The sequence below is a fragment of the Musa acuminata genome, chromosome BXJ3-11 (genome assembly GCF_036884655.1).
Source record: "Musa acuminata AAA Group cultivar baxijiao chromosome BXJ3-11, Cavendish_Baxijiao_AAA, whole genome shotgun sequence".
NCBI lineage: Eukaryota > Viridiplantae > Streptophyta > Magnoliopsida > Zingiberales > Musaceae > Musa > Musa acuminata.
This window is the reverse complement of record NC_088359.1, coordinates 23,718,940-23,783,008: the sequence shown is the minus strand read 5'-3', so window position 1 is coordinate 23,783,008 and position 64,069 is coordinate 23,718,940. Positions and strand designations below refer to the sequence as shown.

Sequence of the window (64,069 nt, the reverse complement as noted above, 5' to 3'; positions counted from 1 at the left end):
GCACAGCGTTTGCAGCTGCAGCCCCAGAAAGAAGAGCCTCTTCCAGTTCACGAACAGTCTGCCCCAGCTTCTCAACCTCTGCAACCTTCTGACGGTGCATTCTATCCAATATCTTATACTCTTCCTGCCATGTCATGACTGTCAGGTTTTATAACGTGAAAGAATAAATTATAGATTTTCCCTCTTCATTTCCATAATTGAAAGAGAAGCGGGGCAGCAGAAAAAGAAGAAAGAAAGCATTCACCTGATTTATTTCATTCTGTTTCATGAGCTCCTGGTTCTTGTTCTGTAGGTCATCGACGAGAGCAGCCTTGATCTTGGCAATCTGAACCTCTCTTTCTGCATCTAACAGAGCTGCTTCCTTGGTTTTTGTAAGTCTCTCTAAGGCCCTACTATCATCCTGCAGCTTGGAGATCTAAAAATTTTCATAGTAAAAGTCACAAGCTAATTTGATACCGTAACAGAAAGGGGAGAACATTTTTCAAGATACAACTAATGCTCCATGCTGAAAAGCACACCTCTTGCCTCAGGAGCTTAATTTCAGCTTCGAGTGGGAAAAGTATATCCTCTAAAGTAGGTAGCTCTTCATCCTTCTGAGCAGCATGAACTCGTCGAAGAGTGGCTTCGGCAGCAAATTGTGCTGCTAATGCTTCTTTCTTCTCTTCTGTGATCCTTTTGATCTCTAAATTCTGGGGGTTGAAATTAGATAATTAGATGAAATCTACAACCTTTTTGGTCACATCATCTGGATTAGGATGAAAGCAAAAAAGGCAAGAAAATTGGGAGCTTATTAGTGAAATACTACATCGAGCAGACCTTGTTTTCAAGAGCAACTTCTGATGCCTGGAACTTCTCCACCATCTTCTGAAGCTCTTCAGAAACCTATTATTGATAGTAAGTAAAAAAATTTAATTCTGCAGTCATTAGCAACATATAACAGATACTGCAATTTGCAGTCTGTGATACTACCTCAGTGAGAGCCTTGTCCTTTGCACGTTCCATCAGTCTTAGGCCTTTGATCTCACTATAAGTTTCAAATAGCGCACGGTCCTTGTCTGTAATGGAAGAAGAAAAATATGTCTTCATTTTGAGCAGCACAAATAACTAAAATAAAATACAATCAAATGAACATAAAAGTTGAATCTTTTCTTGATCGTTATAGGACTGACATTTGTGCAGTGGTTTGTGAAAAGCCAGATCCTTCTCATCAGACATGAGAATACAATTCAAGGTGACCAACGCTATATTTTGGTGCACAAGACTTAAAACTGGTTCAGCGGATCATGAGAGCAGTTTTCTTTCTTCTCCAGCAGTACCAGTACAGGTGATCAAGGCTATAACTTTTGGTCTTCATCCTCAGAATTCTATTTGTCTCTTCACACCAGAAATGGCACTAGATTTAGGCATTGCTTAAATATCATCGTCCTTTATCCTTGAAGGAATCCTTCTAAAACCGTTGCTCATGACATTTGATAATTTACTAGTAGAGTTTTGCATTAGCTAATCAAGCAAAAAAAGAAAAAGAAAATCCAGTTTTATGAAGGCAATGATGGCATTATGAATTGGTCTCTATTTTGTCAGACCTAATGCATGCAGCCAATATTCATATATATGAATGTGCCTTTTGTTTTCTTTTCGTAAGGAAAGGTGGAAGATTCACCCTCTTTTCATCTGTGGCATGGAGTAGTGGGAAGAAAGAAAAGAAGAGCATGAGTTGCAGAGAAAGAGGATGATGTCCTAGAAACAACAATCACACCTTTGACCATGTTGTGAAGGCGATTGAGTTCGATCTTGACGGGATCGGAACCATGCAACAGACTGAGGAAATCGTCTTCGTCAAGGCTGGATTTTTTGGAGGGCTTCTTCTTGGCCGCCGACCTCATCATCTCGGCCGGCAGACCCAACGCCATATGCGAAGGGGAGGAGTCCACGGCGTCCTCCGACGATCCACACGCCAACCCTGCCGCCACACCACAATCCTCTTCGCCGCCGGTCTCCCCCATGATTCGGAATTGGCGTGGTGGGCGATCCGGCCGGAATTGGAACGGATGACAGAATCAGAATAAGATAGAGGAGGAAGGACTACCAATTAACCGGCGCCAGCGAATGGATACTTCGATGTATTCTATGTCTATGCCGTAACCGACACAAATGGGTTCGTCCCCCCTGAGACGAAGAAGAAGAAGAAGCGGAGCAGCGGAAGGGACTCGAATTGATTGAAGAGAGTGTAAGTTTTGAGTGTATCTTTTTTCTAATAATATAATTATATAATAATCCTAATAATATTTATTAATAAGAATAATAAAGGTTTTACATATCTATCCTTCAAATTTCAGAAATAATATATTTGTCCTTTAAATAGTATTATATAATATAGAATTAAATATCTAAAATACTCTATTAATTTCATTAATTAGTTGATCTTTTACATTTTCTATGTTTTGAAGGGAAATTAGTGTCAAATTTAGTTTGAACATATCAGATGTTGGAGGGATGCACATATAACATAATTCTGCTCGATAACATATCAATTCCATCCCCAAAATAAAAAGAAAAAGATCACCATCTCCCACCGACGCCGCGTGTCATGGTTGGCTGGTCCATGCCGGTAGTTATTATTAATTATGTCATAATTCATTAATTTATTTATTGCAGTAATCATTGCTACTCACTTTAAGTGAAGGTGGCCGAGGGACCCACCCATTGGGCCACGGAGTCAACGATGAGCTGTCTACGTACCGTCCGTATATCGACATCGCATCATCCGCCTCCGACGTGCGGCGGAGCGAACGGTGGTGATGTGGGAGGCACCAACAAAACTTTTCTTTTCCCTTTAATCTGAATTTATTATATAGTTAAGGTAAATAGATTTAAGAATTGATATATATTACGAGGAGAAGACGGGATCTGCAGCACGCATCACATCCTAATTAAATACACACAGAAGGGGGTGGAGATAATAATTGAGACAGGCAAGCAAGTGATGAATGCAAAGCGGCAGTACTTCTTCGCGCCAATGCATGCGTGGGCATCGTTGTCACTCCTCGCTGTCGATGCCTGCTTGCTTCAGCTCCGCTCAGCTGCAGATGGGTTGGTGGTGTGGATTCCGACCCTCTTCTTCCCCACCCATCTCTCACCTCTGGCTTTTGAGCTGTACCCAAGCTGTGCCATTCATTATATTATTACTGCAGGCCATGGGAGAGAGGAAAGGGAAGCCCATCCATGAAACAAGGAATAGGTCGAGCAGGTGCATGCAACACACGGGGTCCCTCGTCTTCGTCCCCACAGTTTTAAGGGCAGGAGGAGACAGCGGTCGGTGAGAGGTCTCCTTCACCTAAATGTTAAAGTTCGATCCATCTTTTCTCTTTTCTCTTTTCTAATATATGTGCCGCAAGTGCCTGATTATTGTTCATGTCGCAAACTCTTGGAAACGTAACTTTTCTATTTCACCTTTGTTTTTTTTTTTTTCTCTCTTCTTGAATAACTCTATCGCAAAAGTTCTTGGGAACATCGGGGATTTCATAATACCACGAGCTCTTGGGAACATCTCCCTTTTTCCTCTTCTTGAATATCTAAGTCGTAGTCTCTCAGCAACACCACTAGCAACACTAATATTATCTTTTTTTAATATAGATTTTATATATATAAAAAAAAATATATATATATATATATATATATATATATATATATATATATCCTCATGTTATACGATATCATGAATATGTACTTTATATTTTTATAATATTGATATAATGTTTATATTATATATGTGACCCACGAATATATACTTTTAATGCGAGAGCTGATCATAGCTTGTCAATACAAAAACTATTAACATAAAATTGTAAGTTATTATGCAGAATAAATTTAATATCATAATTTGAAATCAAATATTCATAAATCAAAGAATAGTTGTGCACACGTCACTAAAAATATCTTTATCTGATTTGTAGAACATATTTCCTAGTTTAACTCGTAAAACATAACAATATTAATCTATAAAGAAAACTAGACTAGTATTCTTCTCTTCTTATATTCTTTACAAGACCACTTAAGATGCAATAGGGACTAGAGGGAGATGTAAATAAATCTATAATCATATATCTTATTATGTTATCACATATATTATATATTATTGAGTCTATAAGTAAGAGTAAATGATCTAAGATAAGTAATTAGGAGAGTCTCTCTCGTTAAATAGACTTTTTTTTATTAATCGATAAATATAATCAATATCTTATCTAATTAAATAAGATCACATAATTTAACATTCTCGATTTATTAATTAATAATATATAAATAATATAAAAATAAAAAAATAAAATTTTATTAATTTTTTTTATCTAATTATATTTTAAAAAATTAAAAAAAATAATACATGACCATAATTTAAAATAAAGCTAATAAATCTAATAAGTATAATAATATTCTATTAAGTTCGATTATTAATCCGAGTTAGTGGTTGCACACCATCAATGTCATACTTCCTTCTTTGTATTACAACATTATTAGTCATTCATAATATATTTCATAATAATTTATATAATTTATATTATTAATAAAATTTTATTATCATATTCAACTATAATATGCATACACATAAATATAAATAAGATAATAAAAATAAATAATTTTAATTAAATAAAATAATAATAATATTTACTTAAAGATGCATCTAACATATATTTTAGAATACCACGAGCTCTTGAAAACATTCTTTTCCTCTTCACCTCTTTCCTCTTTTTAAATATTTGTGTCATAATCTCTCGAGAACACCCAAGAAACATTAACATTTTTTTATTTAATATATATTCATAAAATAAAAAGAATTTATCGTTTGTTATAAGATCATTTAGTGTTTACAAAAATTTATTTTTATATTTTATAGTATTGGTATAGTGTTTATATGTGTAACTCCTTAGTGTATACTTCAGCACGTGAGTGACAGTGATAGTTTGCCCATACAAAAAAAAAAAAAAACTTCTTCAACGCTAAAAGTCAAACAATGACCTTATTTCTCTTTTTTTAAATATTTGTGTCATAAATTTTCAAAAACAACAAAGGTTTTATAATAGCTTTAGAAATGATTGAAACACCAGAAGGAGCATGAATGTCATCTTTTATCAAATACAGATTTACAAAATATAGAGGATATTGGGATTTGTCGAAGAAAAAAAAGACTTTTATCTTTTTAATAAATTTAAATCATAATCAAGTATATTATTTAATAATTATTTTTTTTTTAGGATTGTCGGAGAATTTAATAAGGAAAACCACAAAGTATAGGTTTACCTTTGCCCGTTTTTTACTATTTAGACTTCAAAATTATGATCTTATCTTTGTTTTTTATTTTTTTAATTATAAATCTAGCCTTAGCCTTGTATTTATTGTTTTTGTGTGTTACTCTCTATGGTATGTTGGGCTGATAATCTAAGAGTTCAGCCCATAGTGGACTTTAACAGCCCATAACCCACCTCCCTTTTAATCTAACCTTAGATCTAATAAGGGGGTGTGGTGGCTACAAATAATTGAGAGAAATGCTATAGCAATAAGATAGAAAACTGTAGCAATAGAGATATAAAACTGTAGCAGAATTTAAAAAAGAGGAGAAAATAATAAAAAAATAAGAGAAGAAAAAGGAAGACAATAAGGACAACGCAAATAATTGGATGATTAGCTTGAATAGAAATAATTGGATGATATGAAAATCAAGAATGGAAGATCTGTTATATTATAAAGATTTGTATAAACCTTTATAGAGAAATAGTGCAAAGCTCATAACTATGACATATGATAAGTGGAAGATGTTGGACCGAAAAACAGTCAGGTTTATTCGACAATGGCTCGATGATAGTGTCTTTCACCATGTTTCTACTGAAAGTTCTGCATATTCTCTTTAGAAAAAGTTGAAAAGTCTTTATGAAAGAAAAATAACTGGCAACAAAATTTCTTGATCAAAATACTTGTAAACCTAAAATATAAAGAGGGTGCTTATATTGTTGAGTATTTGAATGAATTGCAGAGTATTACTAACCAGTTATACTTTATGAAAATATCTCTTGACGATGAGTTGTAGGTATTGTTACTTCTCAGTTCTTTGTCAGAAAGTTGGGAGACACTAGTGGTTTCCCTTAGTAATTCTGCGTCAGTGGTGTTGTCACCATGAGTCAAGTAACAAGCAATTTGTTGAATGAGGATTGAGAAAAAGAATTCAGCAACATCTCAGAATGATGCACAAGCACTTATCTCATAGAACAAAGGAATGTCAAAGTCCCAAGATAGAAATAGTTCACGCATATGTAGAAGTAAGTCAAGATCAAGAAAAAATATTGTTTGCTATAACTATGGTGAGAAAGGGCATTATAAGAACCAATGAAAGCACCCTAAGAAGAGTAAGAAAAAAAAAAAAGTAGAGTCTAAAGAGTCAAAAGAATACTACAACTACAATGCATGGTGGTGATTATTTGATTTTATCTCATTTTGATTATATATTTTTTATATTAGGATCTTGAGTGAGTGATTAACACAGGTGTTTCTTATCATGCTACATCACAGAGGGAGTTTTTTGCTACCTACAGGTTTGGAAATTTTAGGGTTGTAGGCAACTATGGCACGGTAGACACCATTGGCATGGGTGATATCCACATAAAGATCAACCTTGGCTGCAAGTTAGTTCTTAAAGATGTGAGGCATATGATTGACTTAAGGCTACATTTAATTTCAATTAGAAGACTAGACTATGATAGCAGATTTCACAAAGGGCAATGAAAGCTCAATAAGGGTTCTCTTGTTATAGCTAGTGGAAAGAAATGTCACACCTTATATAGGTTGCAGGCCAAAGCTTATATGAGCAAATGCTATAAAGAAAGACTTTATGATGGAGTTGTGATATAGGCGACTGGGATATATGAGCGAGAAGGGGCTGCAAGCTCTTTCCAAGGTATTATTAGACCTTAAAGGTATATATTTGAACCATTGTATTTATTGTTTGGCTGGTAAACAACATATAGTTTCATTTGCTAGTTTTGCTTTGTCTAGAAAAATGCATGTCTTAGACCATGTTTATACAGATGTATGTGGTCCTTTAAGGATAAAAACTCATGATGGATCTGTTAATGTTCCTAGTATCAGTGGTGCGCTTTATTTTGGTAATTTTATAAATGATTTTTTAGGAAAGTTTGGACCTATGCTATAAAGATCAAAGATCAGGTTATTACTATCTTCAAAGAGTTTCATGCCAGAGTTGAAAGGGAGATAAAAAGGTAATTGAAATGCATAAGATCAGATAATGATAATGAGTACATAGGATTGTTTAATAATTATTGCAAGTCACATGACAACCAACATGAGATGATAGTTTTTGGTACACCTCAGCAAAATGCTATTACAGATAGGATGAACTGCACCATTATAGAAAAGATTAGATATATGCTTTCACAGGCCAAGCTACCCAAAAAGTATTTGGATGAGACTTTAAGGACTATAGTTGATGTGATCAATTTGTCACCATGCACAACCTTACATGATGATGTTGTAGAGCATATATGGTTAGGGGAAAATATTTTCTATATGCATTTGAGAGTGTTTGATTGTGCATTTGCACATGTTCCTAACAATGAGAGGTCCAAGTTAGATGGTAAGATAAAAGAACGTTTTTTTCTTGGCTACTCACATGATCAATTTGGTTATAAGCTTTAGGATCCAGAAAAGCAAAAGGTGTTTAGAAGTAGAGATGTGGTCTACTTTGAGGATCAAACCTTTGACGATTTGAAGAACAAGACGTCAGCCAAGACTTATGTAGAAAGATTCAGGGTGATAAGGGAGATATGCAGGAAGATGGATATGCAGGAAGATGGCATAGAGCCTGATGTTGATCTATTTGTAAGACATGTTGAGCAAGAAGAAGTTGGGGAGCAACTTCAGAACCTCAATTGAGAAGATCTTTTAGACAATATCAATCTTTCAGAAGATATTCTATAGATGAGTATGTGATGCTTACTGATGCAGGTGAACTAGAGAGTTACTATGAAGTAGTTAAAAATGAGCAAAAAAAGAAGTTAATTGTTATGCAGGAAGATATAGACGCTCTACAGAAGAACCACACATATGATTTGGTGCAACTACCAAAGGAAATAAAAGCCTTGAAGAACAAGTGAGTTTTTAGATTGAAGACTCAAGAATATTGTTCTCAACCAAAGTATAAAGCTAGATTGATTGTGAAAGACATTGGTCAAAGAAATGTATTGACTTTGAAGAGATTTTTTCTCCTATTATTAAAATATCTTCTATTCATGTTGCTTTTGGTATTGCTGCTAGCCTGGACTTGGAGGAGGAAATTTATATGAAGCAACCAGAAGGCTTCAAAGTCAAAGGTAAAGAAAACTTTGTCTGCAAGTTGAAGAAGAGCTTGTATTGGCTAAAGTAAGCTCCAAGATAGTGGTATGGAAAGTTTAATTCATTTATAACTGAAAATGAATATAAAAGAACGACTTCGGATCATTATGGTGATGATTTTATTATTCTCTTACTTTATGTTGATGATATACTTATCTTTGGGAAAGATATGTTTACAATTGACAAGTTAAAGAAGAAACTGAGTAAAGGATATGGGCCAGCAAAGCAAATACTAGCATACAAATTTTTCATGATAGAAAAAGCAAGAAGATTTGGTTGTTATAGGAGAAATACATCGAGAATGTATTGAAAATGTTCAGTATGAGCAATGCAAAGCTAGTTGGTTCTCCTCTTGTAGGTCACTTCAAGTTGTGCTTAGAACAAAGTCTATCAAGTGACGAAGAGAATGAGAAAATACAAAATGTTCCTTATGCTTCAACAGTTGAAAGTTTAATATACGTGATAGTATATACGAGGCCGAACATCGCATATGCAGTAAGTGTTACTAGCATATTTCTTGCAAATCCAAGCAAAGTGCGAGCAGCAATGAAGTGGATCTTTCGATATCTTAAATGAGGCTCTAAGGTTTGTTTAAGCTTTGGAGGTAGATCACCTGTGTTGACAGGTTACACAGATGCAAATATGGTAAGAGATATAGATACAAGAAAATTCACATCAGGTTTTGTACTTACTTTTGCAGGGAGAGATGTGTCATGACAATCCATATTGCAAAGATGTTTTGCTCTCTACACCATAGAGGTAGAATATATTGTTGTTTTAGAGGTTTGCAAAGAAATATTATAGATGAAAAAATTCTTATAAGAATTGGTGCTGAAACAGGAAAACTATGTGGTGAATTATGACAGATAGAGTGTCATCTATTTGTGTAAAAACCTAACTTTTTATTCCAAGTCAGAGCATATAGATATCAGATACTACTGGATTCGAAATATACTTAAAGAGAAGCAGTTGTAACTTCAGAAAAATTTATACATATGATAATGGAGCTGACATATTAACAAAGACCTTACCAAAAGAAAGACAGGATATATACCGACAGTTGGTCAGCATGGTTTCACGTTGAGGAGTCATAAGATAACCTCTCTTATGGGCTGAAAGGAGAGGTTGTTGGGCTGACAACCCACGAGTTCAGCCCATAGCTCACCTTTTTTTTAATCTAACCCTAGATCTAATAAGGGGGGTGTGGTGACTATGAAAAATTAGAAGAAATACTACAGTAACAAAGAAGAAAACTACAACAGTAACTTGATTCAAAAAAGAGGAGAAAAGGATAGAAAAATAACAGAAGGAAAGGGAAGAAGACAAGGACAACGTAGAGAGACTATTCTCAATCATCTAGACAATGTTCTCATCTCAGGTTAGATCAGATCTATGATAGATTCTTGTTGTGATTACTTGGGGAGAATTTGGATATTGTGCACAGTGATGTAATCTTTATATCCCAGTAATTCTCTTGAGATTGTTGCTTGGGTTTTGGATAAAAGACTTTGAGATTTGTATATTCATTATTCTTATAGTGGATTATCTCTGGTTTACCCCGTAATTTTTACTTTTCACGTTGGAGGGGTTTTCTACGTAAATCTTGGTGTCCTATTTGATTATGATTTTTATTTAATTCCATTATGTGTTACGACATTTGTTCATGTACAAAAATTTATTTTTCTTTATATCTCATAAGTGTATCCGTAAGCGTTTCAACTCTTTTATTTTTTTATTATCATTAAACAACTTTTGATTAATCATAATACCTAATGAATACTTATTTTTTTCAAAACATTATAATACTGATCTATATTGCTTTCTAACCTTTCTTTTAAGCTACACCTCTCGATTGCTCACATTTTCCTTTTATTTGTTCTATTAGTTTTTGAGTATTTTTTTAATTACCCACTAACTCGAAGAATTTATATTTTAATTATATCTTGAATAATTTTCTCCACAAGCGCTAACACAATACACAATACGAAGAAAATACACTTAAGACAGTGATCATATTTTATTTTATAATACTTTACTTATCTCCATTCTAATTAGAGGTTAAAAATTATTATCCCTATTATAATAAAAATTGATTAGAAAGACATACCGAGCCATCGATCAACTAGCTTACAATTTTTTTTTTTTCTATCTAATGTACTTATTCTGTAATTATAGACTTATCAACATAAACATCATTGAAGATAATTTAAGTTTATCAAACACAACCTTTTTCTAAAACATTTAAATAGTCTCTTATGTTCTTGTAATAATCTATTGGAATATGCATCTAAGGTTTCTTCCTCGGCTACTTGGTTAGAGAGTAGAGACTAAGAAATGATTTACCGATACGTTGAATGCTAGAGAATGTGTTTTATGTAAATAAATTTTCTATTAACCAAATATTCTCCTAAGCTTACAAGGCTGTCGACGATGAACTATTAGATGATATGCCTTCAAATCATTCAGCTCCTATTTTATATCCAAGCTCAAAGAATGCTCTAAAAATTTTGTGAATAAATGGATTGATATATTTATTATTACTTAATTTCTATCACAATGAAGTATTCTATAATTTGTCCAAAAATAAGTGTCATGATCTACTTGCCATTTTTTTTTCTTATTACTTGAATGGAGATATTCTTTTGAAAAGTAAATAAATAATTGGTATCTAATGAGTGAAGAGAATTTGATTTTTTTTTTCTTTACCATTTAAATTTTATTGATAGTTAATTTTTTTAGGGTAGCCAATCATGAGCTTATGGGTTTATTGCTTAAATTTTTTTTTGTCTTTTATTTACTAATTGTTTTAATAAAAATTAATTTTTTATTACCCGAAAGAAAAAGAAAAGAAAATAATAGAAGTCACACAAAATATATAATTATTGTGAAGACCACAAAGACGACTTGTAGGCATAGGACAGCGTACAAAGTGCTTTTGGGTTTTTTTTTTTATTTTATTTTTTTAGTATTTTTTACTTATTAATTATTTGAGTCAAAATTAGATTTTTGTACTCCGACAAGGAGAAAACAAAAGAAAGATAATAGGAAGAAAATATATATATATATATATATATATATATAATTAATGTGACGAACATTTTTAAGCAATCGAGATTATACGGTCGATCAAAAAAATGACGATATAAGTTTCATCAATCAAATGCTACCGTGACGGATCAAATCAGATGTATCCATACATACCATCATCATATTAATGGTTGGGTAAATCAATTTCTTGGGTTGAAAGCACACGTCTATTTGGTAATTGCCCCCTCTCCGCTCTTTCTGGCTCGGTTCGGTTTAAAGTCAAACCTGACTCGATTGGATCGAGATGGACAACACGACGTATCTAAACCGGTCCGAGTCGAATTATTTTATTTACCTGTTAATTGTACATCACGGTGAAATCACTTATTCAATATAGAGTAATCATGCGGCCGTCACGTGGGCGAGCCCAGACGCTGGGTGGCCGAGGCGGTCGATTGGCCGAAATCGACTTTGATCGAGCTCGAGATGGATCGAATTAATTGATTGATCCGGTTCAACCCAGCCAGATGACTTGTTCCCCACTCCCCCTATATCTCTCTCTCCCCCCCCTCAACGCCGCCGAACCCTACTCCGAGCGGATCGATCGGCGATCCTCCTCCTGCGCGTGCAAAGACGGTCGGTGCTGCGCCTCCCGACGGTGCCTCTCTCTCTCTCTCTCTCTCTCTCTCTCTCTCTCTCTCTCTCTCTCTCTCTCTCTCTCTCTCTTAAAGCAGTGGATTCAAGGCTAGAGTAAGATGCAGCCAGCCCCCCTCCCCCGTATCCTTCTCCTCCTCCCCCATCTCCTTCCTCTCAGGCGCTGCTCTATGCTTCTTCCCAGCAGGGACGTCGTCCCCTGTCGCCGCCCTTTGCTTCTTCCGGCAGAGCCGCCGCCTCCCTTTGCTTCTTCCGGCAGAGCCGCCGCCTCCCGACAGCTACCCTCCCCCTCTCCCTCCACCCCGCCCCACCCCCCTCTCTCTCTCTGCTCTTCCTCCGACAGCCCTCCCTCCATCTGCCCCCGATGGCGTTCCTTTGTCTGCTTCTTTCAATCACCGACCGCCCCCTATCTCGCTTCCTTTAATAATAATATTAATTATTGTTAATAATAGTCAACTTTTGTTAATTATTCTTGGACAATCCTTATGTTGATATTCTTCGGCTTTGTTCTTTTTGTTGTTAGATTTGAACGATGCACTACTTTCATGCCTTATAAATGGTTGAATGAATGAAATTCGAAATTTTAGCGGTGATATATTGAATATAAAATGATATGAAGTTCATGTATTTTGTCTAATTTTTATCTTAATCTCTCTCTCTCTCTCTCTCTCTCTCTCTCTCTCTCTCTCTCTTTAATTATGTTTTTTTTAATAATTTGTATATTGACAAGGGTCTCATTGCACTTGGGCAAGTAAGCGCCTAGTGCCTCAGGCTTTTGGAACCTTGGCGCCTAGCACCACAATACTGTTGTTGAGTATGCTATATATAATATTATGTGGAGTTTTTGTGCGTTACCTAAGTCTTCATTCGTGATTGACTCTTAAAGAGTCCTTTTATTTCTTGCAGCAAATGCAAAGAAAGTTTAAAACACTGGTTAGGAAAAGCATCGTTCTTTACATCGGCCATTAGATGGTTATGCAATGGCCAAAAGTAGGGATAGAACAGAAGATTTCAAGGATGCTATCCGTACTACTGCTCCATCTCTTGGGTATAATGAGGTAGGTCAATAGTTCCAAAACATCTCGGGTTCATGCTTTCTGTTAATGCATTGGAGTTCACAGCTTTAGTTTATATATTAATGGAATATTTTCTCCTTATAACACGTTGGAAATGGTTGCTTCTTGGTAATTATGCACACATCATCTTAGACTCAAATACTGTTTCAGCAACACTGTTTTTTCAAGTGATTCTGTTTCAGAGTTTTATACTTCGTTGCATTTGGAATAATTTTAGATAAATCAATAGCTGTTATAATAATATTAGGTGCTTATATAATCACATGAGATTTAGGAAGCACCTCATTTTTGACAAATCTGCTTTTGATTGCTTATTGTATTTGGCAGTCTAAATTGGCTGCAGTCTTGGCATCTTTCATCTTGCATAAGCCCGTAGAGAAATCTCCTTTCACAAAAGCGGCACTCAAGACGGTATGTGAAACTGCTGAGTCTCTTTCCTTGTTTGCTTTCTGCTCTGAGATGTTTGTTAATCGTTACATATGAAACCTTTATGATCGATGGAAACTTTGACATTTTTCTTGTTTTTAGCTTGAAAGTATTTCAGAACTGGAATGCTTTATCATTAAGCATCGGAAAGATTATGTGGATATGCACCGAATCACTGAACAAGAGAGAGACAACATTGAACATGAAGTGAGTTATCGTGACTTCATTTTCTATCCATTTTTACCAGCTGTGACCATTTTAGCTTTCTTCATAATTAAAATGACATATTTTATCTATAAAAGAAGGGCATAAGGGAGAAATAAACTGAGAAGGATGCATCACAATTTGTTGTTAATGCTCATGAGTCTGGAAAATAATTCTTCTTCAATTGTGGACCGCTTTGCTGAATAGGTTTTTTTTCATCGGAACAGTCTTCTCAAGGCCACTGTTAAATTAGCTCATTTCTCTTTTATTATTTTCTATTCTCTGTGTATTTGTGGTGCATGCACTATGTTTTGTGCTTATTGTAATATTTTCTTTTTCTTGATAAGTTTTTCCTTTCCAGGTTGTTATTTTTGTAAAATCTTGCAGGGACCAGATAAATATCCTTCAGAATATGATATGCACCGAAGAGAAGAGTACAAACACAAAATCGTGGCTTCACCGAAGGGATGATAATATCAATGCAGATGTAGTGGCTCACAAGCATGGTGTGGTATGAACTATGAACTTACTGTTGTTTGGATAGAATACTTATGTAGTGGTGTGATATGAAAAGAGTGTCTAGGATTGTGGCTTATTGTCTCTATTCTTCTGTTCCTCTATTTTCTAATCTAGTACTCAATTTTACCTATTTGCATCCCTATTCTGTGCTATTTCTGTTATCCATGTGCTCACTTTTTATGGTTAAAATTATTGTTGTTGCCGACACTTATGTAACCTGATCTTGTATAATAATGCAGAAAAGCTCATCTTGGTTCCATAGGCTTTATCATCTAGGTCCACCATTTATTTTCATCCAACACTTTGATTTTCTGAACTTTCCCACATTAGTGTGGTCTCTCTCTTACATTATCTGAAATGATAGAACAATGAAGAAAATGAAGCTATAAAATTGTTCTTAAAAATATGTGACAGTATCTAATCTTTATTAATGTCTTATTGAGCTATTGTAGCTAAATATCTCTTGATTTGTTACTGACAACTGACTCAAAGGTTATTTTATTAAGGATCTTTAAGGTACTTATATTTTATTTTTATTTCTGAAAAACTTGAGCAACTCATAATGATATAGTATGACTTTACGATCCAAAGCTTTCATGTCAATTTATTTTGAGAAACTTTTTTGTACCAGATTCTGATTTCTTTTCTGTGAGGCAGGGCTATCTTAACATTCGTTATGTTCTTTTGTCATATTCTCTAAATCATGATAATCTTTCCCTAATCATCATCCTTGCTGCAGGTTTTAATTCTCAGTGAGCGGCTCCATTCTGTCAGTGTTCAGTTTGACCGGCTCAGATCTATACGTTCTCAGGAGGCTCTCAACAGAGCTATGCCAAGAAGGAAGATTAACAGAGTTATCCACTCAACTTCTTCAGAACAACTGTCTGAACCCTCTGCATCCTCTCTTCCTGAGCTTGGAGGACAGGAGCCAACCTCAAGGGCCTCGAGAGTGCAAGATCAACTTATGGATGACGAAACACGAGCTCTTCAAGTAACCAATCTATATGCAGAAGCAACACTAATTTTACTGTACCAGTAGCTCTGGGGGGTGCCCTGAAACATGTTTTGGTATATGTTAATTCTATTTTAATCTTCATTGATCAGGTGGAATTGAGCAGCCTCCTTGATGCTGTACAAGAAGCAGAGACTAAGACGGTAGAGATATCAGTATTGAGTCATCTCATGTCAACTCATGTTCTACAACAGGCAGAACAGATTGAACATTTGTATGAACAGGTCTGTATACATTTTATATATGGTTAGACTTTTCAATATGCTTTTGACTCTGACGGTTAGCTAGCAATTAGGATGACTGCCTATATACTTTTATCAGTTCTGGTACTTGTTTCAACTGGATGTGTGTTTTACATGTGTTGATCCTGGAAAGAAAAAAAAACTGCTTCCTGTGAGCTTCTTATTTTTAAATTTTATCATGGTTTCGCATGATAACTGCTGTGTATATTTCCTGATTTTGTTTGGTTGTCAAGACACATGTCATTTAGCATGTAGCATGACAAAATTTTGTTGAACGCCAGCCATAAGTTTGTTATTTCGAAAGCTGGAGTAAATATAAATGCACTACTGTCTGTCAGCCATATAAGCAATGTTAAATAGCATTGTTTGGGTAGCCATGCTGAAGGTAACCTTTGGGTAGCCATGCTGAATATTCACTTCAGCTGATCAACCTCATGCGGATGGTCAGATTACCTACTTCATGAGGAATTGTATAGCACTGAAGCTTTGTGGAGCTTCTTGGTGCAAGTTGTAGAAAACTGGAAGCAATTTCTCAGATTGGCCAACTAATTATGGGATTGGAGCCAATTGGATGAATTGGATAGTGGGTTCTTGGAGACTAAACTGATTCACATTAAATTATGTCTCGTGGTTGTTGATATCAAATGGTTGCTAGATGTTTAATGCCACCGGCATCATTCACCTAAGAATGACCATATGAGAGAGGATGAGCAGCTCATCCTTGGGAGAGATATCACTGGCTTGTTTTTTTAACCCATAAAACTGGCAAAATCTTGGACAAAATCTTAAAATTGCCAGTGCTTTTTAGCAACATGAGTACAATATGATGACATACATACATACAAGCAGAGTTTTTTCCCGATGATAGAGATACACACTGCAACCTTGTCATCATCACAGTCAATTGTTCTTGCATACTTGTATATCTTGTTTTTTGATTCTGTTGTTCCATCCATTCAAAGTCAACTCTGACCCTTTTTGTCTCTGGTTCTTAGGCAGTTGAAGCTACAAACAATGTGGAGCAAGGTAACAAGGAACTGTCTCAGGCCATCAAGCGCAACGGCAGCAGCAGAACTTTTCTTCTTCTTTTCTTATTTGTCCTCACGTTCTCCATTCTCTTTCTGGACTGGTACAGCTGAGACATACGAGTGTTCTATCTTTGTTCCATTTCTTATGGTGGTAAAGCGGCTTCTGAAATTGAAGAGATCTCTAATGTAATTAGACGAGATGAGACAAGTGACGTTGACAGTGTGAAAGGTAAAATGAAACTTAAAACTATCTTATTAAAAATTATAAATAAACAGTTAGTTGTATGTTTCTGGCTCGTTTAAAAACATTGTTTTGTACAAAACTCAATAGCGAATAAAAGAAGAAGAAGATGATATTTATGGCTCGTCATTGTTGTTGAAATTTATGCCCTTTTTTTTTTCAACCCTTTAGTTAACTGCCCTTCTCTCTCAAAGTTCTTCCAAAAAGGAAGACTCATGGTGTTAAATCGCCTCGCCATAGTCATAGGTCTTCATCCAATTTATTGAGACAAAGCTGCTGGAACTTCTGCTGCATTTACTACTTCTTCTTTGTGCTTTGGATGCATTAAGAAGGCTCTTATGCTTTAGGGTATAAGAACACCTGGAAACATGCCGCAGGTTCTATTAAACTGAAATGCATTGGATTTTTGATGGATGGAGAATTTTCCAAGAAAGTTAGCATATGAACATTTTTGGTTGCATTCATGTAGTCATCTCAGTTCCTAAATCCCCTGTTTTCTGTATCTTTTTCTTTTTCTCTTTCCTTTCATTTTACATTCTCAGAGAAAGCTCGGGTTTGTGGTTTTAGATACTACTTGCCCTACATGGAGAAGCATCTGGTAATAGCTCATCTAAACCTTGATATGTGAAAAGGCCCACGAAATTAGAGAACTAAATTAAACTTGTTTTGTCTCTCCCATTCGGTGATCAGAGAGATAATGCAATACATTAAACTTGGATTTGAAACTGTAGGTTCCATGCCAGGCTCCACCACTGCAATTCCTTACCATTTTGAGATTGGACATGTTCTCCAGCCTTACTTGGAAGTGAAATGCTATACAGAATCCAAACAAATCAACAAGTACTATTTTTTAGTCATAATGAACTACTCAGTTCCTATCCACAATGAACTTCCTAACTGATCTCTACTCGTCGATCAGACATATGCATACAGCAGCTACTGAAGGGCTGAAACTAGAAATCTACACGATGGTGTGACTGATACAGGTTACCGTAAGCAAAACCAGTAAGAAGGTCCAAGTAACAGTTAGACAGAGTGCATTGCTGACAGTGCCTGTTGGGTTGTTTGAACCAAATACAGAATTGGAGCCGGCGGGGTTGTTCGCATTCAGCACAGATGAACCTGAACCTGAACCTGGGGTTGAACCTGAGCTGCTGGATGCAGGATTGTAACTAGGAATAGAACTGCACATTAAATGAAGATGCATCGATCATGGTGAGCCAGGATACGTAACTCTAAAGACGAAGAACATAATCTAAAAGTTGAGGTTATACCTTGATGACGATGATGATGATGATGATGATGATGATGGATAAATGCAAGTTGCTGAGCCTGCCAAGATATTTATACGACTGCATTAGTGTGATATTCTAAGATTATTACTGATTAAAAATGGCTACCTATATTCCATCATTTGTTAGCCACTTCCATAAGAAATAAGGTTGGCTGATCTTTCTATCAATTTACACTACTTTAATTACCTTAAACCAGTAATTACTGTTCTGTCAAGTTAGCTGACCTTTTACATGTCATAGTTTTTCAACTACATCTCAATGATACTATAATGAAATCAAAAATAAATCTTACTTGGATTAACAGTGACCAGCATGGCTGCTCCTCCAAAATCACAGCTTGTTCCCACAGGATTCTTCTGATAGTAGCTGTTAAAGGCATATGAAGCATGAGCCTGAAGGCTATCTGGATTGAAGCAGCTTCCTGTTGACTGAATTGCTGTGCAGTCCGCACCTCCAATTCCACAAGCATAATCCAGTGCAAGCTGGAGTGCGGCATCCATGGTTCCGGTCTTGGCTACACACCATGTCTGCCCTGTAACTGCTGGTGTGATGGGGACTGTGCTTGGCACAGTGACTGGTGGTGTTATAGAAGGTGTAGTCACCGGTGGTGTAAATGGATAGGTACTTACAGGGTTGGTCATAGGAGGGTTCATAGGGTATGTTACTGGTGTTGTAGTAGGATTTGTCACAGGCACTACCGGTGTCGTTGCTGGAGTTAGGAAAGGATTTGTTGCAGGGACTGTGATTGGTGTGCTTACTGGATTCATAGGTGGAATGGTGACCGGTGACATGGTTGGATTTGTGGGGAAAACTGTGATCGGATTGGTGGAAGGTACAGTGACTACTGCAGGTGTTGGGTTTGTGGAAGGGATTGTAATCGGTGATGTGAAAGGATTTGTTATGGGATTTAAGGTATCATGGAGTGTCACTTTGGGTGCAGTGACAAGTTCTCGGCCATGGTTCAGGAGTTCTCTATGCAAGGGGGGGAACAGTTGCTCTTGCCAATCTAATGTCTTCTGTCCATGTTGCCTAAGATGCGATATGCCAATGAATAGTCCGACAATCCTTCTTCGCACAGAATCATTCTTGAAGATCTTCATCACTGTATCAAAAAATTTACCTATTTCAACTTCACTAGGGGTTACAGAGCTTCTCACAATTAGAATGATAGGGACATCAAGGTAAGCCAAATCGGTGCAAGCAGAGAAAGCCCTCTCGATAGTCGATTGAACAAAGTCCTCTCCTGAGCTCTGCTCTCCATCTACGAGAGCTTCTACTACTATAGGAGACTCCAAATTCTTCAAAATATGCATCAGCCTGTGAAGGGTCTTAGGATGTGTCCTGTGCAAGGTCTTGAGGTTTGAGAGGGAGAACATGACTGAGATCCTCATACTACTCTCAACACCAAAGGTCTTGCGAGAAGCATTGATTGAGGCCAAGGTGGAAAGGAGTGAATGGTGTCCACTGATGCTTACCATAATGCTATCGATGTTCAGCTTTGGGAGAGCCCCTAAGATATGAGTTTTAAGCCATGAGCTTGCTGTGACTTTCAATTTGAGTAGTTTCTTCGCTTCGAATTGGTTTACACAAAGATGCATGGAGATGTAGTCTCCCTTGTTTGCCACAAGTATCTTAAACAGTGCCCCTTTGGTCGACCAAGGGGCAGTGCTCTCTTCCCTTGCATCATAGGAGAACCCCACCAAGGTTCCTGAAGGACAAGAACAGGGACAACGTATGGTTCATCAGGATCAAACATTTCTTCACAAATCAAAAGGAAAAAGAAGAACCAATCACTGACAAGGACAATGGTCTAAATAATGGAAATAGATGTGCATGTAACCTTACAAATGATGCCTTTCTTCCCCTTTCTAACCAGTCCACACACATATATTCTTGGGCCCATAAAGAATAAGAATCTGTTCGATGACAGTTGTTTTTCAGTGTTCATCTACACATGAAATTCTCACACACAGTCAGCTATGGCTAATGAGCAGCTTATGCAATCAATCTTAAAAATGGTACCTTTCTTCTCCTTCCAAACTGTCCACATATATTCCTGGATCCAAAAGGGGAATAATCTATGCAACATTAGTTAATTTTCAGTGTTAATCTGCACTTTAAACTCTCAGAGACTCTCAACTATGGCTAATGATGAGCCGCTTATGCTAGCAATCTTACAAATGGTACCTTTCTTCTCCTTCCTTACTAGGGCACACACATTCTTGCAACCAAGAGGGAAAAATCTGTATACCAATTAATATTTTTCAGTCTCATCTACACTTGAAATTGTTAGAGACTGTCAGCTATGGCTAATGAGCAGCTCAACTGGCTGCATATGATGCCTTGTACTAAAGCACTGGAATTTGAAGATGATGGAAGAGAGGAGGGGCACTGACCTGAAGAGCAAACAGTGTGGAGTCCAAGAAGGATGGTGAAGAAGCAGCTCTTAGCTAAAACACCTCCAGCCATTAGGGGATTTGGAAGAGCAGAATGATTCTTTTCTCTTTTTCTAGCTGATCTCTACAAGAAATGGGGTTGAAGAGGGCATTATGGAAAGGGAGATGAGGGAGGGCCAAACTGAGGTGGGGAGAGTGTTTTGTAGAGGAGGAGAAGGCTGGAGATGGAGGAAAAGAAAAGAAAGGGTGTCATAAAGCTTAAAGCATACACAGACCAAACCAGAGCAAAGGTGAAACCACTGGGAAAACCATAGCATATAATAACTCAAAAACCAGGATGTGACAAGAGTGGGGCAGGAAAAGAATGGTGACACTGTTCTCCACCTCCCAAGGAATCTATCAGATCTCTTTTTATTTCTCTGTCATTTCTTCTGCCCACTGGTACTCTTCTCTTGCTTTTCTTTTCTTTTTTTTCCTTTTTATGTCTTCCATTAAAAGAAGCCATGCAATATGGCTAATCACAATATTCTTTCAAGTACTTCTCACCATACATCATCGCAATTTTCTTATTTATTTGTGGGAGGTAACAATAGTTTGTTTTGTAAGTTGACTTTTAAACAATAAAAGGTCAATGTTCATAATTTTTACTCATATAAATAGAATGATATAAATCACAAATGAAAATTTTCATCATTGTACTAAGGCTTCTTTTGCCTTGTTATATTATTGTCCAAAGGAAGCATCCAATTTGGTGCTTCTTTCTTTCTTTCTTTTACAAACACTTTCTATGATGCAGTCAACAAGAAGTCAAAATTTTGTTCATCCAAAAGATGCTTGGATTGACTATTTCTTGTGCTCATGTCCTTTTGCTCACAAGCCGCTATTTATCTCCATCCATATCCATTTCACTTTAGAATGAGCTCATCAGATCCGCATTAGACAAAAATCTAACGAGTGCGATTTGGTTATGCATTAGCAATTGCGAAGAAGTATGCATAAACTTCTGAAAGATTTGCAGATAACACGACAAGAGGAAAAGGGCTGCGTCAGTGATAAGAACGAGGCAGTAAAGGTAACCCCTTTCCGCTCAGGGTGACGATGGACTGAAGTCTTTACGGAAAAGATGAGATCTATAGGGGAACAAAGGCATGCCATTTCTCCAGATGACGATGGATTGAAGCCTTTACAGAAAAAGATGACGAAGAATGAGAGATTTGATTCATATCAAATTCTGCATATAAACAAATTTCAGTTCAATTTTAGCTAGTTAAGATCCGTTTGCATTCTGCATTCTAAGCAGACAATAATCATTCTCGGTATTCGATCTGTTCAATTAAAGCACGCACAAAGGTAGAATAATCGAAGTCATCCCATTCAACAATAGGTTGATAATCCTCATAAGAGAAATCTAAATCTCTGAGCCTCCCATCAAACAAATCCAAACCACAATCTAATCAAACACGCTCAAATGTTAGCTAAAGCTGGAGCTCAATCTCGACCGGGAAGGAGACAGCTGAGTCACCATCTCCTACCACGATGGCATGCTCGCCGGAGTGCAGAACAACATATGCCGTCTTCTCCACCAAGTTCAACGCCTTGCAGGCATTTAGGCTAAACTTCACACTGCTCGTCTTCCCGGACTCGACATACACTCTCTGGAACGCCACCAGTTGCTTCAGTGGCGCGTCTGCAACTCCTTTCGGGGGCTTCGAGTAGACCAGCACGACATCGTCTCCGTCGACCTTGCCGACGTTGGTCACGTCCACCTCGAAGCTTATCTCTTCCTTGCACCCCAACGCGTCGACGCTTATCGATGGACAATGAGAATCCACTGTGGCATTAGCCTTGTCGGAGGGCAGCTTGCACAGGTGATGGTTGTCCACCTTGATGGGGAGGAAGATACCGGAATCGTTCTTCCTGCTGTAGCTAAACTGGGTGTAGCTCATTCCATGGCCGAATGGGTAGAGGGAAGTGCCATTAAAGAACTTGTAGGTTCTACCAGGGTAGCCCAACTGATCATTTGGTCGCAGTTGCATGGATGTCATGGGCAGTGCATCTACGTACTCATTCTTGTACCATGTCAATGGCAGTCTTCCTCCTGTAAAACCAAATTGCATGAAGCTTAAAATTGGATGAAGCTTGTCATGACACACACAGAGACAGAGATACCGGGATTGTGACGCCCAAATATCACATCAGCAATGGCTTGACCTCCTTCTTGACCAGGGTATCCAGCCCAGAGAATGGCGCCAATCTTGGGATTGTTCTGGGCAAAGGATACATCGACGCAGCCGCCCGCCATGATCACCAAAACGACAGGACCTGCAGAGGCCTCCGCCACTCGGTTGATGAGCTCAGTCTGGAAACCAGGGAGGAGGAGATCATTCCGATCCAGTTCCTCCCTCTCCACCTCGAGGCCCAACCCTGCGACTATGATGGTCGCCTTGGCCTTCTTTGCAGCTTCCACGGCAGGGCGGACGGAGCGGCTGCTTCGGCAGTGGACGTCACAGCCCTCATGGTAGTCCACTCTGACATCCTTGGCAATGGCATCCAATGGCGAGATGTATCGACACGGTATACCTGCAACGGTGAACCAGATCAAACACCTGCGATCTCGTTGACCGTGGTGGATGGCTAAAGTGTTTGATGAATTTACCTTCGTAGTTGCCGATCATGGCTTTGGTGGCTTTGGCATGAGGGCCAACCAAAACGACATCTTTGTGCTTCTTGGGGTCCAGAGGTAGTGTTAGATTGTTCTTCAGGAGGACGATGGCTTGCCTTGCGGCATCTGCAGCCAAATGGATGTGTTCTTTTGTGCAAATATCATTCAGTCCAAGGTTCTCATAAGCCTCTATGTTATCGAAAAATCCAGCCCTCATCAGGACCATGTAGAGGTTCTTCAGAGCATTGTCGATGTCGCTCTCCCTCACTTTGCCTTGAGCAACTGCCGACAAGGTGTAGTTCTCGTAGTAGTTCAGATTCCCAAGCCCACAATCCAAATCCAGTCCTACAATACAATAGCTTTTGTTCAGAGAACATATATTCTGTATATACATAGAGAGAAAGAGAGAGGGAGGGGTTTGAACTTGCCGGCTTTCATGGCTTGACCGACAGCATCCTCTGCAGTATCACCGAGCCATTTGAGTCGCTCATGCATCACCTCAACTGAGTCACAGTCGGAGACAATGTAGCTGAAGAGTTTCAGGGATATATAGAGATACATTAGATTCACTCGAGAAGGCAACAAAAACAAGTATCTATCTTATTCGTTCTTACCCATGAAGTTGCCAATCATTTCTTAATGTCTGAGAAAGGAGCTTGGCATCTGCACATGCTGGAACGCCATTAACGCGATTGTAGGAACACATGATGCTGCTCGCATCACCTTCCTTGACGCACATCTCAAATGGCCGAACGAACGTCTCCACCATGTCTTGTTCAGTCACCTTAAACAGGTGAGATCATTAGAACCAGACATCACAGAGATCACTCAGAACGTTGCTAATCTAGTGCAAGATGATAGATACCCTACCCTGGCATCGAAGTGGAGGCGAGAGACACCAAACCAGTTGTCGAGATCATAGGCAGCGTAGTGCTTGCAGCATGTGGAAACCTTCAAAGGCCTCGAGTCCAAGTCCTGTACGTTCTCAGTCCCCTCGACATCCTGCATGCCCCTCACGAAATTTACAGCGTAGCGGCCGACGACAAAAGGATCCTCTCCGGGTGTCTCCAGAACTCTTCCCCACCGTGGATCTCTTACGACGTTTACGTTTGGGCTCCAAAAGTTCAGCCCGGTATGGCCTAAGTTGTACATGGCTCTTCCTTCTGTGGAAACAGCCTGCAACCAATGAAATCGATCTTAGCGGCGATGGTGCAGAAGTAGAGCATGCAAAAGGTGAGATGCACAGCTACCTGTCCGATCTTCTTCCACAGCGACTCGTTAAAGGATGCAGCGGCGAGGATGACGTTGGGAAAGCTGGTCGCTGCGGGAACCACATCGCCGAAGTAGGTAGCGTGGCCGGTGACGGCGATGCCATGAAGCGCTTCTGACCACCAGCCGTACTTGGGCAGCCCGATGCGGCCGACGCCCCGGGCCCGGTCTCCGAGCTGGAGTATCTTCTCGACCAGTGTCATCCTGCCAACGAGATCCTTTACCCTGGCATGGTAGGGAAGCGAGGAGTCGCAGTAGGCGAAGTCGTCCTTCCGCAGGCCTAGCGCCTCGAACCTCGCGGCGTCGCACACTTTGCTGTAGTTCTTGCCGCCGGTCTCGATCGCGCCGGGCTCGGAGGCATGCTGTGGTGTGGCGGCAGCCGCAGAAGCAAGGGTTGTGGAGAAATAAGGAGGGATGAGGACGAGGAAACCAGTTATCATGCACAGAAAGAAGGAAGAGAAGTGGTAGGAATCCATGTTGTGTCTTCTCGCGTGGTTAAAGAGGCTTATGAACGAGAAGATGGAGTATATGATGGCATCGGTTGGATGAGGGAGCGATAGCGCAGTTATGAAGACGACACGACACAGCTTGCTTGATGGAGATAAGATGCATGAGGTTAATTTGTTACCCAAGAAATTAGCCTATGGGGATTCTCATCTGTTATATCTTATACATTGGAAAGAGAAGATTAATTTCAATAATAATGATGATTAACGTATATCAATTGGTTATATATAGACAATAACTTTATTATATATCAATGCTCTACCGCCACTTATAAAGGGGATTAATGTAGATGTTAACTTAAACTCGTTCCAAACGAATGTCAAATATGGATTCTCATTTATCCTTCTTAACTAAGTATCCATGGAACATATTAATCATCTGCCTGTGTTGTTTGGCAGCGACTCCTCGAAGCGGTGGGTCATCATATTACGCGTAGCTATTGAACCCCGTTCGGACCGAACCAGAAACCGAACCGGACCATTTTATGCCGACACCGTGGCAAGATGCGGGAGCGTGATTAGGCGGACGAGTCTAAGCGGGAATCTTTCTGCGAAACAGGACACCGCTTCGACGCCTAGTCCCTATAAATATCGTCTCTCACGACGAAGCCGACCACGACCCTCGTCGCCGCCTCTCTCGAGACGGAACCCTAACCCTAGTTAGCAGCGGGGCCGCCGTGAGTATGCAGATCTTCGTGAAGACTTTGACGGGGAAGACGATCACCCTTGAGGTGGAGTCGTCGGACACGATCGACAACGTGAAGGCGAAGATCCAGGACAAGGAGGGCATCCCGCCGGACCAGCAGCGCCTCATCTTCGCCGGGAAGCAGCTGGAGGACGGCCGCACCCTCGCCGACTATAACATCCAGAAGGAGTCTACCCTCCACCTGGTGCTCCGCCTCCGCGGCGGCGCCAAGAAGCGCAAGAAGAAGACCTACACCAAGCCCAAGAAGATCAAGCACAAGAAAAAGAAGGTCAAGCTCGCCGTCCTCCAGTTCTACAAGGTCGACGACGCCACCGGCAAGGTCAGCCGCCTCCGCAAGGAGTGCCCCAACGCCGAGTGTGGCGCGGGCACATTCATGGCCAACCACTTCGACCGCCACTACTGCGGCAAGTGCGGCCTCACATATGTCTACACTAAGGCCCAAGCCGACTGATTAGTATCTCCAAAGAAGATCCTTCCTATTGCCGCGGATGATGAAGATGGTGAGATCTTCGAAACTTGGATGTTTAGATGGATAAATGCTAGTAAAAATGTCTCTTTTTTGGGATGAAGAATTTAGTATCACATATTGGTTTTGTGCAGTGTTTTGACATTGGTTTCCGCTCATTTCCTGGCCTCAATCTTTCATAATATTTTGTTATAGCTGGGACATAGGTAACTAAGAAAAATTTGATCTTTGAATTCGAATCGGGCATTGTTTGTGTTCTGGTGGATTACTCGAATAGGCAACCACAAATCGTTTTGCTATTAGCATCGACGGTTTGCTTATGAAGGTCACTGCTATTTGGATATGGCAATTCTTTTTCAGATGGCCTTAAAATCATTAACACAATACACTAGAGCCTAGAATATGTTTTCCAGAGTGCTGCTCGAGGAAAATTAGCAGTGTATCTTTCTTTTTGCCATTTCTGTATTCCGATTGGAGGTGTCAAAAGGAAATACAAGATTTGTTTAGCTGAACAGAATCTTCAAGCATTGATTAACCAACCAAGAATGCATTGCTCACTGAAAACTTGAGATGCCTTGCAATTTCGAGGGTGAGATTCAGTAACTTTTTGTGTTACTTCTACATACTATATATAATGGAACTTTTCAGTTAGTTCTACACTTCCATGGCTCAGTGCTGTATGTCTCTCTCTGTCGGACTTTTATAAAGTTCCCAATCTTTTATGTGGTATTTGTTGTTTGTGCCTGTGACTAAGAACATGTTTTGCTTTAGGTTTTCTCTTTTACCAGTTGTGGTGAATATGGTAGGAAAAATGCCAACTTTTGGGAGGTTGTCTCTTTTACAGAGTTAAGGTTTTTGATGTTAACTAGTTGTGATAAATTATCTAAGTTTTTACAGATTTTAACTATCTGATATATATATTTTTTAATGTTTTGTTGTCGTTGTTTTCTTTGTTTGAAAAACACTAGTCATTTTCTTGTTTGTGTTTTTTTGTCGTTTTCTTTGTTTGAAGAACATTAGTCATATTCTTGTCATGGTGTTTGAAGTCACGGGCATTATTAGGTCTTATTTCCGTGGTTGGGCGCCCAAGATGGTTCAACAAGTTGGATGGTTGGATCAGGTGAGTGATAGAGTCAGATCGAATCCGAATTCTTTAGACTTACAGAGTGTGATGCGGGCTAATTATAGATTATATACTTTATAATTAGACCTCCTTGGCATAAAAATAATATTAAAATTTATATTGAAATTTTTATAGTTGTGTAAGTAAAATATCTACGTCCATTTATCTTAACATTGTTGATGAAAACATAAAAATAATAAGTAAAAAGATAATTTTAATCATTATCATTGGTGGTGGCGGATGACAACGTCGTTGAGAGCCGCGGATGATTGTTATGGATGAGGAGATCGTTGATGAGAGGTGAGAGTCGCTCATTGTATCGATGTTAACACGATTGTCGACGTTTGACATCTGCATCGACACCGACATAGATGCAAAGCGACATCGATACAGATGTTGAGCGACCCTTTTGTCGCTTAGCAATTATGTCAATGCTAACGTAGTGAGTAACTCTTTCATTGCTCTGCATTTACGTTGGCGTTAACGTAGTTATGGAGCGCGCGAAAGGGTCATCGATGTAGATGTTAAGCAACCCTTTCGTCACTCGGTAACTGCATCGATGTTGACGTATATGCATAGCGGAGAAAAGGTCGTTCACTGCATTAGCATCGATGTAATTATTGAGCGACAAAAGGGCCACTCATAGACGCAGTTGTTGAGTGGCAAAAGGATTGCTCAGCATCTGCATCGGTGTCGACACAGATGTAAAGCAGTGTTGCTCTGCATCCGTGTCGGCACCGATGCATATGCCGAGTGGCCCTTTCATCGCTCGATAACTGTGTTAATGTCGACGTAGTGATGATCCTTTCATTGCTTGGCAATTGCATTGACGTCGACATAGTGAGTGGTCATTTCGTTGCTCAGTAACTACGTTGATGCCGACGTAGATGCAGAGCAATGAAAGGGTTGTCACTACGTCGACGTCGATGCATTTATCGAGTGACGAAAGGACCACTCACCGCATCGAGTGGCGCGATGTAAAGCGATGTCGCTCTACATTTATATTGATGTCGATGCAAATGTCGTGTGGCCCATCATCGCTCGACAACTATGTCGACATCGACGTAAATGTAGAATAGCGAAAGGATCACTCGTCACCAGTTGGTAGTTGCGTTGGTGTCGACGCAAATGTAATTCATCCACAATAGCCACCCACGGCCCCTAGCGGTATTGTCATTCGTCGTTACCACCAATTAAAACATTAAAATTACTTTTTAAACCCATTGTTTTTATATTTTTATCGGTGAAACCAACGATGTTATGATGAATGAATCTATATTTCACTTTCATAATTATAGGAATTTCAATATAAATTTTTAACAAGATGCTAAAAAGATTTAACTACACGGGATAATCCATAATTAACCTATACTTATAGATTTAACTACATACGATACTCCCTAATTAGCCTATGGTGTGGCACAAATACTGTTTTTTTTTTTCTAAAGAAAAATGTCTGATGAAATTTGAAGTCCTTAATCTTCTGTAAATGGATCTGATAAATATTATTTTTATTATATAAAAATATATTATTTCAGTATCAGAATGAAACTTAACGCTGCCCATCCACCTTTTGTTATTAAAAAAGGTCCAATTCATGATTTGGAAATTGTTTGTGTATGAACTTACAAATAGTAAAAGCATTATAATTTTCCAACTTCCCTTCCCAAATTAATGTTTAATATCCGGTGAATGGCAATTCTTTTTTTTCAAGATTCCAAGATGTATGAAAAAAGAGATTTAATTCATAATGACTCCTTAATATAAGATCCGAGGATGACTCATATATGCAAACTTATTTGTATCAGCCAAAAGAAAAAATTTGCTCATTATATCAGAATCGTAATAATCTAAATCATGCAAGGGGAGGATGAACTGTATGTATCGTCACCAATGCCCCCCTGCTTCAAGTGTCCTAATGATCAACACAAGATGATAAATCTGATAATTTTTGTTGTTAAACAGATAATTGGCTCCTTAATGTGTGTTTATACGGAAAAAACACAAACACACAATAAAAAATTTACAAGCTCATACATGTGTGGTTCAGGCAATCTCCAACACTTGAGATATTTAGGTTGACTTGGTTTTTCAGCTCTTTCAAAGGCCAACCAAGGTGAAAAAGAAGAAAAACACAGAAAACTAAGGTCAGCAAGCAACTGAGGAGCTCAATTCCAGACTCAAAAACATAAAACATGTTTCTCATGAACACAATCAGAAAACAATCCTGCATATGATTGGATAAACATTTTTCTTGCTCTTTTCCTATCATACTGGTCAAGATGAGCTGATCACAAGATAATCCATAGTAGCATTAAGCATCCAGCTCAACCAATAAAAGCATCAGGTGAAAGCTTTACAAAAAGTCAATGAACTAGTTATGAATGAGGAGCCTTTGATGTCACATGAGAATTTCCACATGCTCGTCATATCAGAGTATGAAAGTTCAGCCACAACAAGATAGCTTATATATACGGCGCTGTTAAAACTGCCCTAGTGCTGCTTCTCAAGTCTCAACAACATAGAAGCTGAGTGATCAAATAACTAATGGCATCATTATTAACATCTTCTTCAATCGATTACTCCAAGAAGAATCGGAATTTACATGTATAACTGTGAGTCTCAGGGCCTCGTATGAAAAATTTTTGGAAACAATGTGTTTTTGGCTGTCACAAGTAGACTATACACACCATAGCAAGGGACATGGAGCAATGCCAGGCAGAAGTACCTGCAAGTTGGTTTAGTCATCACAATAGTTCTAATAGATGGAAGAAAACTGAAAAAATATAACACTAACCAAAGTGGAGCCCAAGGAGTTGAGAGCTCGAGAAAACGGTAGGGCCACCTGAAGAAACATTCACCATGATGAAATTATACAATGACTACAGATACATTAGAAATACCATCATTATTGATTATTTGTTGGCTTTATACTCTTATGTAATAAAACACATTCACAAAATAACAAGCTCACCATGAAAAACCACATGCATGCAGGATCCACTGAAAAATTACATAGATACAGCTCCAAAGGACAAAATATGCCATCCGGAACCACGGGAAAGGCTGGAAGAAGCATAAATCATTTTGTTTTAACTCTGAATACAGAAAGTTGGATTTACGTGATCAGCATCTTATGAGTATGCAACATACCAGACTGTTTAGAGCAGTATCGAGGAGAAGAAATACAAAGTTAAGGGAGTGCATGCACCCCATGAGCTGCCGAAGCGAGATAAACACAGAAAAGGTTAGCATTGAATAGCTTATAAAAAAGTCTGGGAATCAATGAAATCTTTCTAGAAACTGAAGAAACCAAATAATGGAAGAAAATGTATCATTGCATCCACCAATATAATAAAAGTAATTATCGTGGTATTTCAACTGCCTGTCCTTCACGAAACTCTTGCTTTATTTTCATTTTGTGCAATCCAATGATATTAGACTTGGCACAGCTTACAACATCGTTTGAGGAAGAAACACAATGCCTTGAGGCTTCATAAACTGACCACCGATTTACCTCCTCTTTGCTCTAGCTAGTAGCTACAATCAACTCCTATATTCAAACATGCCATACTTTGGGGTATTGATATTTGTTGATAACATACAGATAAATGGTCTTCATTGTGCATAATTATCAAAAAATATTTTTCTCAAGTTCTTTTTTTTTCTTTCACTTATTTATTCAAGTCTTATCCCACATTTTGTAGCTAACACCGAAAGCTAGAACCTGATTCTAACACCTAAATTCACTAAAAGGCTTTTCCCTTAGTACTACCCACATGTCACCGGTTTACTATCTACGAAGAGATTAATGTAAACATAAATAAGAGATTTGCGAGTGATATATCCCTTCGAACAGGCAATGATTGTGAACATAAAGATCGTGGCACTCGTCTGTATATGATGACACAAAATTTATTATCCATCACACTATTATCTCCGAGTACAAAAAGACTGATAACTAAAGAAATTGCTATAGCTACACATAAATAAAAAGCATGTAACTTTCAGTGAAAACTTATTTCTACATATTTCAAAAGCTACACAAAACTAATACATTTTAAAAAGAAACAAGACATGGAAGAAGATTTTCCTTGGAAATATTATACAAGTAGAGAGCACGCACCAAGTCTAGTTTGAAATGCTCAACCGAAAGAAATGGTACTAGAAGGCCCCAAAAGACAATGTCCGTCAATGCAACAGCACCTGCACTAGTCTGTTCAAGTGAATGGAAGAGCTTCACTAATAAAATTCAACAAGATTAAAAGTTATCAAATGTTTTTGTATATTGGCAAGGCATAAGAGAAAGAAGCAAACAAGTTCCTTCAAAATGAACACAAGAATATAATTTGTAAGAAAATAGGAAAATCATCAAAACAAGAGAAGACAGTGCTCTGGTTCCTTATGATACAAAGTGATAGTTTGAAGCTGGAGAAGCTCACCTGATAAGCAATTTGCATAAGGTAACCCCAAAATCCAAACTTTTGTTCCCTGTCATCATGCTCACAGAAGCTGTGTGATTTGCTAGCTTTTCTGTTTCTGTTAGTTCCAGTCAAAGTTGCATGTAAATCTTCTCCAAAATCTCTTTTAAAGAATGCATTTGCCTCATCATTTTCCTTGGCGTGCTTTGCATAAATCCAGCAACCATGAGCAGACATACAGGTAGCAATCTGTATGGAGGCAAGTTTTATAATAAATGAGTAAGTCACGAGATTAAATAAATTGTCAGAGATATCTGATCATGATGAGTTGTAAGTATCTGGGTATTCCAAGAAAGAGACTAACAAATAGGGGGGTTTTCACCAAACTTCTAGAGAAAAAAAAAAAAAGGAAAAACAAATGCTACAAAGATCACAAAAGTAGAGCATTGGAACATACCAGAAAATAAATGATCACTAATGAAAAGGTCCACCTGCAGATCAATCACAGAAACTACATACAGTCAGTGACTGATTTAGAGGACAAGCATATAAGATAGTTTTTTTCTGGTTCTCTGACAACACATAGATTTATTGACCATTTAAATGTAAATTCAAGGAGAAACTGAATGGCCCCTCTTCATATTTCACTTTCTCACTCCTTATAATGTAATTAATACATAAGTAAAACAGGTTATTTTAGCTTAACTGCAGCATTTATTAGGTATAGAAATAAGAACAAGTAATATTAAAAAGATATATCTATAGGTTCATAGAACAGAGAAAACAATAGAACCATTAGATCTATCTATACACCTGATTAGCTCATGACTAACAAGCTGAACCTAAAATAAACCAGAGGTAACCAAACAAGTTCATGTATCGAATACATAGTGGAATAAATTTATCTCAGGTCATAGTTGTTCAAGAACAAGTGTTTGCTGAATGCACATACAAGACTCCTTCGATGGATGCACTCAAGAACTAACAGACGAATCAATAGGTTTGCTGTGTCTTCTGTTCTCTGTCTATGGAACTTGAAGAAAATACCTTTTTCTTGATGGGGAGTCGGATTATGGACCCTGATCATCTAATTGCATGTGAAATAATTAATGTTTATATCAAGAAAGTAATAACTCGGCAATAAGAAAAGCCTCATCTATGGCTAGTTGAAAACCGAACTTGACCCATTAATATATCACCATCTTGATAACAGTGTTCTTGAAATACCATTGGACATGTAGAGCAGACTAACTAAGAAGAGGCATTTCCAACACAAGTAATCATGGTGATCTTCTATCAGAGATATTTTCCCCTAAGCTGCCGTATGACTAAGAACCTCCACCTAGGAATTCCATCTGCTGCTCCAGGATGATAGAACCTTTACCTTTCTAATTAATCCGAACATGTGTCTGAAACCACAGATTCGCTAAGAACTAAAACCTCCTATGTCCAATCCACTCTAGAATTCAGCAAGTAAAAACTAATCTTCGGAAATTTTATTCGAGCACACGAGATTACAAGGAAGTATACCAGGAGCGATCCGAACATTTCGATGCCAAGAATCCGTTTTGAAGCGCTAACCGAGTGTAGGACTAGAACGCGAAGGCGCCGTCGAGAAGAACCACCCAGCATTAGATCGAGAGGGCGAGAGCTCGGAGGCCGAGGAGCCAGAATGGGTTGTCCTTCTTCCAGCGCTAGTTTCACGGATCCGCGGATCAGAGGGGATCCAAGGCTCGAGATCAAGGCCGCTGACGCCCCGGCGGGGACGGCGACGGTCATGGCACAGGCCGGCGCTTGCCACCGCCAGCCAGCAACCGAACCCCACCGCCACTAGCGATGACAGGGGCGGTCCGAGTCGGCACAAAAAGGTGGGCCCCCTCTTGCGCTAATGTTTCTATTGGAAGACAAACGAACAGGCAAGCGAACCCGCCACGAAACCCTCCCACAGTCCGGGCTTTACTGCGGGCCCCGTCTCTTCTTGCCAATCATCTATCAACCCCGTTCAGGTACCCGCGGGCGAAAGGCTCAGGCAATCGCCATGGGATACATAGCGCTCGACAGTCAATAATCTATTCGTCGAGTTCGATATGATTACTTGCAACTATCATTTTCTTCGTCTTCTTCTTCTTCTTCGTCTTCTTCTTCTTTTTTCTGTATGTTATACCTAAAATTACCAGTGAGGCGGGCAATTGGAGAAATAACAATGAAAACGAACAACAAAGCTATTGCCTATTGGTCGAGAGAAGACGCGTGACTCAGCATCAATATCATCAAGTCTAATTTATGTTTCGCATCTACCTCCTCCCCCGCGTCCTCCTCTCTCGTCAATCATCCTCATCATCATCTATCAGCTACATCAGTCTTCATCAGCATTGAATGAAGGCGAAGGATTCGTAGGCGGCTGAAGAACACTCATCACAAGGCCACAGGGATCGACGAGATGCGTTCTGCAACTGATCACTGATGTTTCTTCGATGAAGTACTCCTACTGACCATTGTAACCTGAAGGCTTGGATTGTATCCTCAGCCAAGAAAGCTGAGCTGATCCAAGACTCTCTATTTCTATTAGTTACTGCGCTCAAGTTTGTTCTTCTTATAGATCTGCATGATAGCAGAACGAGCAAGTAATCTTGGAAAGCATGATGATGGATTGACAGAAGAATTGGAGGCTTACAGTTACCTACTCGGTATAATACAGCATGATGCTCCAATCATACGTCCGCAGGTCCCACAGGAGGACGCCGGCCATGGTGAGGGCAGCGACCAGCCTGAGCGCGAGGAGGCAGGCGGGATGCAGCGCGCGCCACCGACTCATCCATAGCTGCTCGCTGCGCACCGTGCTTGATGCCCTTTCGTCGCCGTCGCCGTTGGCCAACAGGCCGCCGTACTTGGCTCGGTCGGCCTCCTCGCCGTCCCCGCTTTTGCTGCGGTCTTCGCCGCGGAGGATCCCCCACAGGGAGACAAGGACAGCGCCGGCGAGCATGGCGAGGCAGAGGAGGTCGTACCAGTGGGTGAAGAAGGCCATGGACGGCCTTGGATGGAGAGGATACGGTGGCGCTCCCTCTCCCTTCCTCGCTGGCTCTCTCTGTCTTCTCAGCTCATCCCTGCGCGTTCCGAAGTCAAGCTTAAAGAGCTTGGGATAAGGCCGCGGCTTATTGTGGGAAGCCTGGTAGTTTGGACTGTGTGGTTGGCCTCGGAAACAATTGCTGAAGATGATTGGCTCATTTTGCTGTACACACCACCACGTGCTTTCCATTGCAATGACGACCGAGGAAGGAATTCGACGCACGAGTTGCTGTCGCGTACAATGACAGTCCATCTTGACCATAAACCATGAGCTTCTTCTTTTACATGCACGGATGATTGATTGATTGTGTGGTAAAAAGGACCAATTTTGAGCTTCTTCCATCCCATCAACTCATCATCTGAGCTGAGATCTGTTTGTTGGACAAAATTCCTGCACAGATTAAAGTTTGTAAAGAATTTGCTGACAAAATAAACCTGAAGAGCTGCAAGTTGAGTTAAAAGTGAAACAAAGAAGATTAAATCGCTGCAAGTTCTTCACAGTAACATTAAAATCTGTGTTTCTTCCAGATTTTGATATTGTTGTTCTTATTGAGCAAAAGGAAGGCTTGTTTCATTTAATGCGATTCAAGATGCGATTCAAGGTGAGACAGGGGATGATCAGATAGAAATATAAGAGAGAGAGAGAGAGAGAGAGAGAGCAGAAAAAATCCACTTAGCAGACCGGTCACAGAATTGTCAGCTTGTGAGAAAAAGTCCACAGCAAAACTGGTGGTGTAGGTAAACGCTGCACCAGGATTTTTCTTCGCAGCTTCTCCTGTTTTGTTTGGTCTATGTCTTCCCTTGTGAATTTTTAGCAAGAAAATTCCTCACATATTAGTGATTCTTTTAGCATCAATTATTCAAATTCGGAATAATCTTTAGTGATTCGAAAGTTCATGCATATAGTTTAAACATATAGTTCTATCACAATGTTTCCAAAGTCATGAACAAAATTGAACATACACTAAATATATGATCCAAAAGTTTAAACTATTAAGATCATGCATAAATTTTTTTAACATATAATGTCGGAATTGTTTTAGTAATATAAGGGGCGCATGAATATTTTCTAACATAATTATTAGAAAGAAAAATAACAAAGAGTTGGCCAATCAATCAACACAAAATGTTGTCTTTGGTGGCTTTCCATGATCATGATGCATAAAGACAGATCCATAACTCCACCTCTTGCTGGTGTCATGTTCTGCACCTTTCCATGCTCAAGGAATAGGTGAGAGCTGCTGGGATTCCAAAGTAGAAGATGCCACACTACTAAATGCTAAGATTATTCAATCCTGGTCATCGGTCAGTACCGCCACACTGGCCCCAATCTGAGTGTATCACCCAACTTCTTCTTGGCAACCTCAAGTTGATTGACCAATACTCGAACCCAACCGCAATATTATAGATTATCATCTTCCTCCTCCACCATCGCATGCATCACAAGTGAACGATCTCCATTATATTTTAGAATGTCATTATTGATTAAAACTACATGAAAATCTTGTTTTTATTTATTTATTATGCTTTTCACTTAATCATCCGTTAGATATCGTTATACATTTATTGATATCATCACATCATATTCGCCCTGCACAATCACAATTATTGCTCTCTTTAGGTATCAAACAAAGCTTGTGATTATCTCCATAGCTACAGAGATATCACAATGTGCACGGTCAAGAGAGGACCGATTGTGCGAAGCTCTTTGTCAAGCATCTAAATCACTTTTTTCTGCATTTTAACTTTAGCAACCAATAAATCACAATCTGATTACTATAACTTATTCAACAAGAATCCAGAAATAGTTATTAATTTCAGAAAAAGGACATAGCATCAAGAATTAGACAAAGGACTAACCATGGTTTTCACAAACTGGTCATTCTTGTATGTCACTTTGAAGAAGAGCTGAGGAAGCTTATCGAGTTCACTCTTCTGCAAGTTAAGATGCTTAATCAAGAACGTCGTCGTCGTTGTCATCGTCATAAGACACTTGACAACGACATCAGTCTTAGATGTTACTAAAACTACAAAGACATGAATGCTAAAGAAATCAATTAATGTGGATGATGAAAAGGTGCAATATATCAGTTGAACTCTAAATAGGAAACTAATGTGCATACAAACTATGCCTGCAAAAGAAATTTAGACAATGGTACACATGAATAAAACATTTTCTTTCTGCTCTCTAGTCCAATGGCAAAGCAAGAGACAGACCCACAAATCTAAGCTCAACTGCAAGTGGGATGAGGTTGGGCCACATGAGTCAGTAAGTGCTTCCGTATTGTGCTAGTTGCATGGACAAGCGATGCAGGAAAAAGATTTCATTCAAGATAAAATCTTCAGGAACATGTTATTCCAAATTCAGAAAGAGAACATGCAAAATCGGATAATACAAGCTACGAAGCATGAACAAATCATGGTCAAGTGCCCCGAGCGATAATAGACAAGGTAAAGATCAAAGAGTTTTTTCATTACCTGCTCCAAAATTATTTTTCGGAAACTTGCCAGGGTTATGATCTAGCAAGTTCCCCTTATATGTGAATGGGTTTGTCGTATGTAGCCATAGCGGCTTCCTTCACGGCCTCACTCATTGTAGGGTGGGCATGGCATGTGCGAGCTATGTCTTCGCTTGAGGCACCGTACTGGAGGGCTAACACAGCTTCATGGATGAGTTCCCCTGCATTTGGTGCCATTATATGGACCCCAAGAATCTTGTCCGTCTCCTTCTCAGCCAGAATCTTCACCAGCCCATCAGCATCATCGATAGCCTTTGCACGGCTGTTAGCCATGAAGGGGAACTTGCCAACCCGGTATGACACTCCCAAGGCCTTCACCTGCTCCTCTGTCTTGCCAACTGAAGCCACCTCAGGATGTGTGTACACCACTCCGGGAACCATATCATAGTCCACATGGCCTTCCTTGCCCGCGATGAACTCAACGCATGCAACTCCATCTTCCTCTGCCTTGTGAGCAAGCATGGGTCCTGGTATCGCATCACCTATAGCATATACTCCCGACACATTGGTCATGAAATGTTTATCAACTTCAATCCTTCCTGCCTTATCGGTCTGTACACCAATGGTCTCCAGCCCGAGCCCTGCTGTGTATGGAACTCTGCCAGCCGACACAAGAACAACATCAGCTTCAAGTATGCTCTGTTCACCACCAGCTGCAGGTTCTAGTGTCAGTTTCACACCATCCCCTGATGTGTCAACCCCGACAACCTTTGTCTTGAGCATGAACTTCATTTTCTGCTTCTCAAGCATCCGCTGAAATTGCTTCCTCACTTCGCCATCCATCGAGGGCACAATATCTGGTGCAAACTCAACAACAGTCACTTCAGAACCAAGCCTTCCCCAAACTGATCCCATTTCCAAGCCGATGTAGCCTGCACCAATCACCACCAATTTCTTTGGGACTTCAGGTAAAGCCAGAGCTCCAGTAGATGAAACAATCTTTTTCTCATCAATAGTAACTCCAGGGAGGGATTTAACATCAGAACCAGTCGCAATTATGATATTTTTTCCTTTAACAACAGTGTTCCCTCCTTCAAGGGTGTCGACAGATACTTCAGAGGGTGACACAAATTTGCCAAAGCCTTTGACATAGGTTACCTTGTTCTTCTTGAACAAACCTTCGATACCTCGTGTCAGACCAGATACAGCTTTGTCTTTCTGTGCCATCATGGCAGGTAGGTCAATTTCAAGCTGAGAAAACTTTACACCATGACTTGGGAATGCATGTTTGGCTTCATGGTACATGTGAGAGGAGTGAAGGAGAGCCTGCAAGCAGGGAACATAAAGAAATTGATGCAATCTCTTGACAGTGACTATTCAGCACCTTATTCAGTGGTGTGTTTGTTTCTTTTTACTCTGGCTCCTCAAGAATTTTAAACCAACTGAATCCCTTTGGTTACTAAATTAAAATTGAACCACGCTAAAAGGAATGCAGATATTAAACCAAACCAGAAATTACAGCTTCAATTCCGTTCATAGGTTCCTTGAAGAAGTTGGCAACCAAAAGATACACATGAGAAAGAGAAAGGAATGCCATTGGAAATACACCAGAACACAGTATATGAAAGAATCAAAGACCCTAAACAAAAAAAAGGAAATTGAATCGGAAACCTTATTTTATGCTTATCTCCATACATTAAAGAGGTCTTCCAGCTCTAAGGATCCTATTTCTGTCAAAACATGTCCACAAAAATGCTTTCGGCATTATAGTTCCCTTTATATGTTAGAAGTAACATGACTAACAAACGCTTCCTTGATTCAAGGTAATGAAAAATCCTCCCAAGCAGGAACTAAAACTTAGTACAATATACTAGATAGGTTAACTTTCACATGAAAAAGAAAGTGAAACAAGAATGGCAACTTAGTACAATATACTAGATAGATTAACTTTAGAGCAAACATGACAGTGAAACAAGAATGGCATCAATCCCCATAATTAGTCGTATATATGGGTTTACCAATGCCCTTAAATCCTAGTACAAGACTAGGGCTAGTTATTTTTAGAATATAAAATACACGTAAACTAGGGTATTTGCTGCTTGCCATAGCTATAGGAACCAACCACTAACTCCTCAATTGTTCCAAGATAGGGAACCCATGTGGGAGGATTGCTGTGATCTGAATGGTGAATATCACATGGGGATTGCAGCCACAGGCAGCTAGAGGACCCATGCCTTTCGCATGAAGGTCATGCTTGGTAACATCATATGATAAGCATTGAGAATTGGAATTGCATAAGGATATATGGTGAACTGAGACACGAAACTGCTTTACAAAGGGAGGCTTCTAAAGGATAGGAAAGGGTGGACAAAAGGTGGGAGAAAGAGAGCAAGAGAGATCAAGGTTCCTAATTTCGTATCGTACCGGTGTTTTGAGCTTTGCTCGGTATGGTACGGTACGGTACGGTACGGTACGGTACAGGCGTTACCTTCTGGATCAAGATCGTCAAGGGAGGGCGGCGCCGGATCAGAAAGCGTTGAGGTTCTCCCGATTCTTCCTCTTCTCCTGTCTCTTCTTCGAGCGCCTTCTCCCTTGACGCTTCTTCTTCCCTCGTTGCAGCTAGGCCGCAGCCAAGCTGATATCGTCCGGTAGCAAGCGGTTCGCGTATCGGTCTGCTAACGGACCGGTACATACCGCCCGATACGGGCGATATCATTCGAAATTAAAATCCTTGAGAGAGATATGAACTCACTGCAGATTATCATGAGTCACACCAAATGGATAAATATAACAGAATCACTAATACATTGGTTGAACAAGAAAAAATAATTATCTTCATTCGTAATTCCCAAGTCTATGACCATCAAATTATATAGTTATCCCAATTACAAGTAGGAAAAGAAACAACTTAAAACACATTATTGAAGTGGTTCTCCTTTAATGCCAAGATAATTAATCACCATGAATTGTTCAATACTTTGTTCACGACTTCTTATATTCCTAATTGAATAGTTTTATCCACCAAGTCCAATCAAAACTGACAGTTCAACTCGCTGAATCAGCTAAACTCCTTCCAGACTTGGCATTTCCTTACTGCAGGTCAAACATCAGGCAGAATTGTTGCCAACCAAAATCAGACGATTCGGCAAACAATGCTGTCACGTACTATTACTCGATCTCCTTGGACTCCCATCTGCATCCATTGGTTAAACTCCACTTCTGCTCCGACAAAGATGAATCAAGGAGTGGTTTTGCACTTCATGATCTCGAAAAGGCCACTATTATCTTAGCACCACTGGTGGAGTGTCGGATGATGAAACAAAGGATCACTCAAAAAGGGAAGGTCATAAGCGATTGGAGGGGCCAGGGGTCGTGTGATGCTAGAATAGGTGGAATGCTGCCAGAAAAAATGCTTACAAGGAGATAAAAAGTCTTCTTTTCTCTAATTGAAAACCATAATAGAACTGAGCAAAACCAAAAATTCCAATCTGGTTCAAGTCTGGTTCCTCCTTGCCTTCAAGTTTGACTTCAACCCATCTGTTCAGTTCCAAGCTCACCCTTGAACCAAAGTGCACTGAATAAACCTAAACAAAACCCTAGAAAATTTGATCCCTCCCTTGCATTGTCAGTGAGTCTGAGACCCTTCTGTCAAAGCACTAAATTTTGATAAAGACCAACTCTCCTATATATGAATAATCCACATTTTGCAATCAATTGCAAATGCATATCATCCGACTAGTAAATGATACCTAAAGCCTCCAAAAATGATAAAATAGGGTAGCTTAGACTCAATTTCTATCTGAAGAAGATAAAATCAGCATGTGTCCAGAGTAGATTTGTAGAATGGATATGCAAATACTATACATGTAATGCAGTGCTTCAAATAGTGAAGAAAAAGGACGAAACAAAACAATGTTATGCCGCTTTCAAGCCTCACCGTTTCCACCACCTTTCCAACTAATTACCGTTACCTCAAGAAACCCAAATCAATCAAAGGATTCCAGTTTACCATAAGAAGACCACAAGAACACGGATGGAGTTGGGGAGCAGAGTCGAGGCATCTTTCGATCTACTTGTTAGAAATACTTAGTCAAAAATCAGAACTGAGGAACACCACAATCTATGAAAACCACTAAACAAACAGAAAACATGAATTCAATTATCTAGCCCATAAACAACAGATCAGATCTATCTGGTTCACCGAACACAGAGATTCACACCGATCACCACAATCAAGCATCAGAAACATGAATCGGAAACAAAGACCAAGAAGACAGATGCTACACGCTAAAGGGATCGGAAAGGGAAAAGGAGGAGAGTGGAAGGAGGGATGAGGCGATCTTTCACCTTGGAGGGGATGCATCCGACGTTAAGGCAGGTGCCACCGAGCGTCCCCCGCTTCTCGATGCAGGTCGTCTTGAGCCCCAACTGCGCGGCCTTGATAGCCGCCACGTACCCACCGGGCCCGCCGCCGATCACTACCACGTCGTTCTCGTCCGCCGCCGCCGCGAATCCCCGGCAGAACACGGCAGCTCGCCGCACCGCCTCCGGCCGGAAAACATCTCCAGCCCTCCGCCTCGCCAAGCTCGCCATCGCCGCCATCGCCGCCGCCTTCTCCTCTTCCTCTTCTTCTCGCGCAGGCAGTTGGAGACAGCAGAAATAGGGCAAAGAGTCAGTGCATCTATCTATTCCATAAATTATATTTTTAACACACACACACACACATATGTATATAACGGGAAGAGATTTGGGACTGAGGGAGAAGCAGGACCGTTGGATAAACGGATGTGGGACATTTTTAGAAAAGACATCGGCCGTCCGATGGAGAATGTAGGGTCTGGATTCATAATAAGACGGAGGGCCAGCGGCGACCCGTATTGGATTACGGTTGATCAGCGCGTGGTGTGAGAGAGCGAGATAGAGATAAGAAAGAAGCGGAAGATGGCGGCTGTCGAACCGTTCAAACCCGAGAAGATGGTGTCCTCACGAAGAACATAAACATCATCCCTTCGCTGAAGCCACGACGACGAGCTTCACACAATCCTCCCATCGTATAACAGCCCCTCAAACCATTGCTCGAGTGCGGAGGCAGATGATAGCTCGTAAGGAGCTCAACTCGATCGAGGGTTAGACAATCTTGATAACATGTCCATTATTATCTTCTTTCAATTCAACGTAGAGCTCAACACCAGCAAGAAGCGAAGGGAAGAGAACCTTCGGAACATGCATTTGCGGTAATTAGAATTGAACGAATACAACTGCTCCGTAAATACAACAAGAATTAGGAATTGCTGCTATCTAAACCTTTTCGATTGATATGCATTTACGGTCATTTTAATTTTTCTTAAAATTAAAACTTTCGCTTGATCTATGTTTTATTTGATTTCTTAAGTTTGGACATGCTACAATTTGGATGGAGGAATTGCTTAAGTTTCATAAGTGGATCGAAAGGCTCGCAATTGCCGATTACACCAAATCCACATGAATGCTCGAATGTGACGACGGGTAAACGAGGCATTGTAAGATATTACTCGTATCTCGCTTACTGCATGCACGCGTGTCCTCGTGGGATACGTCCATATCAACAGTCCCAAAGAACACAAGAGAGAAGATAAGAAGAAGAAGAAAACGAGTACAAGAAAGACTTGATGGCTGCTTGCTGCCGAGAGGATCAAGTGCTTCACCAGGCCAGAGATCGTTCATCAGCTTCGGTTGGTGAGAGTGCAGTAACCATCGTCTGCATCACCTTCACCTGTAGTTGCAGGTGCAGGATGTGGTCGGCTGCTCCGCGGAGGAGTCCGTCGAGCTCCATCGACTCGCCGTGGGGGACGAGCAGTCGCAGCGTTCTCATCTTCTTCGCCACGTAGCTCGCGGTGGTGGTTGGCCTCCTCCTATTCCATGCACCGATGCTACCTCCAACCCTCTTGCTCATGCCCGCTTGCTGCCTTCTTCTCGGTGCATGCCTTTGCCTGGCTCGAGGTCGATGTGCTTCCGCTGGTCTTCGGGTTGTGGCGATGAGGTTAAGGGCCTGTAGAGTAGTAGCTGCTTCCATGGCTAGGGATTTATTTTCCTTTCAAGGCCACTTCTTCCTTTTTTAGAAGATGAACTTGTAAGGCCTTGGGCATGAACTCAGGCAAGGAAAGGAATGTACAGAGAGAGAGAGAGAGAGGAGGAGCTAATTGCACATAGGGTTTTGAGACGGGACTGATGTGTGTGTATATATATATATACGCAATATATTAGGTAACAGGAGATGATACATAGAGAGGGGAGAAGAAGAAGTGAGATGGGATTTGCTTGTGGCAAAGGCCACGTTCTCCCATATCAATGAACATGCACCCAAATGATTCCTTGGCACGAAAACTCTCTCTCTCTCTCTCTCTCTCTCTCTCTCTTTCTCTTTGTGATCCTCACATCATCCTCCACGTTTTCTTCTATGATCTCCTCGTGAGAACACCCTGGATGATTCTTCTACCCCTTTCATGGTTCACTGAATTCTGATGTAGGCGGCTTCAGCTACCACACCGACTGTCCAGCTCAATCAGATGTTACAAAGGATTCTTTTATGCTCGGTGTTGCCAAAGGTAGATTGCATGGTGGCTGCAAACTTAACCTTGTGTTTCCTCTCCGGGGAACCCGCATAATCTTTAATGCAGACATAAGATTCTTTGGGACGCATGCTTGTCATTGCATGTGGCAACAAGGAGTATACATGTGCGAAGACTAAACTTGATTACTATGCATGATCCTGAGATTGAGCTTGCTTCTTCTCAATCACTGAGCATCATCATGGAGCACCGAAAGGTATTATGCTGCTAAAGGTCACTGAATTCACATTTGTCATCGAACCTCATCACGAGAAACCCAATTCACTGAATATGGATATGGATGTGCCAAACTTTATCTCACCATGTTAAACCACATGGCCGAAAACTTTAATGCCTTAAAGCTTCAAGTTTTCAACATATAAGTAATGATTTTGGCCTTTCACAAGTAGGTAGGTCAGTGAAACTGAGAACTCTGATACACAGTCAACAAAGTTGATTGGTGAGTGCATTGTGGAAATGAGAAGACATTTATTTGCAAGCTTGAACACAAAATCAAACAGCAATCCCAGAAATGTGTGGTTGAGAAGCAATTAAAAGAATGAAACACCCCAGGAATTTGTCTTTCTTTGATGATTGTCCTGCTAAGTCGACATCTGATGATCTTTTTCCTCATCTTTGAAGAAAAAGAGGGTGAAACACCCATCCCCATGCAATTCCATAAGCTTCACCCAGCATCTAATAATATTTTATCATCCAAACTCTTGAACACACCCTGATGATTATAATATCATTTTAAAAGACTAAAGAAAAATGTATAAATACAAAACATCGATTACACTTAATTGTGTACAATCAGATTTCCTAGTATTTATTGTCTGCATATTGTTGACATAGGATGAATGCCAAGAATCAATTTGATTTATTTCCTTGAGTATCTAAATTTGAACAATTTACTTGAGGATCTCTTCCCCTTTTTTGTGGGGAACAATGACAAGTCAAATACAACAAAAACTATTAGTAAGTAGAACAAGCAAACATCCCATCAAGAGAACACCAACCACAAATGCTTCCACAAGCAGAGGCAGAAGTTTGTGCAGTACCAATCAGCTTACAAGTAGTTGGCACTTGGCTTTCCCTTATGGGCATGGCTGAACCACCCATCACATTATTATTTGCTTGGGACAGCAACCATGTGCAGCTTCTGATCACCATGACAAACTGCAGCAATTTTGGCCACTATCACAGCTAGAAGAGACCATGTTCATCCATCTGATGAATTATTGATCTTGTTGTTGTTGCTGCTGCTGCAAAAGAATCCTGGGAGTGCAATGAACTCTGTATATAACTAAACACTAAAAGCTCCTTTCGAACTGCTTGATTGTCCACCAAAATGGATGCTTAAACTTGTGTGGCTGAGATAAGAGTCACAAAACCCAGCTAGCTTGGCACACACTCTTCTTTTTTCATTGTGGTTTGGTGGGTATCCCATAAACAATCTTTAGTCTGGTTAGCTTCCATGTTCACTGCATCCTCATATTTAACAGAACAAGACAATGAATCTTCCACATGTTTTGTACTTGTTTCTTTATCTGTACGCCAACCCTCCTTACATGTTCATCAGAATTTGATTCATAACGGTAGCAAGCTCAGTTTTCAAAGGCTTTGCATGGTTGACTTGGTGCTGGAAACAACAGTTTTTCTACTTCCCATACTCCACTGACCACTTGAACTGATGAGAGAAGTAAATGCAATCATAGGGAATTTTCTTCAGCAAGCAATACACAAGGTGGATTGACTGCAAATATCCTTTCACACAACACATGTTAATCCCTGCCTCAACCAAGTATCACATTGCCATTCTTATAGGATGCTGGATATAACTCAAGACAACTGTAAAACTAAAGAGAGATTAGCCTTACCCTTGCAAAGAACAGATCCAATAATCTCAACTGTCAAGCATCACCAGGCTCCATTTTTCCCATTACCAACAAAACAGAAAAAAAGAGAGAGAATGAGATATTAGGATACAGCACAGTGCATAGAACTAAAGAACATCGAGGACAGATTTATTCGTAATTGCTATCCATAGTTGTCAAATTACAACACCCGGTGGCACAATAATTTAGGATACAAGATAAACATCGACTTTAAAATGGAAGAAAAATGATAATCTTTCTGTAGTCATTGAAACCCCACAAACAGTTGGTCCAGACTGATGACCTATGTGATTGTATCAGTCTGGGCCTTGTTAATAAGTTTAAAGGCTTTCCACTAAGTAGTAAATATTTCAAACAACACAACCTTCAACACATGTTGTGTTAATTGTCGGCTAGAGAGAGTCCGACAATTCTCAAAGAACTCTTCATATGCTTCAATGGTCCAAAGCACTTCTAACTGATAACTGAGGCCCTTGTGTGGAACCTTTGACCATAAGATCATGATTTAGGAATATAACAATGACAGTTATATCATCATGAAAATGCCGACGGACCTTCTTGTCAATCCTTTTGAGATCTGAGTATCGCATTTCTCGTTTTCTAGCCGCTTCATGGAGAGCAGCTTTGATGAGTCGTTTTGCACTTCCCTACGGCACAAAAAGATAGATGATAGTTTAGACCGATAAGGACACAGCACAATTACAGAATGTGTGAGTTAAACTCAGATAGTCCATATTTTAAACCATTCCTGGAATTTAGCAAGTAGAATAAATTTGATTAAGGTTAACGTGAAAGGCCTAATTGTAATTCTCACATTTTTAAAGTAAGAACAAGGTCTAATTTGTATATGACAGTCATGGACTTTGATTTTCAGAAAATATTTTCCACCCTATTGGGTTTCACTAGAGCTAAAATGAATCCATTTCAATGTATAGCAACATAACACCTAGAACCCCTCTTAGAAATACCAAATGACCAATAAGCAATACCGTATTATGCTAATTCCGCTGCTAGTTTGATGCCAAAAATTCTCCAGGCTCTCTATTTATAGCAAGAATTTAGAATAAAGATAAGGATGCATCTCCTCTTGGAGAAGATATAATATCTACCCAAACAAAATAGCATGCTAACTTTTAGCATGAATAGCCCAAGAACAACCTTGGCAATCAAGCCCTAGAAAAGACAAATTTTTCCTTTTTTTTTTAGACAAAGACGATCATCATCATGAGAAAAAGTCAACAATCCATTTATTTCAAGCAAAATAAAATATTTGGAACATGTTATAAAATAAGCATCATCACAGTTTCGGTGACGATGCTTATTTTATAACATGTTGCAAATATTTTATTTTACTTAAAGTAAATGGATAATTGACTTGATTACCAAGGTTGTTCTTAGGCTATTCATGCTAAAAATTAGTATGTTATTTTGTTTGGGCAAATATTATATCTCCTCCAAGGGGAGCAGTATACTTAACTTTATTCTAAATTCTTACTATAAATAGAAAGCCGAGAGAGTATTTGGCATCAAACTACAGTGGAGTTAGCATAATACAGTATAGCTTAGCAGTCATTTGGTATTTCTGAGAGGGGTTCTAAGTGTTATGTTGCAATACATTGAAATGGATTTATTTTAGCTCTAGTGAAACATAATAGGATGGAAAATATTTTTTGAGAATCAAAGTACATGACTGTCATATACAAATTAGACCTTGTTCTTACTTTAAAAATGTGACAATTACAATTAAGCATCGTCACATTGCAACATGTTATAAAATAAACATCATCACATTTGCAATATGTCTCAAATTGTATAAGCTTACATTTCACCAAATGAATTGTATCTGCCAAACTAATGTTAGTATTATTCTATAGGTTTATCCAAAAAAGTTGAGATGCCAAATAAAGAGCATGGTTACCGAAACTGAACTGGGCCATAAGCTGGTCCAATATCGAGTTATTGGGTTATTGGGTCATTGGTCAGATTGGTGTATCATGTGCATTAAAGTTAGTAGAAGATAACAAAAATTATTTACAAAATGAAAAATTAGAATAGCCTTGATAATAGAAGTACTTAAAAGTTAATAATACTAAGAAAATAAAGCACTGAAAATCATGCCTCCATCAAATAGCTTTTAAAGGGTACGATTTCGATGGAGAAATAAGTTTTGTTTAGTTTTTCCAACCGCTATTGTTTCTTCCTCCTAGTCAATCTTATATTCCAAAATAATCGGTTGCCATACTCTTGCTCCATCAAATTTCCCTTTTCCATTATTTTTAAATTCTATAACAAAGTTTCAACAGAATGATAATAATATATCACTTCAATAGGGAAAAAACAAAGATAAACAATTATTTTTTTCAACAAGAGTCTTAACTTTAAACCCTCCCTGTTAATGCATTGTATACAAACAGAAGCAATGAATTTGAATTCATCAATCACATCAAACAAATAGGCAGTTACAATTGACCATCTTCACTGGGTTCATCGTTGCTTTCTGAATCAGCAAAATTACTTTAAACATGTTGCATTTCAGTTATTTTTAGGATGGCCATCACGAAGATTAGTTTCATGTGTAAGCAACTTCTAGAAGTATATAAGCACTTCGATAAGGACATCGATGAGGCTCCAAAAAGAGTTACGCATGTGCCAAGCACAAGTAGTAGCTTTAAGAGATGCATTACTGTTTATAAGAAATTAAAAAGAAGATGCAGAAGTAAATAGCATAAGACAATACAAGCAACAAGAATAAATTAAAAATGCTTACTGCACGTGGATGACTGTGAACAATTTCAACTGCCTTCTGGTCACTTAGGTGTTCCCACAGACCATCTGAAGCAAATATGAGGAAAGAGTCACTTGGTTGAAGATGATGAGTCGTGATAGATGGATTGGCAGTCAAGATAGGCATGTTCATGGGTTCAGGTATTCTGAACTTTGAATTGATTGGTTCTCGGTTATACTGAGCATATTTCATGTATGCATCACCGATAGATCTAGAAACCTGCAATTGATCATACAAATTAAAGCTTAGAGAACATTGCAAGATCAAAAGGGCAATTTTGTAGTTTGAAATAAAACAATAGTCAATGGGAAAAGTCTGTGATTGTTTTTCATGTAAATTAGTTAAATTTCATGCACCATAAATTAACAAGAATACATATCCCATGGATACAAATCATAAATTAACTGCTCGGTACTACTTGATAGTTTGACATGGCTATATTAATTATCAAAACACCTCTGGGATTATAACTCATGAACATCTCAAATAAAGCTATGAGTTATAAAATCTTTTTGAGACCAGCAGAGAGAACATACACAACAGAAAAAGAGGTACAGCAAAAGTATGTAATCTGATAACACTAACTGAATATGATTTATGGAAGATATAGGATTAACATGAAAACTGGTAAATAAGTTTGTAACACCTACACCTTATCGAGAAACCAGACATAATACCACAGTCGTAACCCCTATAAGATATACCCTTTGATAAGGCAAGGTCTGACACACATCATATTTATACACTGTGTACAATACCAACTTAATAAACTCATAGGAAATTATAATATAATCCATAACACAGGGTCTAAGAGTGTCAGTTTCTAATCGATAATATATAATTGGCCTTACAATTGTCTAACAAGATTTTTCCTCTAATCTAAAGGATATACATTCATTGATCACACAAAACTTTTAATGGCTTTCTCCATTTTATTATTTCACCTTCAACTCTATGAACACTATTTTTATTATTCTATTGCTCTTAATAAATTATAGATAGAAGGCATCTAGACAATTTTACTTAATGTCCATCTATCTTGATTATAGCAATGACTCTTCTCTAGGTTCTCTTGGTAGTGCTGATGTAAATATACATAAATTCGATCTTGTTTCTACGTAGTTTAAAACCTTTACTTTCTAATGTTTGTTTGCACAACTCATTTATAAAACTTATTCCAACTACACTCTTATCAGCCAAAACAATATCATCAGGAAATAACATGTGCTATGGAAGATTGTTCTGAATATGTAACAAAAGAAATCCACCAATTGTACAAAAATATAAGAACTCCAAATTGATCCTTTATATAAAAAGGAATCTTATGGGATACTTTTTTGAAAATCCTAACTTTAGTGGCATCTCTATCATATAAATTATTTATCAGTAAGTACCACTTTTTCTATCAATCTCATGTGATCTCTTTAAGAACTATATCATAGGCATTTCTTGAGTATTGATAAAACATAAATGCAAGTTTTCTTCTTCTTTCCTTGTACCTTACCACTCATCAATGCCTTTCCCCACTCCCTCGCCATCCTCTACAAGACACTCTCCCTAACATCGACCAGCACCACCATACCATTGCCTCTCTGAATCACAATGCTGACGTTAGTAGCTGGGAGAATTGGAGGATGATGGAAGAATTACCCATTATAAGACATTTTCTCACTATAAAAGATAGGCTTATTTTTTCCTCGTCAATAGACCTCAGGGTGGCAAGGGAACATATAATGTGGGCAAATGGAGATATGTCAGGCAGACAAAATGTCGTAAATCAAGTCCTAGATGGGTTAGGTGAAAACCAGTATCTATCATGTGCAATGAGCAATTTTATCTAAACATTTATTTACTAATTACCATATGATAGAAGTAGCTGGATGAAGAAAATTTTCAGAATAACTTTCCCAAAACACAGAGAACATTCAAGTAACCAAACCAAAGAATAACCACTAGCAAGATAGATAAAATGACTAATAACATGTTTGGAAATGTTCCAACGCATTGACCTGTATGATGCCTTTGATTCTCCAAACTCCATGTTTAAGAACAACAATTTCTGGATCATTTGGATGCTGTGCCTTGAGCTCCTGCCTTACAGCCTCCACATTAGCATTGTGATCACTTGACAATGATATTGCTGCAATCTCACCGGTGTTGCCAACCTTCTTTCCGAGAACAGCACGAGAATCACCAAGATTCGCTACGTAGAGGGTCCTCTGGCAGATAACACCGACAAGGCAGCAGCAACCTGTAGTTGCTATATCTGGTTGAGTGTTCCATAGTTGAGAAACCAGTGTAATAAAACTTTCTTCTGTTGCTAAGAAAGCTCTCCGGATGCCATCAGATGTCACGCCCTGTGGTCCAGATGAAATTTCTGCATAAAGACGGCACCTAATGACTTGGAAAAATATAAAAAGGAAGTAATATAGTAGAAGTTTGAAAGCTTATTAATATTTACAAGTATGAAAACATAGGAAAGGAAATTTTTATACTATATGATAAGCATTGCAAGCAACAGAAGGAGCTAAATAGGTAAGAATTTGTCTACCAATTGTGATTTAGGAAAGTTCCCATCCATGGAAGCTGAAAACCCATATGGTGTGGTACAATAAAAGTTCATTTAAAACCAAACTTTTATACTATGTAAGTAATTCTAGCTTAAAAGAAAAGGAAACTCATTTATGTAATGAAAATCTTGTATCACAACTAATGATAACACCTAAACTGCAGTTTAAAATGAGATCAATTGTACAGAAAAATTATCAAGAAAAAATCGAATTTATGAATGCTGAGACATACCTGCGACTTGACATTCCTAGATGAGAGTTTGTGGAAGATGTGACCCTAAAATTATGAAGTTTCACAGATTCATCAACCAATGAATTTACGAGAATGTAACATGTCCTAATTAAAGTGAAAAAGTCAGCCTAATTGTAACACTCCACTTTAGTCTCACATTGTAAGTGGGACAAGATTTAAGTTGATCTACAAGGGTTAAATGAGTGTACTATCAATTTAGGCTTAAGTAGTTTGATAACATGGGTCAATTATGGTCCGTAACAAAATGACATCAGATCAGAACATGATGAGAGTCCCTGAGTAAGAAATAACTATCAATAAATGTGACTGAAAACATGTCATGATATAGAAAAACCATGATTCTGGATGATGTTGGTCATCGATGAAATCACCAGGCCGAACCCATAAGTGGAAAAAATTGTAGCACCCTAGTTCGCGTATCAGATATGGAGGTCTAAAGTTACATGGGTAACTCATTAACTAAAGCTTAAGCATTCCAGACCATATGATTTAACATCTATCAAGTTAATGAGTCAGTTACCCTATTGAGTAGTGTCATGACACTAATTTTGCTCACTCCACTCTTACCATCAGGCTGGAGGCCCTAAAATGATAATGGAAAGCACAGAGACCAAGAATACATCAAGGTTTGGCAAGCGACAACAAAGTAGTCAAATGCAATGTACACCGACTTGACATCAAGAGATAGGTGCATGCATGAAGGAAGCAGCAGATGGATCATCGCCTGGGGATGGATCCAAGCATTCCAATTCAACCTTGAATCTGAACCATGGTCAATATAAAATAATCATGAAAATAGAAAATCGTATGCAAACAAACAACAAATTTCAGAAAGGAATTATAAATGAATGCACTAAGAACAGAGATTCTACTACAATGAAATGAATGTTTCTAAGATGCTCTGCTAGGAAAAAAAAAAAAGCAACTTTTTTTGGAGGTAAATCATTGAAATTGGGCGACAGGCGTCAGATGGTCAAATACCAAAAGAAGCGTAGAGTTCACAAGGGGAGGAGTCGGGAGGCCACCTCTGAAGCGGGAGAAGAGATGGTCGCAGACGTATCGCGCGGCGTCGGGGCCACCGTGGCCATCGTAGACGCCGATAAAGGTGCCGAAGGGGCCGGACTCGATCTGGCTCTGGTCCTCGAGAACCTGGTTGGCCTGGACCACGGCCATGGAAAACTCGCCACCCGCGCAGCGGCCGAAGTCGCGGTACCAGAGGAGCCCATCCCGCCCCTCCCGTCCCATGGCCCCGTCACCACCACCGCCCCCGCCTGCGGCGTCTCCTCCTCTCCCGCCAAACGGCCTCCACAGCGACGTCAGCAGCCTCATCAACTGTCGCAGCATCCCACATCTCTCGCCAAAACCCTAGCTCTACCTCACCCCCCTACCGCGACAACCCCAGAGGGGATCTCCTCCCCTCCGGCGATAGAGATGGAAAGATATGAAGATACGGCGAGAAGAGAAGAGAGGAGAAAGGAAATAAGAAGAAAAGCGAGAGGTGCGCAGGATGGCGGGGGGAGCGCGCAGTCTAGAACGGCCGGCGGCGGAGGCGACAGAGCGGCCTTTGAGAGGGGAATATGGTCCGCTGTGAGGACCTTTCGTCGCTTATTTCCCACATCGCAAAACGTGACTCGTGAAGGCACCCACAACTTATCAGACGCCATGTTTGCCTTTATCCATGGAACCCACATCATGTCGGAAGGGTCAGTGGCAGAAGTTATTGGGTGAGAGTCCGGCAAGCGCGACGATGTGCGATATTACAGCATGAGTCTTGTGCGGACAAATGATATAATAATTTATACCAACGAGGACCTAACCCGCAACATGGCCTGGGTGCCCGGATTGGTGTGTGGTGCTTGCTGATGTTGGCGGGCCCCAGCGCGAGATCAGATTCGGGGTTTGGTCTGCCTCCAAGAGCGGGCTTTCTTGGGTAGAAGAACAATACGCCACGTCAATCGTAGTCGGTCTAATCATGGACCGTGGCCCGTGGTTTTAGGGCCGCCCTTCCGACACCGACGTAGCCAACCCAGAACCCGGGACGTGATGGAAGAGAGCAATGGACAGGCGGGACCCACATGCTTGACCGAGAGCACCGACTTGGTACTTTTAACTGGTGCAGTTGACTGTTATTTCATGTTATGTGGTAATATGCTATGGCTCATCTTTACGTTCTTGCATGATGTTATGATCAAATGTCTTAATTTTATTCTTTCACCAAAAAATGTTAATTTCATTTCATCTCTTCTTTCTACCGAATGTTTATTTTCATCGTAATTTTGTTATATTTATTTTGTTATGGGAGGGACAGACAGACGATTGAGATGACAACAGATCTGATCATATAAATGTTTACAGTTCCATGTCCTTAATATTATTAGTATGGTGAAAACCAACTAATTATGGCAACTAATTATCAAGACCCTAACAAATATATAATTTATTGCAAAACCTTGAAGGAGTTATTACCATAAATTTACAATGGATGAAACCGCACACAAGCCAAAGAGAGAAGAAGATAGAGCAGACATGGAAGCTCCTACTAGCTCTCCCCAATGAATCGGTAGGCAAATGTGACCTCAGAGACACCACCATTGTTTTCCTCCCAAGCGAGATCCACTCTCAGCTTTCCATCTTCTCCCCACTCAAATCCAACCTCAACTCCATTCACATAGCTTCTCTCCGGCTTCCTGTCGGAGTAAGCCATCAGCTCACCTCCACCCTTCACCTTCATCCTCACAGCAATCCCACCCTCACCCTCACCTGCTTCGACTTCCAGTAACGTTCCCACGCTGTTGAACATGTTCACCAGCCCGATCGCCGCGAACTTGCAGTCGCCACCGATCATTCTCGCCGGCACGAAGTTGAAGAGCTCCAAGGAAGATGGCTGCAACCCGAAGTGGATGGCGTCGGAGCTCGGAGTCATCAGCAACAACTCCTTCGCCTGGTGCAGGTAGACAGCGTACTCGTCAGCCTCGCCCATCCCACCGCATTCCTTCTTCTGAGCCCATTCGACGTCGGTCACATGAACAGCTCCTGCCATCGGCTTGTAGCAGTGCGGGTAACCTTTCACTCGCTTCTCCTTCGGATCCCACCCTGCACCTTGACAATTGAAAGCTCCAACGACACCTCCAAACTACAGATAGTGTGTATTCAGGGAGCTGGCAAAGCTGGTTGTTCGATGAAAAGAGATTGGATGTGGTGAGTGTTGCTTACCTTGTTTAAGTTCCAGATCTTGAGGATGGTCTTCTCGTCAAAGAGGGGGTTCTTAAACAAGCAGTCTCTGGTTGGCCGAGCATGATGCTGGCACCTGGGAATGGTGCCGTCGGGGAAGACGAGCTTCTTGAGGAGATTGAAGTCATGGCAGCCGAGCGAGTCGCTCACGTAGACGGGTCCGCCGCAGATGGCCCTCGAAGCCGCGTGGAATTCGGCGCAGGCGTGGTCGGTCTGGAACATGTCCCAATCCGGCTGCATGAACTCGCCCATCCACAGGCTGTTGTAAGAGTTATTGATCATGTGCGCTCCTTGCAGCCAGTAGATCCCCATGGGATCTCCATGAGGATCCTCAAACCAGAAATCGTCACCTGTCAAGAAGATCAACGATCAAACCGATGACTCTTCGTCCTTGGAATCCCCATCAGGTTGAATCAGTTTGGGTTCTCACCTGTTCTGCCCATGGCCACTTGCCGAGTTCCGAGGAAGAAGAAGTCGTTGCTCTGCTGCATGCTGGATATGATCCCTGTTCCATTGAAGTTCTTGACGAGGGACCTCGACAGGCCATCGTAGTAAGCCTTTGCGAGCTCGACTCTGCCTCCATGTTCTTCACACACGTATTCCAGTGTCTGAATCAGCAACACGAATCTATTAGCAATATAAACACAGAAACATTACATCAAACATGTAGAAACTCACATGAATGACATCCACTTTGACGCCGGTCACTCCGGTGCTGGCGAGATAGGAGTGCATGGAATCATACAGATCGGCCGCCTGGTCCGGCCGAACCAGGCCAATGCCGCCTTCGATGATCTTGTCGACCGCGAGATCGTCCATCGTCCCAGCTAATCCTGGAGAGAGGTTGACGGGCACCAGCTTGGAGTCAAGATGGGTGCTGCCAGGTCTCACTCCACCCCACGCTCCACAGAGGGCTTGCCACACGTACACATCATCCAGTCCTTTGAACTTTGTCTTCAGATCCTCGATGAAAGCTCTCAAGCCAGTACTGCTGGAACTCCCACTGCGATCCACCGGCAGCTCTTCCCTGTCTGCAAGCATTTGGTCGATCTCTTTCTTGAGCTCGACGATTCTGCGATCGAAACCAGATAATTCAGTTGTCCCGTCACGGATTGCCTTATCCCTGGCCTTCTTAGCATTCTCTAGTTCTTTAGCTTTGCATAGAATCATCTTAGGCCTGTTCTTGTCGTAAGAACAAGCTTCAGGACTCAGGAGAGTGCCTTCCCTGTACCTCCTAAATCTTTCGCACTCCTCGAACCTGTAGAGCCTAGCAGTCATCTGTTCTCCTCCAAACACGAGGTTCTTTGCGTCCTCCAGGGGGTTGTCTCCATCCAAGTTGACGCTTTGCCAGCCATCGTCGATTATAAGAAACCTCGGTGGAAGACCGCCGTCGACGAAGTCCTTCACGCCATGCCACACTCCGACAGGGTCGACGGTCAAGTAGAAAGCATCCCAAGTGCACCAACCAAACTTGTCTACTATGGGAGGGACTGCCTTCTCTTCTCTCAGCCTAAACGTGTTGAGATGGACCCTTGCGGCACTGTAAGCTTCTTTCATCAAGGTGTAGGGGTTGTCACAGACATGGATGTAAGCTATAGCTTTGAAGGAATCAGCCTGCACTTGAGAGGATCCACTCTCCGCACAGATGAGGACGTGGTCGTCATTGCCTGGGTGGATGGCGGACCGAAATCTCCCTTCGATCAAGGGAAGGAGGAGAACGTAGGAGCTCAGCTCGGGGACTTGGAAGAGCACCCACTGCGTCTCCATCTGCAAGTCTGAGCCGCAACTTCCCACCCACATGGTCGACCACCATGTCTTGAACCTAAAGATGCTGAGGAAGTTTCTGCTGCTGAACTTGCCTAGCGAGTTCACCAGCCGATCGGCCACCGCCGGTTGCGAGAATCCGAGGAAGCCGCCTCTAGAGGATCGAGACTTGACTTGCTTGATGAGCGATGGAGGAGCATCGGAAGCGGGACATATGGTGGAAAAGCTACTGAAGGTAACATTTCCCGGAACTTTCGAGAGTAATGTGACGCCATTGATGGCGAACGTTCCATCACAAAGTGAGAAGAGATTAGTGAAGCCAATAGCTTCATTGTTGTTGCACACAACATCAGGAGGAGCCATAAGCAGGGGAAAGAGAAAACAGGGGAGGAAGTGATGGTGTGAACTATGATGGAAATCAAAGCTGAAACAAGTGGAGAAGAGGGATGATTCAATTCACTGGTGGAAGTGGAGATGCAGAGAACTGTAAGCAAAGCTATATCTAAGAATTCAAAGCCTCCACAAACAACAAAGAAGAGTGCTTACAGTCAAGAGGCAAAACAGGAGATGAGATGGGGACCTTCTTCAGATGAGAATTGGAGCCGTAATATTGGAGAGTTGCAGAAATCAAAGCTGTTCTTCAAGGTCAGACCCTCCAAAGTGACACGTAAAGTTGCTTCAGAGCCAAGAGGCAGAACAAGAAGCAGACAACTTGGGCTTCAGAGAAGGTAACTGGAGAACAGGATCGCCATCAAGGGCCATGGCTGGTTTATATGATAGAAGATCATAGTATCTTTTATCAGTATATACAAATCTATCGTTGATCATAGATTGATTGAGGATATTATGATCTTCTATCAGTATATATAGGCGGCAAGGTGATCAAGAAAAACAACTCCTTGGACCCATTGACCCGTGAGCTGATGGTCAAGTTGCTCTTACTATGGGAAGAACGATGAAGTGTTTGGTTTGAAAGGTCAAAATATATCTGGCCAACCAGATTTCACCACCTGGAATCCCGGGAAGACTGTCCGTTAACCGACCATGATCTAACTAACGTGAAATCGACCAAAGAAAGATCCAGTTAACCGACCATGGACTGACATGATATCTAAATAATGCTTAACGTCCACGAGAAGCACTCCTTTTCCTCTGTGCAGGGAAGATGAACGGCTCTTCATGTATCGACATATCCACTCCTTGAACAACGACAGAGAGAAAGCGAAAGAGAGAGCTGGTGATGTGTCATCAAATACTGCACCAACGTGCGAGACATGAGCAAGTTCTTCAAAAGCGGTAGCAGGAAGACGGATGGATTACATGAAATATCTTAGACGCGTCTGGATAAGGATCCTACGTATGGTAGCCACTGTAGTTGAGTGCCAGAATGAAGAGGGCTCTCGACGATTCAGCTTCTTTCTTCTTGTTGGAGTAGGTATGGTCGGTTTGACAGTCCACCGAGACTCCTGGAATCCCTGGGCTTGTCGGCAGGACTACTGGAGCATTCATTCGAAAGGAGACAGGTGGAATTGCAGATACATCCCCACGTAGCTCTCCTCTTCTCGGTCTTCCATTGAGGCCTTAACTAATAACATGTTGAATTCTGGGAATATATCATCAATTCAACCTTGATTCAGTTGATCACTATACCACTGCTTCCAGAAACATTATCTTTCAATTGTTTTTTTCATTGGATCAACACCCTCGGATGTTCATTCAATTAGTTTCTGTTCCAGAACAAAACACCCTGAGAAGTTCAGTAAAAGTTTAAAGGCACAAGAAGCTTTGAACCTAAGAAGATTTCTTCCTGTATCTACTGTGATCTAGAGATCATGAAGGCCTTACACAAGTTTAAATTAATCCAGTTATAACAAGTATTTCCCAGGCGTTTGTGCTGATGTTTTTCCTAGATAAAGGCACTCTTTTTGACAATATATAGTCTCGTTTCCCAATGCATTTATCTTCGGCTGTCTTCTTCGATAGCTTAGATCTTTCTCCTTCTCGCTCTCGTGGGTAATTGGATAGAGATCTAGTACCCAATAGGACAGTATCAATTATGGTTAACTGAAGCCTCTATAAATAGGAGGGAACTAAAGGCTCATTGGCTATAGCTTCTTGGTTGTCACCTTCTATTCTCCTCTCATCTTTTCCTCGTCAGATAGCAGGTGTGAAGATTTGAGGAGCGTCGTCATAGCCCTGTTGTATGGATCACCGCTAGAGAGGAAGACGCTTGACCTCCTTCATAATCTCCAACAGATCTATAGAGATTCAAGGATATAAAATTAGGCTCTGTTGTAACACACCAATCTTCGCACGACGATGATCACCTTTTGGGAAATTTAAAATTTTTGTTTTATATTCTTCCATTGTGCTTGTGATGTCGCCCCTAGATTTCTCTACACTCTATTGATCATTGTTAGTGGACAATTGAGAGAACCATTAACGTAGCCTAGTAAGTCGTATCCAAATAGGTTTAGAAAATTAGGCTCGCCAAGATGCATTGTTGTCGCCTTTTGATAACTTGAAAGGGATTAGTATGACAGCATTGATGAAATAAGTTCTGTATGTGGAGAAGTACTATGATTTCTTGTAGAAACAATAACTGAAATGTTAGAAGTAGATGATGAAGATATTCTAAGGATGTATACTGATCCAAGGGCTATGAGAGTTTGCGACATAACAGTAAGGAATTAGCTCCTATACTAGCTTGATTTGATTATGCAATAGGAGGGATATGGAGCAAAGTTGTAACTCTCCTTCATGCAAATTTTAAAGTGAAGGATCTTTGTTGAAGAAGAGGTTCGGGCGAGCAGTTGTCAATGGGTTGAAGGTGCGGCTTACGATCGGAGAATCACAACTGTCGGAGGAGGAGACGTAGCACTTGTGGATGCAACACTAGAGGCACCATAGCAATGTAGAGTGGCAGTAGAAGAAGACAGTCATCGTTTGCTAAGGAGGAAAGTGTTGATCTGATCAACGTTACTGGAGGTGACAAATCCGGGCGGGACTAGAAGTTCCGTTTGATTTTGCCATGGCAAGGAAGATGATGCAGTGCTTGCAGCACCTATGCTTCCCTTAGGAGTATCGTCCGCTAGGAAGAGAGAGAGGAAAGAGGGATGCTGTAGTTCTTGTCGTAGATCTGTAAGAGATTTGTAGTTCTTGTCACAGATCTATGAGAGATCTACAATACTTGTCGTAGATCTATGAGAGATCTGTAGTTCTTGTCGTAGATCTGTGAGAGATCTATAGATCTAAGAGCAGTTCATGGTCTGCACCAAGTGCGTCAACCACTCGTTGTTCAGGATGCTGCTCGACAAGGCGGAGAAGGAGTTCGAGTACACCGTCGTTAGGCTGTTCAAGCTCCCCTGCGGTGTCGAGCTCTTCTAAAGGGTATTGTACGAGGTGGAGCAGGACGCGACGAAGCTGCACTCGCCTCGGTGCAACTTCGCCAAAGCCATGCCTGGGGTGCTATTGCAGTGCAGACAAAGCCTAACGAACGTTTGGCAAGGATGGCTACCTCTTGGAAGCGTGATAGTGATCGGGAATTAGCGGCGACGAGTAAGAAGTAGAGAGCGGCCCACGATCAATAGATCGCAGCTGCTGAAGGAAGAAGGTGCAGATCTACTAGGAAGGGTTTCTCACCAATGAAGAGGAAGCCCAGGGAGATGCGTGCATGACTCACTAAGCGCTTCTACCGCTGTCCTCAGCCATCTGGAATAGATATGAACTGCAGCGTCTTCAAGCGAGAAATCGACCGCAGTGAGGAGATGTCGTGCTTTTGCAGGAATGACGGTGGGGTTGCTAGGGACGGATGAGCAATTGGAGCAGAGGCATTGCAAAGCAACTAAGGTTCTTCCTCGAGAGGTGGTAGGGCTTGGTGAGGAGCGATTGCTGTCAATTTTCTTTATGTATGAGGGGTGTGAAACCGTATAAATTGAATACTTGAAGCTGCCTCCTCTTTATCCCATGACTTCCTACATATCTATAAACAGTACATTTCTTCAGCCATGTTCCATCCTCATTTCGACACTCACACTTGTCCTTCTTTCTTTGGAAAAATCCTATCTTTCTTAGGTAGATTCTAAGTACACAATCCAGTTTCAGAGATCCAAGTTTGAGGTCCTATGTTTGTTGCTTGATTTGACTTTGAGTAGAGCATTTCCCTCTAGTTTCTATAGGAAAAAGCTACCCCTGCGATTGCACTGTAAGAGCCTGTCCATGGTCTTCCTTTGAAGTCCATCAGAAGCCTCTCTCCAGTCTTCATGAACTTAGCCGCTCATCTGGGCCACATCTGCTTCCTCTATTCCTTATCTGTGGTGTTCCTTTACTTGTTTTACGTGTTCTCATCAGCTAAACCCCTCATCTGTATCCATCTGATTAGAATTAATGACATCTTTCCATCAAACCAGTCACCAACACATCAAATACCTGAATAGAATCCACAGCTGATGATGGATGAGAGGAAGCAAAAAAGAGGATGCACTCCAAAAAGGAGTCGGCACGGAGGTCACAGAGGAAGAAACAGTAGCACCTGGAAGACTTGACAACCCAAGCAATTCTACTGCAGAACGAGAGGAACCAGATGTTGATCTTATAACCATTCACGTTAAGATTTATAATTTATTATCATGAATTTCTTCATTTATTATTGTTTAAATATTTTAGTTTTTTATTCATTATAAATAAAATCGTTATTATTAAATATTTTATTTAATATCATTAAAAAAATTTATTATGATCCAAACATTATAAATTTGAATTAATTCTTGACATTATAAGTTAGTAATAATAAACGTTCTTGATGGGAGAACATCTATATAAACGAGGATTTTGATCCTTGGGCTCAATATTTCTTTGAAGTCTAAAAGATTTTCTACACAATCTAAAACGAAAGTTATGAGCTCAGAAGTGCCAAAGTTCAAAAAGAAACCATTGCTAAAATTCTTGACAACAATGGTTGGAGGTACGTTATTTCGTTTCCACATTAGTTTTCTTGTGTTTCTATTATAATGATTTAGAAACACATTTTAGTATCAAAATTTCTAACATATGGTATCAGAGCCCTCTGACCTCTGTCTTTGTATGAAAGAGTTTTCATTTTTATACCATGAATATGACTTTATTTTGGTTTCTTTTTGAAACTTCTTGATATATGTCATATTGAAAATTATGACGATATAACATTTTCAATATTTTTAGTCGGTAAAATACTCATGTATGAATATTTGGTTATATTAATTCATGCTTATGAGTCATTTTATATGTTCAAAAAGTCTAGTGATTCAATGATCTTAATTAATTAGGGATTAGCCACAGCATCCTTAATTAATTAAAATTATATATAAAGTGAAAAGAAAGATCATATAAATAATTAGACATCGTATTGTGACTGATTATATTCAATATAATAATTATTATCTTAAGGATCTTTTATTATATTTAATATAATTAATCAGGATAAAATATCAGATTATTTTCATAATTTACCGAATTATGAATTGGAATATAATTTGATAGTTTATTTAAATTTATTTGAATTAAAATTTTAGCCCACATGCAATTTTTATATCATGAGATTCATATTTTTGGTATATTTCACATTGGTAAAACATGCAATTTAAACTATTAAGTTTCAATTTTTGACATAAACATATTTGATTTTATGTAGTTTCTCAAATTTATGATATTCGATATGACATTTTCGAACTTAGGGGTAATAACTATAAAATATGGAAAGAGAGGGTTCTCCTTCATTTAGGGTGGATGGATATTGATTAAGCTATTAGGAAAAATGAATTATCTATAATCACAAATACCAGCACTCCAACTGAGATCGCATTATATGAGCGATAGGAGCGATCCAATCGGCTCAGTGTGATGTTTATCAAAACTAAGATAACTGCTGGTATACGTGGTTCTATTGACCAGCATGAAAAAGTCCAAGACTTGCTATAAACTTTTGATGAGCAATTCGTCACTTCGGAAAAGGCACTAGTAAGTACCTTAATAATGAAATTCTCATCCGTTAGACTCACCAACATAAAGGGTGTGTGTGAGCATATAATGCAAATGTGAGATATTACAGTTTAACTTAAGAAACTCAAGGTTAATATGTTAGAATCTTTCCTAGTACACTATATTCTGAACACCCTTCTACATCAATACGGGCCTTTTAAGATTTCATACAACACACATAAGGACAAATGATCAATTAATGAATTAATCACCATGTGTGTTCAATAAGAAGAGAGGCTAATGATGGAATTGGATGAGAGTGCATTTGAGGTAACCACTGGAAGAATAAAACTGATAAAAATCAAGCTAATCAGAAAGCTCATCAGTAGGGAAAACGTAAAATATCACCCCAAGCTGATATCAAGAAAAAACCAAAGTGTTTCTTTTGTAAAAGAAATAGACATATGAAGAAAGAATGTACAGAATTTCAACAATGACTTGAAAAGAAAGGTAAACCAACCTTGTTTGTGTGTTATAAATCTAATATGGTTAATGTTAATATTAACACCTAGTGGATTAACTCTCGATCAACAATCCATATTGTAAACTTTTTGCAGGGTATGTAAAACCTAAGAAAGCCAGTGAGAAGTGAGCAAAGCATCTTATCAGGAAATAAGATGGGCTCACATATGAAGGCAATTGAAACATGCATTTTAACTTTAAGTAGTAGTTTTGTTTTAAAATTTGAAAAGACCTTTTATGTATCAAGTTTTATGTATCAAGTTTCTTACGAAACTTAATTTATGTTTTCAGACTTGTACTAGTTGGGTATTCCTTTAATTTTAAAGACACATCATTTCATTTATTATATAAATCTGATTATGTTGGGAAAGGTATTTTGTTTGATGGTCTTTATCGTATTTTATTATAAAATAATAATACTCAAAGTTCAATGCATGTTCATACTAGCACTAAAAGGTGTAATATTAATGAGGACTCTATGTTATGGCATCGGAGATTAAGACATATCTCTATAGAGATAATTAACAGATTAGTTAATGCTGAGGTACTTAGTACTCTTGATTTTACTAATTTTAAGACTTGTGTGGACTGTATTAAGAGAAAGCAGATCAATAAGTCCAAAAAGGGTCCTAATAGAAGTTCAAACATATTAGAGATCATTCATACTCTTATATATTGTCCAGACATGGACACACATGGTCAGAAATACTCCATCTACTTTATAGATGATTACTCACGATATATGTATATCTATTTGCTTCATAATAAAAATAAAGCATTGTATACCTTCAAAGTCTTTAAGGCTGAAGTTGAGAACCAATGTAGTAAATAAATTAAAATTGTGAAATCAAATAGTGTTGAATCTCGTATTTTGATGATGAAACTACTTGATATATGTTTATGATTTAATCTGCATTTTGAGTGACGCAGGATGCATCGATCAGGATGAGACAATTAAAGCAGGAAAATCATGTTGTGCCGGAGGAACATGTCAGAAGATTGGACGTCGGGCCAGTAGATCGGTCGACGTATCGACAAAAGGCTTCGAGTCGTGGACTCGGGCATCGGGCCAAGAAGAGCGGGTATTGTGCCAAGGATATCGGAGTTGCGGAGTCAACTGACCGATTGGGCAATAGGCTGCAGGAGAGGACGATGCGCCGAAGAATTGGACGAAGCGTCGAGGGACCAATGACATGCCGGACAACTTGATTAATTGCTTAGGATTAATTGTCTCGATCGAAGTTTTATTTTAAGTGTGCAGGATTAACTACGATGGAAGAAAGACATGCAACAGGAGTTGCGCCGGAGTCAA

At 39.8% G+C, this 64,069-nt stretch overlaps 9 protein-coding genes across 16 annotated transcripts in view; 2 read left to right on the top strand and 7 right to left on the bottom strand.

The window, feature by feature from the left end:
* Positions 1-2,219, bottom strand: part of LOC135652096 (microtubule-associated protein 70-1-like) — a 4,685-nt gene extending 2,466 nt beyond the window's left edge. For both annotated transcript variants that reach the window (XM_065172782.1, XM_065172783.1), the window contains exons 1-6: positions 1,757-2,219; positions 970-1,055; positions 817-882; positions 519-689; positions 245-415; positions 1-124 (exon numbers count right to left, since the gene is read on the bottom strand). The exon at positions 1-124 is cut by the window's left edge and continues 32 nt beyond it. In XM_065172782.1, coding sequence (XP_065028854.1) covers positions 1-124; positions 245-415; positions 519-689; positions 817-882; positions 970-1,055; positions 1,757-2,003 — 865 coding nt within the window. In that variant the 5' untranslated portion in view covers positions 2,004-2,219. The remainder of the gene's footprint in view (positions 125-244; positions 416-518; positions 690-816; positions 883-969; positions 1,056-1,756) is intronic.
* Positions 2,220-11,955: 9,736 nt separating this feature from the next.
* LOC135652675 (syntaxin-81-like) lies at positions 11,956-16,947 on the top strand. Of its 2 annotated transcripts, none has more exons than XM_065173801.1 (8): positions 11,956-12,079; positions 12,982-13,133; positions 13,479-13,562; positions 13,680-13,784; positions 14,143-14,292; positions 15,040-15,291; positions 15,405-15,536; positions 16,550-16,947. In XM_065173801.1, the coding sequence occupies exons 2-8, from the start codon at positions 13,056-13,058 to the stop codon at positions 16,691-16,693; spliced, it is 945 nt and encodes a 314-aa protein (XP_065029873.1). In that variant the 5' UTR covers positions 11,956-12,079; positions 12,982-13,055; the 3' UTR covers positions 16,694-16,947. The 2 variants fall into 2 exon arrangements, with proteins under 2 accessions (XP_065029873.1, XP_065029874.1); XM_065173802.1 differs by lacking the exon at positions 11,956-12,079 and adding an exon at positions 12,870-12,889.
* A 696-nt stretch (positions 16,948-17,643) lies between these two features.
* LOC103971431 (uncharacterized) lies at positions 17,644-20,791 on the bottom strand. Of its 5 annotated transcripts, none has more exons than XM_065173982.1 (7): positions 20,515-20,791; positions 20,306-20,361; positions 20,141-20,196; positions 19,959-20,066; positions 18,411-19,826; positions 18,098-18,155; positions 17,644-18,007 (listed from the first exon to the last, which is right to left on the bottom strand). In XM_065173982.1, the coding sequence occupies exons 5-7, from the start codon at positions 19,714-19,716 to the stop codon at positions 17,785-17,787; spliced, it is 1,587 nt and encodes a 528-aa protein (XP_065030054.1). In that variant the 5' UTR covers positions 19,717-19,826; positions 19,959-20,066; positions 20,141-20,196; positions 20,306-20,361; positions 20,515-20,791; the 3' UTR covers positions 17,644-17,784. The 5 variants fall into 5 exon arrangements, with proteins under 5 accessions (XP_065030054.1, XP_018675707.2, XP_065030053.1 ...); XM_018820162.2 differs by having other exon boundaries at positions 20,141-20,174; XM_065173981.1 differs by having other exon boundaries at positions 19,964-20,066; positions 20,141-20,174.
* Positions 20,792-21,901: 1,110 nt separating this feature from the next.
* Positions 21,902-24,915, bottom strand: LOC135652743 (probable beta-D-xylosidase 2). The gene is made up of 7 exons (XM_065173947.1): positions 24,427-24,915; positions 24,047-24,352; positions 23,791-23,960; positions 23,605-23,705; positions 23,171-23,521; positions 22,684-23,094; positions 21,902-22,612 (listed from the first exon to the last, which is right to left on the bottom strand). Exons 1-7 carry the CDS (start codon positions 24,883-24,885, stop codon positions 21,990-21,992), a joined length of 2,421 nt encoding a protein of 806 aa, XP_065030019.1. The 5' UTR covers positions 24,886-24,915; the 3' UTR covers positions 21,902-21,989.
* A 663-nt stretch (positions 24,916-25,578) lies between these two features.
* Positions 25,579-26,362, top strand: LOC103971432 (ubiquitin-ribosomal protein eS31 fusion protein). Its single transcript, XM_009385449.3, has one exon. It carries the CDS (start codon positions 25,635-25,637, stop codon positions 26,106-26,108), a length of 474 nt encoding a protein of 157 aa, XP_009383724.1. The 5' UTR covers positions 25,579-25,634; the 3' UTR covers positions 26,109-26,362.
* Positions 26,363-29,480: 3,118 nt separating this feature from the next.
* LOC103971434 (uncharacterized) lies at positions 29,481-35,094 on the bottom strand. Of its 2 annotated transcripts, XM_009385451.3 has the most exons (8): positions 34,352-35,065; positions 32,125-32,158; positions 31,689-31,916; positions 31,373-31,462; positions 30,400-30,465; positions 30,221-30,312; positions 30,044-30,091; positions 29,481-29,974 (listed from the first exon to the last, which is right to left on the bottom strand). In XM_009385451.3, exons 1-8 carry the CDS (start codon positions 34,993-34,995, stop codon positions 29,869-29,871), a joined length of 1,308 nt encoding a protein of 435 aa, XP_009383726.3. In that variant the 5' UTR covers positions 34,996-35,065; the 3' UTR covers positions 29,481-29,868. The 2 variants fall into 2 exon arrangements, with proteins under 2 accessions (XP_009383726.3, XP_065030944.1); XM_065174872.1 differs by lacking the exons at positions 29,481-29,974; positions 30,044-30,091; positions 30,400-30,465 and having other exon boundaries at positions 30,228-30,344; positions 34,352-35,094.
* A 1,948-nt stretch (positions 35,095-37,042) lies between these two features.
* On the bottom strand, positions 37,043-41,887 carry LOC135653203 (dihydrolipoyl dehydrogenase, mitochondrial-like). Its single transcript, XM_065174871.1, has 2 exons — positions 41,540-41,887; positions 37,043-38,518 (listed from the first exon to the last, which is right to left on the bottom strand). The coding sequence occupies exons 1-2, from the start codon at positions 41,792-41,794 to the stop codon at positions 37,268-37,270; spliced, it is 1,506 nt and encodes a 501-aa protein (XP_065030943.1). The 5' UTR covers positions 41,795-41,887; the 3' UTR covers positions 37,043-37,267.
* Positions 41,888-45,779: 3,892 nt separating this feature from the next.
* Positions 45,780-52,949, bottom strand: LOC135653404 (probable protein phosphatase 2C 42). The gene is made up of 4 exons (XM_065175346.1): positions 52,311-52,949; positions 50,472-50,839; positions 48,445-48,681; positions 45,780-46,324 (listed from the first exon to the last, which is right to left on the bottom strand). Exons 1-4 carry the CDS (start codon positions 52,627-52,629, stop codon positions 46,112-46,114), a joined length of 1,137 nt encoding a protein of 378 aa, XP_065031418.1. The 5' UTR covers positions 52,630-52,949; the 3' UTR covers positions 45,780-46,111.
* A 758-nt stretch (positions 52,950-53,707) lies between these two features.
* LOC103971489 (stachyose synthase) lies at positions 53,708-57,099 on the bottom strand. The gene is made up of 5 exons (XM_018820846.2): positions 56,827-57,099; positions 55,195-56,704; positions 54,947-55,124; positions 54,499-54,866; positions 53,708-54,418 (listed from the first exon to the last, which is right to left on the bottom strand). Exons 2-5 carry the CDS (start codon positions 56,641-56,643, stop codon positions 53,825-53,827), a joined length of 2,589 nt encoding a protein of 862 aa, XP_018676391.2. The 5' UTR covers positions 56,644-56,704; positions 56,827-57,099; the 3' UTR covers positions 53,708-53,824.
* Between the last annotated feature and the right edge of the window lie 6,970 nt (positions 57,100-64,069).

Bases quoted from the DNA above. Each gene is read 5' to 3' on its own strand.
- LOC135653203 (XM_065174871.1), bottom strand. From the start codon at position 41,794: ATGGCGGCGATGGCGAGCTTGGCGAGGCGGAGGGCTGGAGATGTTTTC. The intron at 38,519-41,539 runs GTGAAAGATCGC...CCCTGCTTGCAG, and splicing joins TCGGATGCATCCCCTCCAAG to GCTCTCCTTCACTCCTCTCA.
- LOC103971432 (XM_009385449.3), top strand. From the start codon at position 25,635: ATGCAGATCTTCGTGAAGACTTTGACGGGGAAGACGATCACCCTTGAG.
- LOC103971431 (XM_009385448.3), bottom strand. From the start codon at position 20,587: ATGGCTGGAGGTGTTTTAGCTAAGAGCTGCTTCTTCACCATCCTTCTT. The intron at 18,156-18,410 runs GTAAGATTTATT...ATATCTTGGCAG, and splicing joins GCTGGTCACTGTTAATCCAA to GCTCAGCAACTTGCATTTAT. The intron at 18,008-18,097 runs GTATAACCTCAA...TTTAATGTGCAG, and splicing joins TCATCATCATCGTCATCAAG to TTCTATTCCTAGTTACAATC.
- LOC103971434 (XM_009385451.3), bottom strand. From the start codon at position 34,995: ATGGTCAAGATGGACTGTCATTGTACGCGACAGCAACTCGTGCGTCGA. The intron at 32,159-34,351 runs GTAGGTAACTGT...ATTGATCTGCAG, and splicing joins ATCATGCTGTATTATACCGA to GTGGACCTTTTCATTAGTGA. The intron at 30,092-30,220 runs GTGAGCTTGTTA...ATGTTTCTTCAG, and splicing joins CATGCATGTGGTTTTTCATG to GTGGCCCTACCGTTTTCTCG.
- LOC135653404 (XM_065175346.1), bottom strand. From the start codon at position 52,629: ATGCTGCGACAGTTGATGAGGCTGCTGACGTCGCTGTGGAGGCCGTTT. The intron at 48,682-50,471 runs GTCAATGCGTTG...GATCAATTGCAG, and splicing joins GAATCAAAGGCATCATACAG to GTTTCTAGATCTATCGGTGA. The intron at 46,325-48,444 runs GTAAGCATTTTT...TTTGTGCCGTAG, and splicing joins TTCACAGTCATCCACGTGCA to GGAAGTGCAAAACGACTCAT.
- LOC135652743 (XM_065173947.1), bottom strand. From the start codon at position 24,885: ATGATAACTGGTTTCCTCGTCCTCATCCCTCCTTATTTCTCCACAACC. The intron at 23,961-24,046 runs GTAGGGTATCTA...CACCTGTTTAAG, and splicing joins GCCTCCACTTCGATGCCAGG to GTGACTGAACAAGACATGGT. The intron at 23,522-23,604 runs GCAAGTTCAAAC...ATTGTATTGTAG, and splicing joins CGGTCAAGCCATGAAAGCCG to GACTGGATTTGGATTGTGGG.
- LOC135652675 (XM_065173801.1), top strand. From the start codon at position 13,056: ATGGCCAAAAGTAGGGATAGAACAGAAGATTTCAAGGATGCTATCCGT. The intron at 13,785-14,142 runs GTGAGTTATCGT...TTTCCTTTCCAG, and splicing joins GAGACAACATTGAACATGAA to GTTGTTATTTTTGTAAAATC. The intron at 15,292-15,404 runs GTAACCAATCTA...TTCATTGATCAG, and splicing joins ACGAAACACGAGCTCTTCAA to GTGGAATTGAGCAGCCTCCT.
- LOC103971489 (XM_018820846.2), bottom strand. From the start codon at position 56,643: ATGGCTCCTCCTGATGTTGTGTGCAACAACAATGAAGCTATTGGCTTC. The intron at 54,867-54,946 runs GTGAGAACCCAA...TCTTCTTGACAG, and splicing joins AGTGGCCATGGGCAGAACAG to GTGACGATTTCTGGTTTGAG. The intron at 54,419-54,498 runs GTAAGCAACACT...CACTATCTGTAG, and splicing joins AGATCTGGAACTTAAACAAG to TTTGGAGGTGTCGTTGGAGC.